At 52.3% G+C, this 70,288-nt stretch overlaps 1 protein-coding gene across 1 annotated transcript; it reads left to right on the top strand.

The window, feature by feature from the left end:
* Positions 1–18,593: 18,593 nt before the first annotated feature.
* Positions 18,594–56,180, top strand: Kcnj12 (potassium inwardly rectifying channel subfamily J member 12). Its single transcript, XM_090349377.1, has 3 exons — positions 18,594–19,153; positions 46,028–46,149; positions 51,713–56,180. Exon 3 carries the CDS (start codon positions 51,769–51,771, stop codon positions 53,068–53,070), a length of 1,302 nt encoding a protein of 433 aa, XP_090205503.1. The 5' UTR covers positions 18,594–19,153; positions 46,028–46,149; positions 51,713–51,768; the 3' UTR covers positions 53,071–56,180.
* The last annotated feature ends 14,108 nt before the right edge of the window (positions 56,181–70,288 follow it).

Here is a 70,288-nt window from a genome sequence, read left to right as displayed (position 1 = left end):
TCCATGAATCCACCACCCCTCTACCCATCACCTATCTCTCCACCCATCTAATCATTTACTCACTCATCTACTCATCATCTGCCTGTGTACCCATCTAACCTATCCATCTATACTTCTGTATTCACATACAAATGTGTCCATCCATCCATCCTCTCATCTACTATCTATCTACTTATCACCTACTCATCCATCACCTACTCATCCACTAACCACTTACTCACTCATTCACTCATCCATCCATCCATCTTCTCACCCCCTACTATCTATTTATCCACCCATCCATCACCTACCCATCCACCATCTACTCACACACTTATCCATGCATGCATGCATGCATGCATCCATCCATCCATCTTCCCTTGCTTCCTCTCATCTACTATCTATCTACTTATCCATCCATCCATCCATCCATCCATCCATCTTCCCTTGCTCCCTCTCATCTACTATCTATCTACTTATCCATCCATCCACCATCCTCTCATCTATTATCTATCCATCCATCCATTCCTCCCTTCCTCCATCCATGTCAATCCCCTACTTCTGATTATCCACCTCCATACATACTCTCCCTCATATCTTCCGTTTCCTTTCTCCATTCTCCATTTATTGCCTACCAACCCAGCATCCACACCAATCTTCATTCCCATCCCCCAGCTGGGGACCTTCAGGGTCCCACTGAGTGATCTTGTCTCTCAGCTCCTGCTGTTCTGTGCAGGCAGGCCTGTGGCCCTGGACTCCATGCCTGCTGTGCTCACTGGCTGGGGTTGGAAGCTGGAGTCTGAGCCCCAACAGGAGAGGAGGAGAGCCATGAGCATGAGGTGGGGGCAGGAAGTAGGTGAGACAAGATTCATGCACCATGACTCAGTTTCCTCACCTGTAGTAAAGAGTAGAGTGAAGGTGTCCTTTCTTATTCTAAGCTGGATGCTGTGCTCCTAAAGGAGCTAGGGAGGTGGGGGTTGCTGAGGAGAGAAGCAGCACTTATCCACATGGCCCTAATGACCCAGAGTCAAGAGGAGAGGGTCTGTTGCCAGAGGGGCACCCCATTAGTACTATTAGCAGACCCTGGGGAGATGGGGTCACCAGGGCCCAGCTGTGAGGCCATTAGCAGCCCATTAAGTGCTAGCCCCTCTTTCCCAGCCCCACTCGCACTGGGGGAGGCAGGCTTAGACCTGCCTGCACTTCCTGGCAGAGCTCCAGCCCCTCAGTCTCCAGAGATTCCTCATCCACAGTCAAGACTTGTGATGGCTGGAGTTGACCCTGGTGGGGCTGGAGGGCAGCAGCGCGGGCGTGGGACACTGGACCCTAGGAGCAGGCCCAGCCATCTGAGGCAGATGCAGATAGATGCAAGTGTGATATAAGCCCTGGCCCCAGCAGTCTGCTGAGGCTCCTTCAGTTACATTTTGCTAAGGGGAGGCTACAGACTAGTTTTCTGACCTCCTCTCCCTTAGCTTGTGTGAATGGCTGGTTAAGCCGAACAGTTGTGTCAGTCAGTCCATCAGCAAACATGTATATATATATATATGTATATATATATATATACATATATATATATATATGCCAATCCTGGTGCTTGAACTCAGGGCCTGAGCACTGTCCTTGGACTTTCTCAAGGCCAGGGCTCTACCACTTGAGCCACAGAACCATTTCTGGCTTTTTCTGTGTATGTGGTACCTAGGAATTGAATTTGGGTCTTCGTGCATGCTAGGCAAGCACTCTACCACTAGGCCAAACTCCCAGCCCCAGCAAACATCTTTTGAACTAAGAAAGCATTGGACCTTGGGTAGGAGGGCTGAGAGATGTGAGCCTCTTCTAAGGGCAGGATTCATTCATTTGTTCTTCAGCAGACACTCATGGAGCTGTTGGGGCAGGCTGGGGGTGTGAGGCCTGGATCACCACTTGCATCCTTGGTGGCACTGTGGGGACTCCAAGCAGGCCGGGGAGACAAAGAAGGGGTGGCCTGGGATCCACTGGAGTCAACAGGAATTACTGTCTTCATGAATCTTAGAATTAGATTCTCCTAATTAGAATGAGAATTCAATTAGAAGCCTCATTGAAGTCTGGGTTGGAGGCTGGCAGTAGCTCATTGGGGCCTGACCACCCCCCTCCCAGCACAAGCCCTGGCTCCCCTTTACATCTGTGACCCCCAAACCATCTCCCCCTCCCCCTCCCTGCACCCAGCTGCTTTCCTCTGCTCCAGATGCCTTCCAATAACAGCAGAGGCCATGCCTTGTGTCACCAGCCCTTCATTGTTTCCTCCCCATGTCCTCTGGAGCCCTGTCACTACTCCCCACTTTCAAGATGGAGAAACTGAGGCAGAGGCAGGCAGAGTCTCCTGTTCCTCAAGGAGGTGCTGGATCTGCCCTGACGTCGAAGTGGCAACCGAGAGGGTGGAAGGCTTTCGGAAGTGCCCCTGCTCTGAATGGTGTATTTTTAGGTCTGTTTGCCCCGCATGGGGGTGGGGCGGGAGCCCAGCCTGGGGGCGGGGTGGGGTGGGGTGGTGAGAACATCCAGAGCTCATCTTAATTGGGACCCTAGAGGAGAAAAGCTGCTTCAAGGGCTCAGTGTGATAATGAACACTCGGTGTGCAAAGCCAGAGACATGTTCAAAGTTCCAGTGTCTGTGCATGTGTGTGTGTGTGTGTGTGTGTGTGTGTGTGTGTGTGTGTGTGTGTGTGGCAACATGGGGGCTGAGTGGGGGCTGGAGGCTGTCTCTTGCCCTGGTCTGAGCAGGGTTTCCCTCTGTCCCTGAAGCCACTTCCACCTTGACCAGCAGAGAGCTCTCAGGGGAGAGCTCTCAGAGCTGTTCTGAGGGGCAGAAGGGGGATGGTGATGGGATTCCAGGAGCTAGGAGACCCCTCTTTACCATGCAGCTGAAAGGGGGCCTAGGGGTCCAGGAAGGGCCCTTCTTGTGGCTCCTATTGCTCTCCTGACAAGGTCAGGAGGTGACCTGTACCTGCCCTGGGACATCCCTGTCCAGTACTGGCTGCTCTGACCAAGCAGGCAGGTAGGTCTGTGCCTCCGGGCCTTGCAGACCCCCCACCTTTATGGAGTCTGTGACCTTCCACCTTTCCCCTGGTCTCCTGCTTGCCTCACAAAGCCCTAGTGTTCAGCTGGTCAAAACAGGCTCACCCCAGTCCTTGGATAATTCAGCCCTAGAGCTAAGGTCATCTGCCCTGTGGTTCTGGGGTGCTTTGGTAGATATCTACCCCAACAGAGCCTGACCCTGGGTGGAGGCAAAGCAAATACAATGTTGCTTTCTTATACTGAAAAGCTTTTAACTTCAAACCATTTTCTCTTATCAGTACTGGGGCTTGAACTCAGGGCCTGGGCACTGTCCCAGAGCTTCTTTTGCTCCAGGTTAGTACTCTACCATGAGCTACAGCACCACTTCAGGGTTTTTCTGTGTATGAGGTATTGAGGAATTGAACCCAGGGCTTTATGTGTGCTAGGTAAGCACTCTACCATTAAGCCACATTCTCAGCTCCCAAACTAATTTTTTTTTTAACAGTTTGGTTTCTTAATTTTGTTTGAAGATGGAACTGAGGCTGGGGGGGGGTTGGGTAGGGATGGATGGAGACCTCATGCTGGGGGCAGGGCTCCCCACTTCCTCCTCTGTGGAATGGAGAATGAGAAGCTAATTGTCCTGAGGTCCTTGAGGCCACTCCACTGAGGAGGCCTCCAGGGAGGCTGAGCTCATTACAGATCCTGGTCAGCGCTCAGAGCTCAGAGCGGTGGCTATAATGACTTGAGGGAAGGCATGAGGGGTGGGGGTGAGGCCCCCCTACTTCCATCTCTACTCTATAAGGTCTGTGGCCCCATCCAGAAGCAGGGGTAGCTCTGGCTGTCAGCAGAGGCTTTAAAAGCAGAGCCCCCAGCCTCTACCCTCCCTGCCTCCTCTCTCCCTTCCCCACACTGCTTAGTTCCTCTGAGCTACTTGCTCCTTCCTTCCTCTGCTTCTTAGCAAATGTTTCCCCATTTCCTGCTGTGTGCCAGACTCTATAGTGAGTGTTGGGGGCCACACAGGCTGTGCATCAGTGTCCCCAGATACTTTCTGGGCAGCCCTATGGCATATCAGCTACCCACTCAAGAGTGGGTTGGGGCTCAGGCATTGGAGTCCGGGTTCCTCCAGGGATAACTCCTGACTCCCTTTTAAAAACCTGTATCAGGCTGCGGCTTAAAACCTTCCATGGCCAAGTGCTGGTGGGTTACGCCTGTAATCTCAGCTACTCAGAAGGCTGAGATCTGAGGATCACAGTTTGAAGCCAGCCCAGGCAGGAAAAGTTCAGAAGATTCTTCTTCCTTTTTTTTGGGGGGGGGCAGTTGTGCAGTCGTGGGGCTTGAACTCTGGTCCTGGGCAATGTCCCTGAGTTCCTCATACCACCTTACCCCTGGAGCCACAATGCCATTTCCAGTTTTTCTAGCAGTTAATTGGCAATAAGAGTCTCACAGTCTTTAGTGCTGGAGCTGGCTTTGAACTGAGATACTCAGATCTCAGCCTCCTGAGTAGCTAGGATTAAGGCATGAGCCACTGCACCTTGTCAGAAGATTCTTATCTCCAATTAACCACCAAAAAAGCTGGAAGGGAAGCTATGACTTGACTGCTAGAGCATCAGGCTTGGGTGAAAAAGCTATGAGACGGTGCCCAGGGCCTGGATTCAGGCCCTAGTACCAGCATGGGCGCTGGTGCTCTACCTCTTTTATTCACTATCCTGTCCTGGTAGATGGCAAACAGCAAGTGCCTAGCAAACATTCATCTAATGATTGAGTGAGCAACTGATTTCTTGCAAGGTGCTCTGCCTGCCCCCAGGATGCCAGCCTGGTGTGTGAGTAGTACTTTCCCTGGAGTACCCTCGGCTGAGGCTGCATAAAGACCCAGTTAAGCTTCAAGTTAGGCAGAGGGGATTTGCAAAAGGAAGATGGAATTCACAGGCTAGACAAAAAGTCTCTGGAAATGAGACCAGAGGATGAGGAAGTTGATGCTGTACATGATGACAGAAGAAAGAGCTGTTAGGCAAATGGCTGGATAAATGGATGGGTGGAAGGAGGGAAAAGGAGGAAGATAGGAGTGGACGAATGGATGTATGGATGGATGAATGTGTGGATGGATGAATGGATGGATGAAAGAATGACTAGATGAGTACATGGGTAGATGTATGAGGAGATGGGTGGGCAGATGGAGGGACGGCTAGACAAGTAGATGGATGATGGATGAGTGGGTAGATGGATGGGTAAGTATAGGTTTTTTTTTTTTAATTTTCTTCCTTTCCCTCATATCTCCTTGCTATTCCTGAACATACTAGACCCTGTGTACCAGCTGAGCTGGGGCTGATGGGGGGGTTTTGGCATTGAGGGTCTTGCCATGATAGGGATGGACCCAGGGCCTGGTGTACCGTAGGTTAGCACTCTATTTCTGAGCTCCACCCACACCCATGGAGAGGAGGGTTTCAGCAGGTTCCCCTAGACCATCCTGTGCAAGGCAGGGGCTGTTTGTTTCTGATGCTAGAGCACATGAAGGCTCCCCTGGACACATGAAGGCTTAGCTCTATTTCCTCCATTCCCTGTTTCCACTCACTGTGACAGTACAGGGAACTGGGAGTAGACCAGGCCCCCCTGGGAGTCCACAGCTCTTGGTCCCAGCTGGGGACTGCCTCCCCTCAGCCCCCTCTCTTGGCCTGGAACCAGAGCAGCCGACCTAGGCTCCTAGCTCTGAAAAACAGCGAGGCATGGTGGGATGCACAGGAGGGCTTGCTCTGGAGAGTGGCTCCCCTGGGCCAGTGGGGAAGCCCCATGGCTGTTGTTGAAGCTTTCCAAAGTTTGCTTTTCCACTTGGAAGCTGTTTGCGGTCCAAGTGCTTCCCACGGTGGGAACCCTAAGGCTGAATGTGGCACAGCCAGGCATAAACTGAAATTGTTCAAAAGCAAAACGATAAAAATCCTTCCCTCAGCATCCCTCTGCACCCTACCCCCCCAGCAGCTGTGATGAAGGCCTAGGATGAGACTGGGTTGCTGGGGGGGCCCTTGGGCCTGGAGCAGGCAGGAGGGGGTGCCCTGCCCAATGCAGCAGCGGAAGTATGTGCTGACATAGCCCCTGAATTCCTCATCTTGCCTCGTTCACTGCACTCATTTTGTGTCTAAGCCATGGCCCGGCTGTCAGCCCGAGGGAGATTCCAGGACAATGGTGGCCTGCTCTGGGCACTGATCTCATCGCCAGGCCTGGATGATCTGATCTCGGCAGCACCTCTTCCCCTAAACTGTCCAGAGGCTCCATCCTGACACCTGAGGCCTGCTGGGAGTGGCCAGAATCCTGGTTACTTGCACTCTCTTGGGATGTGGTATTCACCACCTGTACCAGCTCTGAGTGCCCTTTGCTTCTGCAGTAGTGGAGGAAAGAGTTCTGTGCTCTGGCTGCTAGGAGTCTGAACTAGCAACCAACTGGCTTCTCTTGCTGTCCTCCTTGGGGTCCTTGCCCTTCACTTTCTTCTGCTCCTGGTCCTGCTAGAGTTTTGAGTTTTCAGGTATCTGAGGATGGGGAAACCTGAGCCCTGAACTATTTTTTTTTCCAGCAAGCATGGTTGGCGGGCTGTCCTGCTACACACAGGAGTCCCAGGTCTCAGATCCAACCAATTGATTTTTTTCTTTTTTAAATTGAGCTAGACACTAGTGGCTCACACCTGTAATCCATCTTTAGCTACTCAGGAGGCTGAGATCTGAGGATTATAGCTTAAAGCCAGCCTAAGTAGAAAAGTCCATGAAAGGCCGGGCACGGTGGTTCATGTCTGTAACCCTAGCTACTCCGGAGCCTGAGATCTGAGGATCAAGGTTCAAAACTAGCCTGGGAACAAAAGGACCCGAGACTCCTATCTCTAATTAACCTCTAGAAAACGGGAAGCGGGGCTTGGCTCAAAGGTAGGTTAGTGGCCTTGAGATGAAGAGCTCAGGGCCAATGCCCAGGCCGAGTTCAAGCCCCATGACCCACAAAAAGAGAAAGAAAAAAAAGTCCATGAAACTTTTAAATTAATCAGCCAAAATCCAGAAGTAGAGCTGTGACTCAAGCAATAGAAAGTTAGATCTGAGCAAAGAAAAAAAAAATGCTCAGGAATAGCACAGATCCTGAGTGCAAGCTTCAGGACCTGACATATAAAGACACACACAGAGGGCTAGGAGTTTGGCCTAGTGGTAGAGTGCTTGCCTAGCATGCATGAAGACCGGGGTTCGATTCCTCGGTACCACATACATAGAAATAAGCCAGAAGTGGTGCTGAGGCTCAAATGGTAGAGCACTAGCCTTGAAAAAGTCCTCCAGGACAGTGCTCAGGGCCTGAGCTCAAGCCCAGGACTGGAAAAAAAAATCACAAAAAAAGACACACACAGAAATTACATTTAAGGTGGCACCTATGCATTTATAGGCACACCTATAATCCCAATTACTTGGGATGCTGAGTTAGAAGGGTGTAAGGCCAGTCAAGCCAACACAGTAAGACTGCCTCAAAAATGAAATAACAGGGCTTGGGATGTGACGGTAGTAGAGTGCTTGCCTAGTAAGTGCAAGGTCCTGAATTCCATCCTCACCACTGCCAAGAAAAAAAAAATCTGTACTGAACATGTACAGACTGCTGTTTATTATTATTATTCCCCAAACAGAGCAGCGCAACACCTGTTTCCCTAGCATTCATATTGTACTGGGTAGTGCAAGTGAGGCAGAGGTTATTTCAAGTTCTAAGGGACAGTTGTGTAGGTTCCATGCAAATGTTATGCTGAGTTACATTGGAGGGTTTAGAGAACCAAGGTCCTGTAGACCCCAAGGGCAAGCAAGGTGGTTGTGACCTTGGAGTTACTTGCTTTGTACCTCAGTTTCCTTTATCTATAAAATGGCAAAAAAAAAAATAGATCAGGAAGGGAAGTAGAGGTCCAGCTATCAGGAGAGAGGAACATGCTGTTCTCAGGGATGTGCTGAGATTCCCTGAGATTTTGGGGGGCCTCCCTAAGAGACAGAAGGACACTGGACCCCTGGTCTGTACCAGCCCCGAGGATGAAAGTGAGGGCTGATTCTTCTGTGTCACATTCTGGAGACCCTCCATTGGGGACAAATTAGGAGGGTCCCATCTACCTGGCTTCTTCTTTCCCCTCATCCTCTCCTCATCCTCTCAGTGAGTGTCGGGGGACAGGGAGGACATAGTGTCATGGAGGGGATTCTGGGGTTGCCACAGGTATGAAAAGACTAGGTCAGGATGTGGGCTTCGTGGGGGGTCATGGAGGCTGTGGCTCTGCCTTTGAAGACTTGTGGCACTGGCCACAGCATGTTTCCATTGTCTCCATCCCAGGGCCCTCCAAGGGTGTGTTCCATGGAGGGTCCTGTGGCTGATGGGGCTTGAGATAATACCAAGAGGAGCACAAAAGGTGGGCTGGCTCAGGTGGCAGGGCCCCCGCTGGAGTGAGTGCTGGGATCTTGGTTAGAAGAGATCTGGAGAGGGGTTCTGGCTTGTGTCTGTGCTGCAGCCACCCTTCCAAATTCTAATACATCTTCCCAGTGGGTCCCCAGGAAACCAGATGGCCAAAGGCTTCTTGTGACACAGAACGGTGCCCTGTACTGATGCATGACCCATGGGAAGATGGAGTGATTAGACCCGACTCTGAACTAGAAGTGAGCAGGAATGACGTTCAGTGATCAGTGTCCTTTAGTCCTGGGTAGGCGTGGCTTTGGTAGGTGACATCCAGTGGTGCTACCATGCCCTGGGGTTTGCTGTCTGGATTCATAGCCAGAGAAACACTGTATTTCAGCAGGATGTGGGTAAACATCCTGAATGACCCCAGTTCTTTCACACTTCATGTCACAGCACCAGCAATGCCACATGCAACATGTGACAATGACAAAGTAAGACCTGCCAGCCTTTGTCTGGCCAAGCACTTCCTGGTCAGGCGATCCTCGCCACGCCCTTACAAGGCCGGTCACCAAGTCCCTTATTTTGTGGGGAGGAAGAGAGGCTTAACAACTTGCCAAAGATCACACAGCTTGGGAACCATGGCACCAGGCCTTAAACCCTGGTCATCTGACCCCAGAGCCTGTGCTGTGGCATTGTCCCCCCCTCCCCCCATCAGTAGAATAACCAGCACACAAGTGGGGCCTAGGAGATGTTTGACCCATTTAAAGGGTCATTGCTGAATCCTGTGTTCACAGAGGGACATTCCCTGGGGCACAATGGCTTCTATATTTGTCATCCCCCTTCCAGGCAGGCTAATGGATTTAAATGGAGTCAATATGATCTGCCCCCATGCTGAGTGTAGATGGGCCAGCCTGGGGGGAGGGGGTAAGCTTTCCTCCAGTTCTTGGGACCAAATTCCTGAACATGGGCTTCAGGGAAGAATTTAAACAGGCCAGGATGGCAATAGGGGGTGCTGTAGTAGGGGGCGCTGTGATGGATGAGTCCTCGGGCCCACTTCAGGAAGGAAGCCTGGTGTATGCTTGTGGTAGCACCAGCAAGCCCTCCTGGTCCAGGGACCTGGGACAAAGCTGTCCCTAGGAGAGGACAAGGAGATCCAGGCCATGGTGGCATGCTTATTAATCGTGGCAGACAGGATGGGGTCGGCCTCATAGCTCTGTGGGGCATCTGGAAGGGGAGCGAACTGGGTCAGCTAGTGAGGAGCCCCAAGGGGAGGGCGGATTTTGGAGTTGAGGGCAGGGAACCTGGACTTGGGCCGCTGGCAACCAGCCTCTGCTCAACTTCTTCCTCTCCCTTAGCTTCAGCTGCTTGCAAAATTAATGAGTTGGGGACACACAAAACCCTGAGCACAGTCTAATTACAATGGACTTTCAGAGACCTCCTGTTTTCCCTCCCAGTAATCAATAGAATATTCTACCAAACACATACACGCATATCTGTAGATAGATAGCTTCATTAAAAAAGAAAACCTACAAACTTCAGCGGTACCGCCCAACATCATCTCTTCTGTGCCTTTCCACCATGTCTTCAAGCATTTTTCCTATTAGAGTCATTCAATGTGTATTGAATGAGCCTCTGCTAGGTGCCAGGGACTGCTCTTGGGCCAGCTGAGCAGCCAGGCCCCCTCAGAGTCCTATCCCCATGGACTGCTCTGCTGCCTCCCAGGGATGCTGTGCGGGTTTGTCCTACCACAGGGGGTGAGGATTTGTATGCTCATCCAAGTGCCATGTGTATGTCACGGGGATAGACTAAATGTGGAATTACCAGGTTGGAAAAAAAAAAAAAAAAAAACCATGTGTTTTCCTACCATGGCCAGCTGTTGCTGGATGTTGATTGAAATGGAGGGGATCCAGAGGAGCAGCTGGAGGTGGGGCTGGTATGGGTGGAGAGGATGCAGGGACCAGAAGGACTTGGCTGGGGAGGGAAGTCAGGGGAGCCTCTTGCCTGAGAGAGATAGGGTTGGAGGATGGAGTGCACAGACAGCTGTGCTAGGGAAGCCCATGAGTCTATGGGTTTCCAGAGGAGACCCACCGGTGTGTGTGTGTGGGTTCCTGGGTATCTGTGAGGCATTGCCCACAGTGTGCAGGGCACTCAACTGGGCACATATGTGTATAATGTCTTGGGGGTTCTGTGCTGTCCATTCATCCATCCAAGGAGTAACTCCAGCTCTGAGTTGATGGTGGGGTAGTTAGGCAGCACTAGAGCACTGGGGGTGCACAAAGAGCCCCACTCCTCACAAAGGGAGCCCAGTTTTTGGAAACAGAGGCCTCGAAGATGAAAGCAAAGGCTTTAGTCCTTGAAATCGCATCTCCTTCCTTTCTGGCCCTTAACCGTGAGGACTTTTCAAGCTGAGGATGCTCAAAGAAATAGGAACTTTCAGCCTTAACTCGTTCTTCTTTCTTTTTTCTTTTTCTTTCTTTTTTTTTTTTTGTGGGTCATGGGGCTTGAACTCTGGACCTGGGTGTTGTCCCTGAGCTCTTCAGCTCAAAGCTAGCGCTCTACCCCTTGAGCCACAGTGTCACTTCTGATTTTCTGGTGGTTAACTGGAGATAAGAGGCTCACATCGCCGGAGCGAGCGGGGCCGGAGCGAGCGGGGCCAGAAAGAGAAGGGGGTCAAAAAAAAAAAAAAAAAAAAAAAGAGGCTCACAGACTTTTGTGCCCCTGCTGGCTTTGAGTCGCTATCTTCACATCTCAGCCTCCTGAGGAGCTAGGATTACAGGTGTGAGCTTGGTTGATTCTGGATCCTGCAGGACTTTAGCACCTCCCATGCAGGCCTGCACAGAGCAGTGAGGCCCAGAACTGGGAGGCCTTGTGCTGGCTGGCAGTCCCTCAAAGAACAAGTGTGTTTCACAGATGGGAAGAAGGAGACCTAAGGAGGTCTCTGAGTGTGTACTCAGCCTCATAGCAGACAGGGGCTCTAGCTAGTTTTCAGCTAGCTTTCTCATCTCAACAGGACTGCAACTTTCTCAGGAAGCCTGAGTCCACGCAGACCCCATGGAGTGTTCAGAGCACTGGGAGCCAGTCCAACAGTGGGCAGGTGAGAGAACCAGCCTCAAGAAACCTAGGAGGTGGCCTGGCATTGGTGGCTTGTATCCATGATCCTAGCTACTCAGGAGCCTGAGATCTGAATATAACAGTTCAAAGCCAGCCCAGGCAGGAAAGCCCATGAGACTCTTATCTCCAACTAACCACCAGAAAGCCAGAAGTGGCACTGTGGTTCACAGTGGTACAGCTGAAGAGTTCAGGGTCAGTGCCCAGGCTTGGAGTTCACACCCCACAACTGTCAGGGAAAAAAAAAAAAAAAACGAAAAAAAGAAAAAGAAACCCGGATTAGGCCATGTGCTTATCCACAAGGTTGGCTTTCCCGCCTTCCTGGCTCCTAGAAAGCCTGACCATCTCCATCCATCAGCTCATTATTAGGCTTTATTCCAGTTATGGAATTACTTGACTAAAAAGAAAAATTGCTGAGGCAATAGATGCTTTCTGTACCACACCGTAACAAAATAGCTAGGAGATGGTGGGCTGAGGCCTTGTCTGTGAGGTAAGGTAGGGCTCCTCGTGCGTTGTCTGACTCCAAATGGCAAAGGCAGGTGTGGGGGCACAGAACTGAAGAAGGACAAGGCCCCTCCCAGAAGGGCACAATCACTGAGTTTTCCCCCAAACTCCTCATTTTCCAATTTCCGGTTGCGAATAATGTTTGTAGTCTATCTGAACATAAACTAGATCATACAGTAACGCCTAATCCGCCTCTTGATTCCTTTCTGATGCTGCACAGTGTGTTTTGGACAATTCATTTCCCACATCAGGACTTTTTCTATTTCAGTCAGGCCCTGTTCAGAGTCGCCTGAAGCCAAAGGCTGGAGCCTGCTCCCCTGCTAGGAAGGAGGGCCAGGGGTTGATCCTGGGCGGGGTGTATATTGGGGCTCAGGCTCACGTACCGGGAGTGATGGCCCCACGTGGGGACCACGGTGGGAGATGGCAGGGAGGAGGCTGGCGATGCCCACCAGGGTGGAGAGGGGCTGGGTAATTGGCCGGATTATCCCAGCAGGAGGCCTCCTTGGGGAAGCTATTTTTAACTCCTAGAGACTGAAGCCACTTCCCTTCCTCCCTTTATTGCCCTTTATTCCCATCCTCCTGGGGCCTGAAGGCCTTGCCCGCCTTCCTGGAAGCTCTGTCCCTTTAGAGGAAGGGAGGGAAAAGTAAGGGAGGGAGAGAATGCCCTCTGCCCTCTGCATGTTCCATGTCTGTGACCCCCGGTGGGTCTGCCAGGCTGGCCACTCAAGTGCCTTCCTGGTTTAGAAGAGAAATGAGAGGTCGGAGGATGCTTTTGAGAAAAGCTTGAGAGAATATTTTGGAGACCTTCCTAGCCTTTTTTATTTTTTATTTTTTAAAACATCCTTAGCCTCCAGTAGCAACCCCTTGAGGCTATCAGGACTTTCTTAAATTAAAAACCTGGACTGTTATGGCTTATAATCAAAAGTCCAGGAGTGGTTCTTCAGGGCTTAAAAATACCAGTCTGGAATCTTGTTTCTCTCTATACCCTCAGTTCTGCTTCTTTTGGGGTGTTACCTTGGTGGACTCACTTCATGTAGGACGGAAGCATCCCCAGCAAATCCTCTTCTACCAGAGAGCCCCCTTCCTCGCCCCCCCACCCCAAATCCAGCAAAAATTCTAGGGCAGATTCTCAGTGGTTGGCTTTGATCAGGTGTTCATCTTTCAGCCAATCACAGTAACGCTCACTGCCACGCCCAGAACATTTCCTAGTCTTGAGGATGGCCCAGGCCCACAAGTGACACACGGGCAAGAGAGTATGAGATAAGCATGATAAACAAGGGCTTCAGAAACAGGACTTGGACTAGCAATGTCTTGTACAGCACAGATGAAAACCCTGACATGACAGGCCGCTGCCTGGGGCCTATCAGATACAGATGGAACATGGTGGAAAATCAGGGACTTCAGCCTGGCCCCTAGCTGCTGCACTCCTGGTCACCATGAGTGTATTCTGTCACAGCGGCAGCTCCAGGGTAGCCAAGGAGAAGGGGCCATGGTGGCTGTTGAATGTCCACACCCAGGACAGGGAAACCAATCAGCTGCCAGTTCCTGAAGATGCTCAATGCCTGCTTGCTGATGGGGTGGGAAGGGTGGGAGGGACTCAGTGTCCTGTTCCCAGTGCTGCTTGAAGTTCAGCATGCCAACCAATCACTGCTTCAGTGTCAGCCAGTGTGTGTGTGGGGGGGGCAGAGAGTGGGCACCTGGGTGGGGGAGGGGCATGTACACTTATATGCATGATCGCATTAGCATTCCTAGTCACCCCCACCCCAGCTCCCATCATTACCGGAAACAGAACAGAAGACTTCCTGTGCAATGGCTCCACACCATTTCTCCACTCACTGGGGGCGGTGTCTACCTGCCTATCACCCTGCAGCACGAGTGAGTGGGCGTCTAACCCCGCCGTGTGTTGCCTTGTATATGCCAAGTGCACAGCTGGCTTTGTCTATTGTCATCAGCCCTGTTATAGATATTGTCACCCAAGAGTGCCTTGGGACAAATGGTGCTGAGAAAAGAGACCAGGCTAAGGCCAAGACTCCAGAGCCTGGGTGCTGCTCTGTGGTCACAGGCCAGAGTGACGGGGGTTTCTTCCTACATTCACTGATTCACCCTGGTTGCTGATGGTTTGGGTGGAATACAGTCCTTGACACTTGGCTTTCTTGCCCTGGGCTCCCACCAGAAATGCATATTCTTGGGAACTAGCAGACCCAGGTCTGTCTGAGCCCTGAGGGGGTTAGGGATGAGAGACAATGGTCACTGGCACCCTGATTGGAGGAGGATGTCAGACTTGTGCTTACTTGAATAGGGTCAGGTGTGGTTCTGTGACCTCATAGGGGTGTCAGATGTGGCTGTGAGCTTTGCATTGAGCTGTGGGGCTGTTCATTATCTTCATTCTGCCAACACATCCACACAGCCAGTGTTGTCCAGGGATCTTCCCTGTCCTTACAGAGTTGGCATGCCACTGGGAGAAGTGAACACTGAATAGGGCAGGGGAAGGGAGTCCTGTGATGGCAGCCAGGCTACTTGCAGGGGAGCTGAGTTGCTAAGCAGCAGTAAGAGCAGCAAGAGATGGCTTTTGTGACCAAGGGGGTCATCAGCTACTGAGGCCTAGTGACATCATCAAGACAGCCAGTGCCTCTGCAAGGGAGAAACCCAGGGAGGTGGGTGTCATGAATGTAGCGGGCCTGGAGACTGGGAGACATTGTCTCTCATGCTCAGTTTCCATTTTAATGGGCCTTGGTAGCAGAGCAAAGGCTGGGCCAATGTCTAGGATGGGCAGGAGAAATTCTAGTGTGGCTCCCAGGGGATGTGTTCTTGCAGAGCACCAGGTGCAGTTGACTGATGGGACGGGGGATTGTCTGGCTTCCATATCTCAACTGGTGGTTAGTTTATGCCCCCAAACAAATGCTCTGGCATTGTATTAAGACATGACTGTTATAGGAGCTGGCAGCTGCTGTGCAGGGAGGCCAAAGCACTGAGCCAGCTATCCAGAGAGAGCAAACTCCAGCCTTCAGGGCACTCTTCTTGGACAACTTTGTGGATGCATTGCTTAACACAAAGGAGGGATTGCAAATGGGCAGAGGGGCTCTGGTGGCCTCCCAGCCCCTGGCTATGAGTCCAACCTGGGGCTGAGAGGAGCAGTGAGGAGCTCCACCCTGGTTCTGGAGGCAACTCCCTCTACTAGGGAAGAAAAATTAAGGGACAGTCCCTTCCCTTTAATCTCTGAGCTGAGGACTTCCGTTTCTCTTGTTGGCTTCTTCCCCACTGTGCAGGGTGGTGGTAGTGGTATTGCTTTTATTGCTGTGGATTCTGGCAACCTATTTTAAAGAGAACGGAATGAGAACTCCATAAGAGATGCCTCCAAGGGTCCTGTGTTGGGGGGCAGGGTCCACTGGGGTCCATTAGACTACCCTGGAACATTCCTACTTACCCACTGGCAGGAGACAGGATGACTATCTTTGTGTGGGAAAGGGAGAGAGAGAGAGAGAGAGAGAGAGAGAGAGAGAGAGAGAGAGAGAGAGAGAAGAGGAGGAGAGGAGAGGAGAGGAGAGGAGAGGAGAGGAGAGGAGAGAGAGAGAGAGAGACAGAATGCACATGATACCTGCAGCTTGTGCATCCAGAGTCCTGACATTGTCACCTGGACTATGCTTATGATTAAGAATTGAGTTCCAAGCCGGGCACCAGTGGCTCATGCCTGTAATCCTAGCTATGCTGGAAGCTGAGATCCTAGGATTTTGGTTCAAAGCCAGTCCAGGCAGAAAAGTCCTGCAGTTTCTTCCCCCTGCTCTCTTTTGCCTGTCCTGGGGCTTAAACTCAGGGCCTGAGCACTTTTTGCTCAAGGCTAGCACTCTGCCACTTGAGTCACACAGCCACTTCTGACTTTTTCTGTGTATGTGGTTCTGGGGAATCGAACCCAGGGCTTCATGCTAGGTGAGCATGCTACCACTAGGCCATGCTCCTGGCCCCTGGAGACTCTTACCTGTAATTCACTACCAGAAAATTGGAAGTGGCACTGTGACTCAAAGTGATAGAGTGCTGGCCTTGAGTAAAAAGAGCTTAAGAATTCAAGTCCCATGACCATTGCCGAGAGAGAGAGAGAGAGAGAGAGAGAGAGAGAGAGAGAGAGAGAGAGAGAGAGAGAGAGAGAAAAAAGAACTGAACTCTAAATTGCAAGTGGGTAGAGAGGATAAGGCGTGAGATGCCAGGCAGAGGTAGTCTGAATCTTTTCTTTGTGGAGACATTCTCTGCTGGAACACCTTGGGAAAAACAGCTTGGTGTTCTACAAAAGGGAGAAGACTCCTCTGGCCACCTCTGGGCCACCAAGGCCCTTTCCCTGAGAAGCAGCTGATAGGGCTCTCTGGGTGTGAGTGTGCTCCATGCTGGGGGTACCCTGAGCTCAATCCCTTGTCCCAAGAGCTGCCAAGATCCCTATGGCGTTCCCCAGTGGAAAGCCTGCCTCAGGGAGGAGTGACTCCTGGAATGGCTGAGAAATATCCTCAGAGGAGAGGAACTGCTGGACCACTCTGTGACTCCTGCCTTTGGCATCTGGCTTCTGGGCACTGGGGTAGAGGATGCTCCCTGGTCACTTGAAGGAGGAGGGAAACTTCAAGAGAACTTTTGGTCTTTGAGAAGCTGCTCTCCCAAGAGTAGAGGAATACCAGGCCACTATTTTTGCCTATTCAGAACAAGCATGGTGGAATGGGGGTGGAATCCTTTGGGAGACTCTTTTTTTCTCCCTTGTAGTCTGGAGCAGTGGTCAGCTGGTGAGGCAGGACACACATGGTTCTGAATGCTGACTTTACCAACCCAGTAGCTCTGGGATGAGGCAAGTGACCACTTTTCCCTTCCCTTCCTTTCCCTTTCCTTCCCTTCCCTTCTTTTCCCTTTTGTGACAGTCCTGAGACTTCAACTCAGGACCTGGATGCTAGCCCTGGGCATTTTTGTTCAAGGCTAGCACCCTGCCACTTGAACCACAGCTCCATTTTCTGGTTGTTTGCTGTTTAATTGGAGATAAGAGTCTCACAGACTGTCCTGTGCAGGGTGGCTTTGAACTAGGATTTTCAGAACTTAGCATCCTAAGCAGCTAGGATAACAGGCATGAGACACCAGCACCTGGTTCAATTTCTTGGGGGCAGTGAGTCTATGTGCCTAGAATCATAGTGACAGTGAGATAGTTCAAGCCAGATAGCTAAAAGCCATGCTTTTAGCATTGAGCATTCCGTAAATGCCAGCTATTTTACCAGGCCCATAACTACACTAAGTACTTTAGGTATACACACCTCATCTCATTTAACCCTCACTGTATCAGGGATTCCTATGATCTCTATTTGAGTACAGGAAAATGGAGCCACTGAGTGCTAAAGGAACTTGCCTCCATGGTTGCTCAATAGAAGAGGTAGGACTCAAACCCAGATCAGCCTGGGGTGAGCAAATGTTCTGGGGACTCCAGAGGGTGGGGAAGAGGGAACGAGAAGCCTGTCTACCTGAGCTGGGGCTGGTGGGGATTTCAGAACTCTAGCTGGGCTGCAAGTGACCTGGGCATTTGGGCAGCCAGGAACTCATCCTCCTTGGCTAGAATCCTGCAGCCATTCTCTCCTCCCTGCAGACACATAATTATATTTCACATTACAGGGGAAGCTGGAAGTTGGTGGTGGTGTGGGGGGAGTTGGCTGGGGAGTCCTTTCAGGCTCATGTTCTGGGGATACATCAGCCTCTTTAGCCCAATTCTGTGGCCCTAGAGCTGCACCCTGGATCAGGCTGGTGATAAAATGGGGGTTTCCCTGGGCCCAGCCTAGCTGATCTCTCTGCTAGGATAAAAGGCCCAGGCCTGCGGGAGGCTAAGAGTGAGACTCAGACAATAGGCCCAGAGAAGCTGGGAGAGGGCAGGGCACCTGGGGACAGGCTGGAGAAGACGCCTCCTTCAGCTCCAGCTTCTTAGACAGGGGTGGGAAAGAGAAGGGGGTCACACGGGAGTCAAGTCAGCAGAGAGAGGGCAGGGGAGGGCCAGGGAGGAGGAAGCTGGAGAGGGAGTAGCCAAACAGAGCTCCCGTTGGGGAAAAGAGAAAATGCTATTAAAGGGGTGGGGTGCTGCTTGCTACGTGTGCTCGGTGTGCAAAGGGAAAAGGGTTGCCTGGGAATGCATTGGCTTAGATGTGAACGTGTGTGCACACGTGCAGATAGATACCACCCTGCCCGTGCAAGCACGAGCGCGTGTGCACCTGTGCCCATCATACGCCTGTCAGGACATGTATTTTGCACGTGTGGATGCGACGTCCTGAGCTCGTGTTTCCTGCTGCGCGCACGCCTGTTAAAGATTTTCCTTGCCTGTGCGTGCATGTCTGAGTGTATGCTCGTCATGCACCTGTGTGTGCGCGCGTGTCCCCGGGAGGATGTGCCTGTGAGTGTGTGTGTGAGTGTGTGCGCGTGTGCGCGCGCGCGCGTCCCAGTGCGCAAGTGGCTGGCGGTGTGTGAGTGTGGGCGGAGGGGTGGGGGGCCGCCCGGGGCTCAGGAGGGGGCGCCGGGCCGGGCAGGGGCTGTGGTGGGCGGGGGCAGCGGCGGCGCGGCGCGGGGCGGGCGTGCTCTCGGTGGAGAGTTAGAGGAGTTGCCAAGCTGGGCAGCGGTAGCCGCGGGGCGCCGAGCTGGGTGCGCGCCGAGCTTCTGCCTCCCGCCGCCTCCTCGCCCTCCATTCCTCGCTTCCCCCCCGGTTTTTCCCTGGCCACGCCGCCGCGATCGCCGCCACCGCCTCCCCCGGAACGGCCGCTGGGGAAGGGGGCCCGGCGCGGCCGGAGCCCGCGGGGAGGTGCGGAGCGCCCCGGGTGTAGGGGAGCGCGCCGGGCCCTGCCCCGGATCAGATAACAGCGGCGGGGGAGGGGGTGGGCCCGCCGCGCTCCCGGCGGGGCTGAGCGACGGACGCCCGCCGCGCCGGCCCCAGCGAGCGCCCCGCGCCCGGGGGCGCCGTCCAGGCGCGCGCCCCCGATCCTCGGCCGGATCGTGGCGACCCGCACCCGCTACGGACGCGCCCCACCTCATGGAGCGCCCCCGGGGGCTGCCCTGAGGCGGCGGCGGCGGCGGCGGCGGCAATGCAGCCAGCGCCGCGGCAGCCGGGGCCAGGAACGGCCGCCTGGAGCTCGGAGGACGCGGATCGCGCCGCGCCCCGGCCACTGACCGAGGTAAGTGCGCGATCGCCGGGCGCACGGCCCACCGGGGACCCGGCCCCAGCTCCCCGCAGGCCGCCTCCCGACCGAGAGTGAGCGCCAGGGCGAGGGGAGGCGCAGAAGCGGGGAAGGTGGGGCGGGAGGGGCTCTTCTCGTCTCCCCCGCCCTTTCTAATTCTTTTCCTCTCTTGGTGATCCATCCGAGGAAATGCTGACTGCGAGCTTTTCTTCCCCAGCCATGTTTCGGGCTACTGACACCAGGGAACTTTGCTCTGGGCTAACCTTCGTCCCGGGGGGCGCTCCGGGAAACTTTGAGGAGCCCTCGGCGCCCCTCTGGCCGCTTGGCACCAAGGGGCTCGGAGGAGGGCGGGTGGAGCCTCCTGCGCGTGCGGCATCGATCCTAGGCGTGACCTTCCCCCCAGACCCTGGGATTCGAGTGTGTGTGGGGGGGCTGGGAGGCGGCTGGAAGGGGTCTCGCTGGCTTTCCGAGCCGGGTTCGAGAACGCCCGGGGCTGGAAACCTGCGGATCCTTAGAGTCGGTTGTCTTTCCCCCTTCCTGTGCTCTAATGGAGTAGAAATATTCTGAAAATGGTTCTCCACCAGTCCAGCGGCTTCTTTTTGCTTTTTCAAAAAGTCGGCCCTGAGAAGCTCTCGGTGGTTCAGGGCTGGGGAACCCCTCCTTCCCAGCGCGCGCGGATGGGGCCCGAAATGTCGTAGGGGAGCTGGGCGAGGGAGGCAGGGGCCCAGGGCAAGAGGCGGCCGGAGCGCCGAGAGCCCCGGGAGCAAGGCCCTTGGCGAGGTGGTGTCGGCGCGCTTGTCATGTGAACGCCTTACAACCTGTGCTGGGAATGGGGCTCGCAGGAAACTGTTCTTTTGGTGGCGGCCTGGGGCCTGGCGCGTCCCGATCGCCTGGACTTGGTGTTCGGGACTACCCTCCTCCACGTTTCCCCGGGGCTGTACCCATCCGAGGGTGCGGTGCTGCTCGCGGCCGGTGCTAGTCTCCTCTTCACTCTTCGGTGCCCAGGCCCGGATCCTACGGTAAAGCGCTGGGGACCTCCTGTCCCCATCATCCGTATCCCGAACCCCGGTTCGCAAGCTCCGTCTCCCCGGGCGCCTCCGAGGCGCCCACTCGCCGCTGAAATCGGCAGCCGCCTCCTCGAAGGTGCGAACCCAGAAGGCGTTAGTTAGCCTTCGGCCTATCCCTCGCCCCCTGCCTGGGGTGCCAGGAAGGCCGGCCTGGGCTGCCATCCCGCCTGACGGGACTCCAGTATCGCTGCACCGTGGCAGCCCCTCCTCACAGAGCTCTGCCTTGGACTGCTGGGTGATCCGAGAGGGGACACAGAGCCAACCACCAGAAGCTTGGGGTCTTTTTGAGGAATCCTTCTTCCTCCTCCTCTTTCCATCTCTTTCTTTCTTTCTTTCTTTCTTTCTTTCTTTCTTTCTTTCTTTCTTTCTTCCTTCCTTCCTTCCTTCCTTCCTTCCTTCCTTCCTTTTCTTCTTCTTCTTCTTCTTCTTCTTCTTCTTCTTCTTCTTCTTCTTCTTCTTCCTCCTCCTCCTCCTCCTCCTCCTCCTCCTCCTCCTCCTCCCCCTCCTCCTGCTCCTCCTCTTCAAATATAAAGCATTCCAAGAAGATAGCCCCCCCTCCTCCCCCTTCCCCTGTTTCTGCCAGGGATCCTTAAAAAGGCTTCTCAGCTAAGTCTGCCTCTAAGTTGTCAGGTGGTTTCTGCAACTAGCCAGGGAACCTAAGGTTGTCTGATCTAGGAGGGGACCCTGGGAAGTTCTTGTCAGGATGGGGGAGGCGGGGGGAGAGACAGAGAGGGGGGATGAAGTGGCTTGGGAACTCTGTAGCAGGGTGGCACCTGTCTACTGCACAAGTGGTATAAGGACCCTGTGGGGGCACTGCTGTGTCGATACAATAAACACTCTATAAATACTGGACTTGGCACAGACCTGGTGGCTGTGAGCAGGAAGTCCTCTCTCAGGGCACTGGACAAGCCGCCTTTTTGGTACCAGAGATGAGGCACGTCCTCACAAGGAAGGGGACAGGGCCTGGGTTTGTCCCAGCATCTCTGTGCCCGCTCTGTGCCCAGTACTGTGTCAGATCCTCAGGGCCAATCGGCCTTGAAGCCATGGGCCCTGTGGGGGGAAATCCAGGGCCGGGGGCGGGGTGGGGGGGATAGATCCAGAGCAGGTGCTGCTGGAAGCCACATGGGATGGAATTGAACCGGAAACCTCACCTAGCGTTCTCTGAGCCTAGGGACCATGCTCACCAGCCTTCCTGCCCCAGGCTGCCATGTCCCCCTTCCCTCTTTCCCAGCTGGTACCAGGTGACATTGCATGTCCCTCCGCCGCCGTGGTAACAGTAGTGAGGACAGGTGACAGCAGCACCCTGAGGCTCCGTGGCATGAGGGTGGGTCCAGCCTGTGGGCAGCTTCATCAGCTCAGTTAGCCCTCTGGCGCCCTGGGTCACCAGCAAGCATGGCACCCAGAGGCCTTGGCACAAAGCTGGAGCGGAAATGACTGTGTTGTCACTCCCAGAAACCTCTGTTTTCCTTGCCAGGCCCTCAGGCAGGGGCTACTGGCACACCCGGGTGTTTACCCAGTGGTCATACTCAGTCCCCTGCTCCCAGCCCAGCTCTGGACAGCAGCATCCCTCTGACAGGTGTAGCTGGTGTCCATAACTGGGCCTGGTCCAGGACTTTAATGTGAGTGATACATGGGCACACGTACCCTTCTTCCCCTGTGGCCTGCCCCTGGAGCCCTGCCAGTAGTTGGCACACAGGAGAGGCCGGGAGGGGGCAGCTAGTGGGCAGCAGGAGAGGGAGGCTGGCTGGCCACGTGGTAGGTGTGGTGGGCCTGGGCTCGCCTCAAGGCAGGCTGCACAGGAGCTGGCAGTGTGATGAAAGCAAGCCGCCCGAAACTGTGCCGAGGGCCTGGAGCCCGCCAGAGGCTTCAGAGGAACAGTGGGGGTGTGGAGGGGGCTGTGTGAGGGCGGGTGGGTTTTCCAGAGGAGCTGGGCCTAGGGCAGGAGCAGAGCCCTGGCTGGGCTCTGGCCAAGGGCCCGGCATTCTGCCGGCTGATTTAATTTCCTAATGGCCTGCCAGCTCATAGGGTTACATTAGCTCCATTGTACAGATGGGGTTGGAGGCCAGGAGGCTGTGGAGGGCTGGAGCCTGTGTGCCTCTGATTCAGAGTTCTGGGCTCGCCCAGGGACAGACTGCACCCTCCTTCTGTCCACAGATAGCCTGCCTAGGGGCATTTATGTGCCAGGCTGGCTTTCATTCTCCCCCCACCTTCCCCCAGGCAGGTCCTACACAGGTCTAGAACCTGCCTGCCACTCCAGCTCGCAGAGATCTGCATTCATAGTCTCTAGCCCAGGCCTGGCGTGGAGCAGATGGTCAGTAAATGCCACAGGAGGCCCAGTGGCCAGCTTTGCAATGTGGCACAAGCCGGCTGAGTGTGAGCTGCTCAGTGGAGACCTCAGTGCCTACTGTGCAGTGTCCAGCATACAGCATCGCCTGACAAGTGGCCGAGTAGAGGAGTAAGCAACTCTATGCGTGGATGCTCAGACTCTGGCCTCAGTTTCTCATCTGTGAAGTGGGATTGAAGCCCAGCCAGGTTGGGAGTATAGAAATGGGAGCCTTTGACAGTATCTCTGGTGGTGGTGGTGGTAGAGAGGGGGGTGGGTTCAGCGGAAATGCAGGCTGGCAAAGGGGTCTGTGAAGGAGGTGTGTGAGTATTTGCTGTCTTAGCCCTGGCCCTTCTTGGCTGTGTGTAAAACAGGCCAGGGGACCAAGGATTGACAGAGTTCGAAGCCATCTCAGGGGCTAGTCTCCTGCCTCATTCATGCTGCCCAAGTTTATACACCCACCCACTCTGAGGCCCCATAGCTCCCACTGTGAGTGGCAGAGGTGGGAAGCTGTAGAGACTTTGGAGACCCTAGCCTGTCCCCCTCTTTAGTCTTCAGCCCTAGGGTGCTAGACACAGTTATTTTGCATGACCAACAAACACAAAAGCTTTGTGCTCAGCTGCCCCAGGAAGCAGTTCTGCCTTGTCTGTGCATTGACTCTGTTCTTGAAGTCAACAGGTGTAGCATCTCAGGTCCTGCCTGGGACTCCCAACTATCCCTCTGGCCTTGGGCAGCTGAAATTCCCCTGGCTGTCCTTTCTGTTGCCTCTGAAGGACTCAGGATTAGAGAGGGCCAGGAGACAAAGAGAAATGGTCATTGAGTGGAGATTTCCCTAAGGGTTGTTATTGCTTGAGCTTCTCCTATGTACTTGACCTACTGTGAGTATCAGGGCCCTGCCATGGTTCCAGGGTGGCCTCATTCATCTCTGAGCACCTCTCTTGCCCTTCTTGCTGTGTTCCGACATGACTGTTCCAACCTTAGGGCCTTGAAACATGCCACTCTCTCTGCCTGGACTCACCTGCCCCAGATCTCTGTATGGTCCCTTCCTCATCACCTTCAGGTATCACCCAAATGCTACCTCTGCAACCTCCCTGACTCTGCTACATGGAATGCTGACCTCTCTCCTCATCTTCCTTCTTTCCCGCTCTGCTCTTTTCCATGGACTTCCCTGCCACCTGCTTTGATGCTTTCATTTGTTTGTGCAGGAGTCTGGCTTATTGTGCCACAGCTGTGTCCTCAGGGCTTGCAGCAGTGGCCAGTGTGTAGGAGTGTGTACTCAGTTGAACACTTCAGGGCTGAATGGGAAGTTCACCTGACATGGGAGGTTATCTGACACCTCCCGACATGGCTCATGCTTAGAAGCGGTGGTAGCTAGAATGACTATTTTGCAGGTGACAGTACTGAACCTTAGAAGAGTGCCAGATCTGTCCCAGAATTGTGGAGTTTGTTGGGGGGCAGAATTAGGATTCAGACCTTTTCCTCTGAGCCTTTGGTCTGCCATCTATGGGGCTGAGGAGGGAGGAAGTGTGTGTGTGTGTATGCCAGTCCTGGAGCTTGAACTTGGGTCCTTGGTGCTGTCCCTGAGCTAGTTTTCTCCAAGGCTAATACTCTACCATGTGATCCACAGCTCTACTTCCCACATTATTTATTATTATTATTATTATTGGTTAATTGGAGATAAGAGTCTCATGGACTTCCTTGCCCAGGCTAGCCTTTTCAAACTATGATCCTTAGATTTTAACCACCTGAGTAGCTGGGGTTACAGATGTAAGCCACTGGTGTCGAGCTAGGAGTTGGGGTTTCTGTCAGGCAGCTACTCTGTGTTGAACTCTTTTCTGTTGTTATTGGTATTTTAATGGGCTGTGGGGCTTGAACTCAGAGCCTGGGCACAATCCCTGAGCTTTATCACTCAAGGCTGGCACGCCATCACTTTGAGCTATAGCACCACTTCTGGGTTTTCTGGTGATTACTTGAAGAGGAGAGTCTCTTTTCTGCCCAGGTTGGTCTTGAACCAAGATTCTCAGATCTCAGCCTCCTGAGTAGTTAGGATTACAGGTGTGAGCCACTGGTGCCCAGCTTAGGTTGAACTCTCTATCTGTGCCTCACCTACTGTGCGTCTGAGACCCAGGGATTAGGCCTCTCAGCTGCCTGAAGGTCTCTTGGAATTAGCAAGTCTTGTTGCCTTTCTTTCGTCTATGACGACATGGAGATCCAGCCTTAGTAGATGGGATTGCACAAGGGACCCCATTTCCTGCTCAGTAAAGCGTAGTCAGACTCCCACTGGCTGTTTGGCCTTTCGGTGAGTATACTTTGCAGACAACGTGACCCAGGTTTTATACATTAAAAAAATTCTAAAAATATGCAACGGTCAACTTTAGCAGCTTTCTAGTTGTAAGGGGCCCATGTGTGGCTGTGCACAGCCCTGTCCTTGTCCCTTCTCTCCTGAATGCCTCTGAGAAGTCAGAGCTTTTGGTGCTCAGCCCAGCTCAGCCCAGCTGCTACAGATGCAGAGCCCTGGCTCTAGAGGTTCTCTGGAACCTGAGCCTTTGGCAATGGTCCCGCCTTATCCTCACAGGTATCTTGGGGAGGGTGGAGGCCTGTGACATTGTGGGAGAGGGTGCCCCTAAGCCAGAAAGGGCCAGCAGCAGCACAAGGTCACACAGCTCTCTAGAAGGAAGATGGGGAACCCTAGCAGCTGTTGGGAGGCTTAGCAGGGGGTCATGTGGAGGTTAGGAGGTGTTGGGTTGAGTGTGATGGAGATGCTGAGAGAACAGGGCATGGGCGGTCAAAGGGGAGGGGGCTGCAGGCCCGGCTGAAGGCACGTCCTCACCCCTGCCCAACTCCCCCTCCTTCCAGCTGCAGCATGGGCCCCCTGAGCTGGCGGCTCCAGCCCTGCAATTCTCCAGCACTTAAAGCAAAAATAAATCGCAGCCAGCAGCTGGCGTTCTGGGTGGCAGCAGCCGCGCCACCCCCCTGCCCCGACCTCCGCCTCTGGGCTCCTGGTTCCAGGCCAAGGCCAACCTTCCACTCAAGCCTGTGGCGGCTGTGGAGGACTTTGGCTTGGCCTAGCCCAGCCAGAGGTGGGGACATGATGAGGTCACATGGAGGGCAGAGGCATGGGGGGGAGCATGGCAGGGGGTGGGGGAGCCTCTAGGGAGCCCCCGGGCACATGAAGTACTTACAGGTGGAACCTCTGAGAGATCTAGGCCTCAGCTGGACCAGGGCAGTGCCAACTTGAGGGACCACCTATGGCTCCTGTACCCCTTATATGCTACCATTGGGTCCACTCCAGGGCGTCTTTTTTCTTTCTATCCCGTCCCTTCCTCCCCTTTCTGAGAACCCTAGAGGTCTCGACTGTCAAACGCTCGTGACGCAGGCTCTGAAGATGTCAAATTTTAGCATCATTCATGTTTTCAACAAATAGCTGATGGGGCACGTGCGTGTGTTTTGCCCCTACTGCTCTGGCCTTCTGGGGCTGGCACCTCAGTAGGTGGGCTGGATAAAATAGACAAATAAACAAGCACAGGAGGGGACTGGACACATCATAGTCCTTCGTTAATTATTACAATCTTTAATTATGGTGATGTTGCATGCTCATGACACAGTTATAGTGAGGTGGAAAGCAAATCTCTCTTGTTCAAGCCATCCGTGTCTCCCTCCCTCCCATCAAGGGTTGTGTGATCGTGAAGTGTCCATAAAGAACTTTCTGGATTGTCTTAGTTTCTGTATGAATGTAGGTATGTAAGGATGCTAACAGCTGTTGCCTGCCTGCCTTTTTCCCTCCTTCCATTTCTTCCATTTCTTCCTTTCTCCTTTCCTCTTTCCCTCCCTCCCTCTCTCCTTTCTTTCTCCCTTCTCTTTCCTCTGCCTTGTGTCCCCTGAACCTGGTATATGGTGCCCCAGTGCCTCCTGAAGCCAGGGCTCTCATCCTGTCTCCTTTGGTTGAGAACTGAATCACTGAGTCTCTGGGTCATAGAAGCCTAGTTGTGGAGTCTTTGAATGCGCAGAGCCACTGTAGTTCACGTGTCATGAGTCCTTTATAAAGTTTTAGCTGCATTGAGATGGAGAATCTGGACTAGCAGAACTGGAGCATCTTTGCACAGGAGGCGTGCTCATTCTTGGCCTGCGTTCCCCCCTTCCTCTGGGAATTTAATTCATCCAGGTCCCCAGGCTCCATCTCCTGGATTTTGGTTTGATAGGTCTGTAGGGTGGTGTGTATGTGTGTGGGGGGTGTCTGGGCGTCTGTGATTTCAAACCTAGCCCAGCTGCTGTAGGGGTCATGCCCTGCCACAGTCAGGTCCTTTCCCCTCCCTGTACCAAGTTGGATCCCATTCCCTCAGTACTGACAGACTATGGGGTGGGTCCAGCTCAGAGCAGAGTGAGATTCTCATGAATGCTGAAGGAAAGGGGCCTACCACTTGTCCTGGGGAGCTCCCTGCTTCCATGGTGCCTTTCCTCTGATGCCCCAGAGGCAGGGTCACTGGCTCCTTCCAGGTCTTTCGGCAGGGGTATGTCTCTGCCCCTAAGTGGAACAGTCATCAGACCTGCTTGCTCCCCATCTTGGGCCCCCTCACCTGCTTGGCCCCCTCTGCCATTCCTGAACCATAGCGTGGGGGTGAATTAGGCTCCTGTGTAGCTGCTCCCCTGGTTCCAGAAGAGGTGATTATGACCATCCTTGCTCTTGTTCTTCAAGCCTTGGTTCTCTTGTTTGTGACATGGGCATTAGATCTTCTCTATCAGAGCTTCCAGCCCTTCTGACTCTCTGTGCTTTGGCTTTGTGGTCAGGGCAGGGCAAGGGCCAGCAGGGCAGCTTTTTTTTCCCCTCCTCGCCTCTCCTCTGCAATGTAGCCGGAGGCTTGGCCATGCCAACATCTTGCCTGCTGAGTCTCAAGCTGTCAGTGACACCTGCCCAGTCAGAGCAGCCAGATCTCTCCCTGGGCCCTGAGAAACTTGAGGAGCGCTAGAGAATGTTCCCAGGAGCACCACCCCCTCAAGGGGCTATGTGAAAGAACACATCCCACCAACCTGTTCCTTTTCTTTGCTGGATACAGGCTAGCCTGGGCCTGGCTCCTCCTCAGCCATTTAGGGGTCCTGGCCCTGCTCCTAGCAGCACCAGGTTTCTGGTGGCCGGGCTCTGACCTGCCCTGACTCAGCTACCTCCTGGTGGCCTCAGAGCCAGGCAGAGATCAGGAGGTGTGTGTGTGTGTGTGTGTGTGTGTGTGTGTGTGTGTGTGTGTGTGTGGTGAGTAGGAATAGCAGGTAGCTGGGCTGCAGGAATCCATGTACCTGCTATCATGTCTCAGGTGTAGAAGGAGCTGGGGGAAAGTCTGGAGGGACAGTCCAGGAAGGGAAGCAGAGGCAGGGACAACAAGGATCTCAAGATCCGGTGTCAGTTTCCGGTGACTGCTGCCACGAAGGAACACATGTAAGGTGATTCAATCAATACAGGTTCAGCATCTCTTAATCCGAAATGCTGGGACCCAGAGGTGTTTCAGATTTGAATTTAGATTTTGGAATTTTCACATATACAGAGTAAGAGACCTTGGGATGGGGCCCAAGTCAAAATAATCATGGAGCTGTTTTGATCTGTACTTCCTACACAGAGCCTGAAGCAAAGCTGTATGGTATGGGATCGGCCATTTGTGGTGTCATGGCTGCACTTAGAATGTTTTGGACTTTGGCAGGGCACCCATGCTCATACCTGTAAGTAATGCTTGCTCAGGAGATTGATATCTGAGGATCACAGTTTGAAGCCAGCCCATGTAGGAAAGTCTGTGAGACTTATCTCCAATTAGCTTCCCCCCCCCCAAAAAAAATACCCAAAGTGGAGCTATGGTTCAAGTGGTAGAATGCTAGCCTTGAACACCAGAGATCAACTCCTGAGTTCAAACCCCAAGACTGGTTTTGGACTTTGGTGCGTGCATGTGCGCGCGCACGCACACGCATATGTGTGTGTGTGTGTGTGTGTGTGTGTGTGTGTGTGTGTGTGTGTGTGTTGTTGTTGTTGGTCATGGAGCTTGGGCTTGATCTCTGGGCCTGGGCACTGCCCTTGAGCTCTTCAGCTCAAGACTAGTGCTCTACCCCTTGAGCCACAGAGCCCCTGCCAGTTTTCTGATGGTTAATTGGAGATAAGAGTCTCACAGACTTTTGTGCACAGGCTGGTTTTGAATTGTGACCCTCAGATCTCAGCCTCCTGAGTAGCTAGGATTACAGGCATGAGCCACTGGCTCCTGGCTGATTTTATGTTTAGGTATTAGGGATGCTTAACCTGTTCATATTGATTGTCCCCCAGTTGTAGCGGATATGTCTAGCATCAGGGTTCCAACAGAGCTGGTTCCTGCTGAAAGCTCCTAGCTTCTGGGGGGGGGCGGTCACTGGCCATTGTTGGTTTTAGATTTATTGCTCCAATCTCTGCCTGTGTGTTATGTGACTTCCTTGTGTCTGTCTGTCTGTCTGTCTGTCTGTCTCTCTCTTTGTTGTTATTATTGGTCTGGGTTTGCATTCTGGGCCTGTGTACTGTTCCTAAACTGCTTTTGCTTAAGGCCAGTACTCTACCACTTGAGCCATAGTGCCACATCTGGCTTTTCTGAGTAGCCTATTGTTGATGAGACTCATGGACTTTCTTGCCCAGGTTGTCTCCGAGCTGTGATCCTCAGCTCTCAGCCTCCTGAGTAGCTAGGATTATAGGTGTTAGCCATCAGCACCCAGCTTATCCCTCTCTTATAAGGAAACTTGTCATTGAATTGTCATTTAGGATCCATACTCATCCAGGATGATCCCATCTTCCTTCCTTCCTTCCTTCCTTCCTTCCTTCCTTCCTTCTTCCTTCTTTCTGTTGTTTCTGGGTCTTGAACTCAGGGCCTGGGCACTGTCCCTGAGCTTTTCTGCTCAAGGCTGGTGCTTTACCACTTGAGCCACTCTGACTCCACTTTTGGCTTTTTGGAGGGTAATTGGTGATAGAGTCTGGTGGACTTCTTTTCCCTGGCTGGGTTTGAATCTGGATCCTTAGATCTCAGCCTTCCATATAGCTAGTGTTTTAGTAGATCCCTGTTTCTTTTTTTTTTTTTTTTTTGCAATGACCCTGTACTTAAGCAAAGCCACAGCCAGAGTGTCCCAGTGGACATTTCTTTCTTTTGGAGTGGGTGGGTGGAAAAGAGGCTCATTCAATCCACTGCACATGGTCTCTTTGGAACCCTGCCACACCCTGGGTTCTGCCTCTAGCACTGGAAAAAGATTAAAGAAAAGGCAACCTATTTTGGAGACACATAGCACTGGGGTCTCGGTTTTTGCTCTCTGCTATTTACCATCTGTGCGTCCTTGGGCAGACGACCCAGCCGCTCTGTGTCTCTATTTCCTAGTCTGAGGCTTGGAGATGTAATGGTCCTTTCCCCGTGGGGTTGTTTTGAGCAATCAGAGTTCACATGCAGCCCTGGGACATAGGAGAGTGTGGAGATGATGCCTTTTATGATTACAGCAATCAGCAAAAATGGTTTTGAAATCTGACTGGTGTTTCCTGCGAAAGGTTGAATCTTCGTTCAGTTAACCTGCTTATTTGGCTGCACTCACTCTGAAGTCTCTAGACACGGTGCTCGGTGTGAGGCTGGATTCTAAGATTTGTGTGCCTGGGCTGTGCAAACAGAAGGTTCTGGAATTGGCCCTGGCCAGTTTGGAGGGCTGGGCCTTGGGGACTTTGTGAGCCATCCACCAAGTTGTGCTGGGTTGTGGTCACCCCCGAGGAGCTTGTGTGCATTTCAGCCTTCACCCTTGGACTCCTACATAGCCCATCACACTGTTCTCACCAGTCCCGCCGGTGAGGATGTCCCTGGCTAACTGCAGGGGCAGAGAGTGTTAGTCTCTTTTGCAGATTCCCAGATCAAGGCACAGTGAGGACATTTGGTACCCAGCCATTTCCAGGGCAGGGTCCAAGGTACCTGGGTTTCTTCTAAAAATCTGTCCATCATGGAAGGAAAAAGCTGGGCTACCCTCCTGTCAATCCTCCTGACCCATTGTCCTCAGCCCCTCCCTGGGCCCCAGGTCACTGTCTTGAGTTCCAGCCGGACACATGCCTGATGGTGAATTTACAGGCCATGGTGTCACTAGGTGCCTGTATTCCTCAGGAAGTGGTGTGATGACTCCCTGAGGCTTGGTACCAGCTGTTCCCCCCGGGCCCACTGGTGCCAGGCTTTCCCGGACGTTATCTCATTTAATTCTTGAAAAGAGCAGCAAAGCTTGAAAGAGGAGGATGCTATGGAGCACGTGGCCATCCAGATGTTCACACAGACCCAAGGAGAAGCCTCAGGTCCCTGACCCATGCTGCAGGCTGCCGGGCCCTCCTTGAGTGCAGGATGCCCACCCATGAGATAGCTGGTTCAGGCCACATCTTTGGATATAAGTTGGGCTGTTCCATGGCTCCTTCGCTGCATGACTTGAGGCCTGCATTGTTACCTCTCTGAGCTTCATTTTTCCACTCCGAAAAATGGGCTAACTGTCTAACTGTGCCAGGTTAGGCCTTAGAACTGTTTTGGATTTTAAGGTAGCAGAGGGCCTGTTTAATAGGTAGAGAAATAGAGGTTCTGAGAAGGTGGGGAACTGGCAAAATGGACACCCATCCACAGTGACCCACCCCTTTGACCTCAGCCTCAAAGTGAGGCTGGCCCAGTTGGCCGCATTCTTGCTGAAGACCAAGATGAAGACAGACAGAACGTTGCCTGTGTCCTGTGGCTGAGAGGTGCCTGTGGAGGAAATGGTTGAGTCCAAGGCCCTACACAGCTGTCAGGGTGGGGCCTTGTGGGGAAGCAGCTATGCCCACAGATTCCATGGCTGTGCAGAAGCCTTGGTGAGGAGGGGCACTTAGGTGGAGAGGGTTCCCAGGTGTGTAGTTCTGGGTATTAGCCCTGAAAGGCCTACTGGCATCTGTGCCTCTAGGCTGAGTGTTGAGCCCAAAGCAGCCCTTATAGAGTCCCTCAGCGCCATTCTGGGCCTCGGCAGAAGTGTTCTCCCAAAGCCCATTGGGGTTTTCAGGAAGCCAGGGTCTGAAGACACATAGCCATATGCATAATTGCAGCCTTTGCTGCATTACATGCAATGCATGCTGTATTATGTGCATTACCTGCAAACTTGGGGTACTTATCCTGGGCCTGACTCTTCCTACTCCATTCCAGGACCTTTATCTTGGGGATCCATCTCTTGGTGCCTGTGGCTGTGCTCTAGATCCCGGGACCCAGCTTTCTCCTCCAGGGCCCTAGATTCCTCTTGGAAAGAGTGACTGACTGACTCTGAGAAAGTCCAAGCAGATTCCACAGGCTCCCACCACAGCTACCCGCCTCCTGGCACAACCCTTTCCTCTCCTGCAGATGAACTGTCATTCCCCTTGTCCACCTACCCAAGTGGTCCACCCAAGCTCCCTCTCCCCACTGGTCCCTTCTCTAGACTGGTCAGGAATGACTCCTTCTGGAAGTGACCTCTAAGAGCCCACTGGGACTGGCACTAAGCCTGGTGGCTCCACGGCCATCCATGGGGCACAGTAGTCTTTCCTTGTGGAGCCTATAGGCCAAGGAAAGGCTGACCACAGATGCCATGTGAACAGCAGCGCAGGGAGGAAGTGGAGGGCGTCCGAGGGCCGAGGGGCACTGCTAGATTAGCAGGGGCAGAGCTGGCAGGGGCGGGGGGGGGGAGGGCTAGGTGTGTTGAAATCACACAGGGTCTGGAAGCCACATCAGTAGGCCCCCCCTCGCTCCCCCTCCCTCCTTCCCTTCCCTCTTTTTGTACTGTTACCTGGGCTTGAGCTCAGGGTCTTGGTGCTGAACTCCTGTGCTCAAGTCTAATGCTCTGCCACTTGAGTCAGAGCTTTATTTCTGGCTTTTTCTTGAGTAGTTCACTGGAGGTAAGAGTCTCGTGGATATTATGTCCTGGGCTGGGTTTGTACCTCAAAATCCTCGGATCTCAGCCTCCTGTGTGGCTGGGATTACGGGCGTGAATCACGGGTACCTGGCAATTTATTTCTTACAACAACAAGCATTTTTTTCCTACTCCTTGGTCAGTAGTTATGGCTCTGCAGCGTACTGAGAGCTGTCTCCCAACTTAATTGTTTTGAGATGAAATTTGCATGTAAAAGGAATCATTTCTACTGGATCTGGTAGCTACTCAGGCGGTGGAGATTGAGAGGATGGAAGTACAAGGCCAGCCCCAGCAAAAAGTTCTCTTAAGGCTCCATCTCAACCAATAAAAAGCTGAATGCCCTGACGTATCCCTGCTATCCCAGCTTTTTGGAAACGTAAGTGGAAGGATCCCAGTCTCTTGTCCTGGATTTTGTAAATATTCAAAAAGTAGAAGCAGAAAGGGCCGGGGCATACCTCCAGTGGTTGAGTGTCTGCCTAGTGAGTGCAAGGTTCTTGGGTTCAAACTTCAGGCATGATGGTTTCCAAGTAGCACTTGGGAGGTGGAGATTGGAAAGTGAGGTGTGTGTTTCGAGGTCAGCGTAGACCTGAGAAAGTAAGCAAGACTTCATGAATGACTGCCATGTGCTCCCTGCCCTAAGCTACAGTGACTGGAAAGCACAGTGGCTGGGTTTGGTGGTACCTCTCTGTCATCCCAGGGACCTAGGAAAGTGCAAATAGGAGGATCACAGTCCAGGCCAGTCAGAGCCCGAGACCCTATCTCAAAAAAATAAAGAAAACAAAACAACCCTGAAAGAGGCTGGAGGAGTGGCTCAAATGGAAGAGCACCCGCTTCTCAAGATTTAGGTCCGAGTTTCGAACCCAATATTAATGTACACACACACAAACACAAATTGGCAAAACCAACAACAATAATAAAAATTTCCAAACTAAAAAGTGTCCCCCATCCCCGCAGTCACACAAAAAAGTGGATAATGCACAGGGGGAATTAGGGGCACCCTCAGCGTTGTGCAGTTACCAGATGTACTTAGCTCCAAAGCATTCTCCTTGCCCCCAAAGGGAGCTACTACCTTCCTTTCCTCTGGTCCTGGTGCCTCCCAGGGTCTTTCTGTCGCGTGGATTTGCCTAATCTATGCCTGGCTTCCTTAGCCTGTGATGGTACATGGATCAGAACATCTTTTCTTGTCCTGGTCGTGTTCTCTTGTATGCATGGACCACATGGGTTTTGTCCATTCACCAGCTGATAGACACCTTTGGTGGTTGGAAGTAAGGCTGCTGTGGCTGTTTGTGGGCCTTGGTTTTGGTGGAACATCCATTTCCAACTCACCTGCTGTACCCAGGAGTGGAACTGCATGGGTAGTGCCAACTGGAACTGGCTCTGGAACCTGCTCTCTCTATTCCATCTTCCCTTTCCATCTCCCACTGCCCACAGGCCTCCTGCAGGGGTTCCCTTTGCCACCCCTACTTCTCCTTGTCTTCACTCCTACAATGGCTCCGAGCTTGTTCAGGACAAGGGACTCATGGTGTGGGGAGCCCCAGTTGGCGGGCTGTGGGGTGCAGTTACTCTGCTGCTGTGGGTCTAACTGAAGGATCTGTGCCCAGTGCTGCCATGAGTTCTGGCTGGGTCGGAGGCCTCTTCGTCTCCCTTTTCCTCTGCCTCAGGGGCCCCAGGGGGAGTCTGAAATTCACTGCTGTTTCTGTGCACGGATGCCCCAGGCCCAGCATAAAGGAGGCTCTCCCTGGGTGCTCACCTAGACAGGGGAGACTAGGTGGTGCTTCGTCCATTGGGCAGTGCAGCCAAAGGAAGAATGGCAGGGCTGCTGAGATGAGACCCTAAGGCAGGAGTGGGCCGCCCAAGCGCCCACAGGGCAGCCTCTCTCTGTGCACTGTCCCCAGCTGCAGCTGCTCAAGGCAGGGGGTGGTGGGGGGCTGTAGCCCAGCTGATCCCGACCCCTCTAATCAGCCTGTCAGCCCTGAGGACCCCCCCCCCTCCCAGGGCTGTGCCCAGTGGCTAGATTTGGAGGGTCTCCAAGCCACCTGCCTCCCCTCAGCCAGGGGTGGGGTGTTGTTGCTGCTGGAGAGTGAGGGATCCCGCCCCCTGTCCGCCTCACAACCAGTGCAGCCCAGAGTGTGGACCTGAGGCAGGCAGTGTTGATGGGGCCAGGATGTCCACATGAGAGGCAGTGTGGATGGGAAGGCTTGACAGGTGGGGTGGCAGCTCAGAGGGGGTGGTCTTGGCTGTGGGCAGGACGTAGATACCTGTACCCATGGCCATAGATGGAGAGGGCAGCAAGGACAGTGTCCACGGGCCCAAGCACATGAGAGGCTCAATGAGCCGTCATTCTCCCGTGGCCTGTGTCCTGGCTCTCAGTGAATTCAGCTCTTCCTGCAAAGCCTGCCATTCTTGGGAGGCTTGGGCTGGCGTCTCATGTCTATGAATTCCTTGGTGTCCTGGGTCCTTCCTTCAAGCCTCACCTGCTGTCTTAACTCCAGCTTCTCCAGCTTGCTCTGCCCCTGATGCACAGGTTAGAGGGAGTAGGGACTGTAGCCAGGGCCATCAATTGGTTCCTGGGAGTTGATTCACCAGTTCCCTGGAATTGGCCTGGAAGGAGCAGGGCTCTTGCCACCCCATTGTGCAGCTGAGGCTGGGAGGCTTAAGGGATTTTCTGAGGCCCTGGGGCTCTCCTGAGCCATGATTAAAGGACTCAGCGCTCAGAAAGTCCAGCTCCAGGGCCCCGAAACTGCCCCCATGTCTGGCTGTCCCCTAGAAGCTGCCCTATTCACCCTGTACACAGTTCCACTCTGCATACACAGCCTCTACCCCCTCTTTACCATGTCTAAGCTCTTCTCAATGTCCTGGGTGGTCTTGTTTCTTGCTCCTGGGACTGCCACCCAGAGCAGTGGCGTGACCCCTGACCTGTGACCTGAAGCTGAGAGCTGATTCCCAACCACCGCTGTGGCTTCTTTAAGCTCAGGCTGTGACATCACCATCCCCTCCTGTGGGACCCAGCTGGTCCCTTTGGTCCCACACGCTGAGCTGGGGTAACAGGGTGTGCTAGAGAAGACAAGAGGCTGGGGGGTCCAGGTCCATCTCTCAGTGCCTCCCATTCCTCATTAGGCATTACATTAGGCAGGAGAATGGGAGAATTCAGGTTAGTATGGGAGTTTGGGACTGGGAGCTCAGCTAGAGGCCAGGGTGAGTGTGGTCAAGCTGTGGGCATCCTGAGAGGGGCAAAGATACAGAGGTGGGGGCTGCTGGAGCTCTGGAGGCAGAGGGGAAGCTACCTGCCCCCACTCCAGTGCCTACACAACAATGATGACCATAATGCCATTTTCTATGTGCCAGCAGCGCTCTCAGCTCTTTGTGAATTCTGGTCCTCATGACCTCAGGCCTTGACACTTGCTGCAGGTGGGGAAACTGAGGCCAGAAAGGTGATGTGCCCTGCCCTAGGTTTCTCTGAGAGATGGAGCAGTAGAAGTTCTGTGATAGCCTAGGAGTGGGCCAGGTATTGGGGTTCAGCCCAGGCCTGCTGGATGCTCTGCAGTCCTGGAGGAGTCTGAATGGGGGTGAAGGGCTCTACTCCAATTAGATTCCTGGGTCTTGAGGAGCTCTGGGAGAAATCCCTAGCTCACAGGCTGGGAACTGAGGCTCAGAGAGCAGCAGCTGGGGACCTGAGCTCACACAGCCGGGGAGTCACAGCGCTGAAAACTGGCTCTACAGACAGCACACATGATATCCATAGCTGCTGCTGCTGCTGCTGCTGCTGGGCACAGGACTGGTGTGGAGAATGAGGAGCAGGTCTGGTTCTCACGGGCTCCTCAGCCCTCAGACGGCAGTCACCTCACTCATGAGGACACAAGCCCTGGCAGGCCTGCCTGGCTAGGGACTGGCCTTCAGGCAGCTCCATTCCTACTTGTCAGTTCTTACAAGATATTCTGGGGCTTCACAGGGGAACCCCAAAGCCAGTGTTGATGTGCAGGAACTGTTCTGGCTGGGATGGAGGGGACCCCTTTTCTGAAAATGAGGTTGGTGCTATGATTCCTATTTGTCACTGTCACAGAGCTGGCCAAACTGGGACTCCATGCGGCACTAGGGAGGCTGGCCATTGAGACAGGCATCCCCACAGGGGAGGGGACCCCACTTGATCAGGGCTCAGGCAGCAATGTGAACTGACTCCTCTGAAACATTCGGGTAGGTATTTAGAAAGCTCTGGTCAGGGGTCAGAGTCCAGGAAGGGGATCACCTTAGTCAGGGGCCTGGCTGAGAGCCCCCAGCCTTCTCTTTCTGGTGTCTGAGTCTCTGCTTGCTCATCTGTAAAATGGATTGGAGGGGTGCCTAACCCCATACAAATCAGGCAGGCCACGTGTGGTAGCATTAAAGGCACAGGCTGCAGAGCCTCTCTCCCGGGTTTGTCACCCAGCTCAGCCTCTCACTGGCTGTGTGGCCTTGTGTGAGTTATTTGGCCTCTCTGAAAGTTTCCTCATCAGTCTCATGAGGCTAGGAGCCGAATCTTCCTCTAGGGCTCACTCAGGACAGGAGGAGGCAATCCAGATAAAGTCTCGGTGAATGTGATCAAAGTCCCAGCTGTAGCTGGCATGCAAGGGCCACCCCAAAACACTCAAGAAGCTCAGCTTCTCCAGCCTGAGCCCTCGTCCACTTGCAGCCACCGCCCGAGTGGGGGTTGCAGCTCCCGCTGCCTGCGGGGAGCGGACTGCCGGAGGTTTCATCCCGAGCACTCTTGTCTGATAGAATATAAATAGCATGCAATGTTTTCCAGCACGGATAGGAAAGCGTCTGTGGGTCGGGCCCTCCCTCCTGCCCTCCTCCACCGGCAAAGGCAACTGAGGCTATGAGCTGGCCGTGGGGACAAGTGGGAGATGGGAGCTCGTGAATAAATCACCACATGATCTGGCCTAATGCACTAGCCACCAACAGCATGTGCAATTAATGCCTTAATTGTCCGGAGAGGGTGAACTTCTGTGTGGGCGTGGCTCAGCCTGCCTGTGTTTGCAGAGTGCCTGGTGTCTGGAGTGCCCATTTTGGGGGTTTGGTGACCCTGGGAACAGTGTCACCCCACTCCCCTGAAGGCATTCACCCCCTGCTAACTGTCCTCTGAAGGGACTCAGACTTCGGACTACAGTGTGCTTTGCTTGGCCTGGGGTCTCTGTCTGTGTGGACTCTAGCTCCTCCAGCTGGGGCAGGTTGGGAGGGGTCAGAGCCGTGATTGGAGCTAGGGTGAGGCTCACCCCTCCCTGCTCCTTTCTTCATCCAGTCTCTTTGTGTTCAGTGCTTGCGTTTTTTTTTTTTTTCCTTTTGAACCAAGGCTGTCCCAGACTAGCCAGCTCCTGCCCTGTTGCCAAGGTGACCAGACCATCTCTGTCACCCTGTGGTGGGCTGGGGGAGAGACTCCAGTGCGCGCACATGCCTTGCATGTATAGTCCAGGACACTGATGTGTGCATGTCTATGCTTGTGAACATATGGGTGCAAGAACAGACATCTGGAGCCCCCACCCCAATGTATACCACCATGCTCGTGTGCACATTGCTTGGGGAGGCCCCGGTCTTTGGCACACAGATGCACAAGCAGGTAGCTGGCAGGTGTGTATTGCTCAGCTGCACGCTCAGATACACAACCTGTGTGAGAGGCGGGAGCTGCTGGCCCACTGTGTCTTCAGCTGAGCAAGGCTCAGCCCAGCACTGCGTGTGGCACTGGAGCTGTCTATATGAATGACAGACCACAGTGACCAACAGGGACGGATGCTAGGTCAGACTGCAGCCCCAGCCAGCCTGGAGGAGGTCTCTCCAAGGGCCATCTAGGCCCTGGAAGCCTGGAGATGGGAACCCATGGCGGTGGCTCAGTCATTAATGTCTGCATTATTGGTGGTCATCCTTTTCTATTTCATGACCTCTGTGTGTGCTTCCCCGCTCTCAAGTCCTTGACTCACTGTCTGCCTCTGGGGCAAGGCTTCGAAGAGCATGCACCAAGCTGAGTGTCCATGTGCCTGGAGCCAGGTGTGTGTGTGTGTGTGTGTGTGTGTGTGTGTGTGTGTGTGTTGCCTATTGTGTGCATGTGTAGGATGCTGACTGTGGGATGACCTGGACATTATGCTGTGTCAGCAGGCAATATGCTCAGGCCCATTTATAGAGGTGGAGTCAGAGGCAAGGACCAATCAAATAAGGGAGAGACGAGGCAGGCTGGACTGATTGAGGCCAGGACCACTTGTAGAAAGCATCCACAGCCCCTAGCCCAACATCTGTCCTGCTGATGGGTGCTGATGGGAGGATGGGGAAGAACCTTCCCATTTACAAAGCCACCCTGCAGAGCCCAGCCAGCCAGGCATTGCCTGGAGTCCCTTTCTGAACCCGTTTTTACTTCTTGGAGCTGGGCAGTATCTTCCTGAGTTGTTGAGAGGCACACATGGTAGGTACAAAATGAAAGCCCCTTCCTTCCTGAGCCAGGCAGAAGGGAGAGGCAGCTTTCCCTGGAGCTGTCAGTGACTGCGGGGGACCCCCCCCCCACAGCTGTAGAGGTTCAGACTTGCTGGTCATACCCCTACTCTGCCACACTGTCTTCCTCTCTGTCTTTGTAGGGCCAGCCTCATAACTGGATAGTAGCTTGAGGTCACAGGAGCCCAGCAGGGTATAGACACCAGCTCCAACACTAGCTTGGCCCCTGACTCCTGCAGCACCAGTTAGCTGCAACCCAAGGCCTGGGGGCTATATCGTAGGAGAAGGCTGCTTGTAGAGGTGACCCCAACGCAGGTCTGGGACTGACCAATTGGCAGACCAATTTATTGGGGTGTTGAAGAAGTAGGCCTAGTGTTGAAGTCAGTCACCTGCAAAGTAGCAGTGTTGCCAGAACCACCTTCAGGGACCCACTCACCACTCTGGAGCTGTGGGGTGCTGCTCAATTTGAAGGGGGGGCATCCAAGTTGTTCCCTACCTAAGATTGACTGATGCTGACTGATATTCCTTTCCTTCCTTCTGGAAAATTCTATGATTTCCTGCCTTGGCCTGGGCTAATAGTCCAGGAAGGACTTCCAAACCTTGTCCACTGGGGATTTCAGCTGGGAGACCAAAGGTGTGCAGAGCATCCAGTAGCATCTTGGTGGTGGAGGTGGTGGGTGGAGGCCAAGGCTAAGGGCTGGCTCTGTTCAGGCCTCTGATCTGCCTTCTAGTTCTAGGCTCCTCACTCTTCCTCAGACTCTGTAGCTCATCCTGGCCTCAGGGCCTTTGTGCTGACTGCATCTTCAGCTTGGAGCTCTGCTTCCTGGCTCTCTTTTTAGCCAATCCCAAATCTTACCTCCAGGGGGGCCGGTGTCTCCCGCAGCCTCTATTGTCTGTATTTATTCTAGCACCTCCATTTCCCTGCCTATTAGGGGCACCAAAGGCCAGAGCCTTCCTCCTTCCCATTCAGCTCATACCTGCATGGAGCCAGTGCTCTCAGTGCAGAATGAAGAGTTGCGTGAAGGAGGCAGTGGATGGCTGGATGGACAAGGGACCCAGGCTGCCCCATGTTTCATGGATGGGTCTTGCTCCCCCATCTTCTCCTCCTTCTTCTCTCCACAGCCAGCCGTGAAGCCCTAGATGTCTGTGCCATTCACTTTCTCAGAGTGACATTTTCACATGTATGAGAGAACCCACTTAGGACTACAAAGGAAACCAGAAATGTGGCGCTACTTATCAAAACAGTATCTTCCAATGTGTGATATAGTAATTAGCCGGCTGCTGCCTGAGGAACGCCTCAGCCATTGGGACCTGCAGAGGAGGCTGCTCAAATGCCAGCTGCATTTGAGGTGGGGAGTGGGGTGAGGGGAAGGTGCAGTCCCAGCTAGGGCATGGCCGTGGAGCCTGGAGGCAGGGAACCTGCCCTGCCACGGGGCCCTCCCTCCATCATTGCGGCCCTCCCTCCATCATTGCAGAGGATCGTGTGTGGTGGCCATTTGCCTGAGGTCTTGTTTTTTGTGCCTTATGTTTACGGACTGACTTCTAATCCTCCTGGGGTCTAAGGAAGAGCGGGAGGCCGTCTCTGTGCTCCTCACGGGGTCTTGGAGGTTATGAGCTAGTGTCCTTTAAGTCTTTGCATTGATCATCAGATCTGTGAGAGGACAAAATTATATTAAAGATCATTTTTGGCTTGGAGTTTTAATTAATTTTATTTTGGCGGTACTAGTTTATTTTTTTTAGTGCTATTAAAAAGTATCTTTTTGGATGAAGGTGATTCAGTTCACCATGTCAGTACCATCCATGCATCTTGATGACTATCCCCCTTCTATCCTCTCCTACCTCTCTTAACACTACTCATTCCTTAAGTTACTGGGTTCCATTTTCTTTTCTTTCATTCATTTTCTTCCTTCCTTCCTTTTTTTTTTGGTTGGTTATGGGGCTTGAATTCTGGGCCTGGGCATTGTCCCTGAGCTCTTCAGCTCAAGGCTACCGTCCTTACCCTCGAGCCACAGCCCCACTTTCAGTTTTCTAGTGGTTAATTGGAGATAAGTGCCCAGGATGGCTTTGAACCACAGTCCTCAGATCTCAGCCTCCTGAATAGCTAGGATTACAGGTATGAGCTAACAAGCCCAGTTCTTCTCTTTTCTTTTTTTTTTATTTTATTTTATTTTTTTGTGTTGATTCTATGGCTTGAGCTCAGGTCCTTGAGCTTTTGCATTTATTTATTTATTTATTTATTTTTGCTTACAACTTGGCACAGTATTATTTGAATCATGCCTCCACTTCTGACTTTTTGCTGGTTAATTGGAGATAGATCTCTCATGGATTTGTCTGCCAGGGCTGGCTTTGAACCACAGTCCTCAGATCTCAGTCTCCTTGAGTTGCTAGACTTCCAAGCATGAGCCATCAGCTCTTGGTAGTACTAGGGTTTTGAACTCAGAATCTCATGTTTGCTAGGCAGATGCACTACCACATTCTTGTTTTTATTTTTTTATTCTAGAATCAGGCAACACTTTGTTCCTTAACATAGAGTAAGTGTGGTGATGAGCTGGGAAAAGGAGATTGGTTTTTATAAACGGAAAACGGCTGGAGAAAGCAGAAGGAAACAGAAAGAGCTTGGTTCTTTCAAAGTGATTTCTTAGTGAGGGAGGACAGGGAGACAGAACATAGAAAAAGAACTGCTTAGTTAGCATTGAGTTACCCAGGTAACCTTTTTTTTTTTTTTTTTTTTTTTTTTTTTGGTGGAAAGAGGGAGACAGAACCTTTATTATCATGCTGGTTGAAACTGATTTTCCTTTTGGGAAATGTGGCTTCATCTCTCATTTCTTCTGGTTTCTTGGAAGTCAGACAAACAGCTCAGTCACACTTGGTGGAATAGAACTTTAGCATAAACAACTTCACTTTTGCCTTTTAGCCTGGGCAGCTGTCCTGGGACCCAGGGACCAAGAGAGGTGTCTTGTGGCCTGTACTTTTGTTTCCCAGCCATAGTGAGACAGAAGGGGTTAGAGGCTCAGCTGTATTCCCAGGCCATTTGAGGGAGCACTGCTCAAGCCCAGTCTGTGAGCCTTCCAGTAGACCAGCAGACCAGCAGAGATGGGGCCAGACAACCCTCCGCACCCCTGGACTGGCTCTGGAGCCCCCTGCTGGTCAGAAATGAAATGGGCATCTCCCTCTCTCCCTGAAGATGCAGGGCTGTGTGGGGGTGGGAGGTGGGTGGGGTGTTAGCACCCAGTTCCCCTGCCTGTCAGCCCATTTCTCTTTATGTGCTTGGAGTAGAGTCCAGTCAAGACCCTACTGGGCCTGTGAGCCTTCTCTGGAGTAAGGCAGAGGTTGGAGATGTGATGGCGGGGGGGGGGGGGCGCGAGGGGGGTGCAGCGGTGTGCAGGAACTCACTGAAACTCACTGAAAACCCATCCCAACCCCAGGAAGTATTTCTCTTGTTTTGCAGGTCTTTATAATTAAGGTTCACAGCAGTTGTGACTTGCCCTGAGCCACACGGGAGGAGACAAGAGACAATGTGAATCCAAGCCTTCTTGCTTCGGAACTGTTGAGTTTCTAATTTTCCACAGTCTTTGAGATCAAGTTTAGGCTAGTGAATATGATACCCTAAGGTTTTCTTGGGCTCAGTTTCTCTTTTCTTTCTTTCTTTCTTTCTTTCTTTCTTTCTTTCTTTCTTTCTTTCTTTCTTTCTTTCTTTCTTTCTTTCTTTCTTTCGTGGGTCATTTGGCTTGAACTCTGGGCCTGTGTGGTGTCCCTGAGCTCTTCAACTCAAGGCTACCACCCTACCCTTGAGCCAAGCCCCACTTCCCCTTTTCTAGAAGTTAATGGGAGATAAGAATCTCAGGTCCTTTTGTGCTCGGGCTGGCTTTGAACCTTGATCCTCAGATCTCAGCCTCCTGAGTAGCTAGGATTACAGGCGTGAGCTACCCAACTGGGTTCAGTTTCTTTTACCTGTCAATGGAGCCCAGGATCTAGGGCCTGTATACCCTAAGCACTGAGGATGTACTTAGCTTTCCCATTATTAATATGATGTGGGTGTACCCCTTCCTGTTTCTATATACAGTCTCTGGGCCCTAAGTCCCTTAGGCTGCTCTGCTGGGGACTTGGAGTGGCTATTCTGCCCTGGTTTACAGACAGTGAAGAGGTGAGAGGAGCTGAGCCCAGATCTGCTTTCATATTTGTGCGATTCTGAGAGTTTCTCATCATCCCACGGCCTTGAGCTGCTCTTGGCTTCTCTGGCAACATGCATGCATGTTGTCTGTCTCAGGCTGTGCTATGTCTGTTCACTGGGAGTCTTCCAGAGAGCTTCATGTCTCTTTCTATTGGTCTTGCACCTCCTCTGTGGCCCCCAGAGCCATGCTGTGGCTGTGATCTTGCTGTTTCCCTGACCGAGCAGGGCAGGGCAGAGCAGGGTATGCTACGATGAAGGGTCATGGCCCTGCCCCTTAGGGCAGTAGATAAACAGGAGACCCAGGAAAGCTAGGACCCTGCTCTGAAACTCAACAAGTCCTAGGTGGACACTATTTGCAGTGACTGTCCTGTTAGACGGTGCAGAGAGGCCTCTGTCCTCTGTTGCTCCCGTGAGCCCAGGGCCAGGGACACCCTGTCTCCCTCTTCTCTATCCCCTCCTCCTCCCCCAAAGGATATTCTCAAGATAAAATTACCACGATACATTCCCTGGGGGGTGTCTGGTGTCTACCCTGGCGGGGCCACAGCCTCTCACATCAGGGCACACACAATCTAGGTTTCTCATGGCCACTGGCACAGCCCAACTCTGGGGTCAGTGTGTCCTGTTTTCTTCAGGCTATAGGACAGAGGACCTGTAGAAGTTTCTGCAGCCAGTGTTTCTGGGCATCATTTGTCACAGCCATATCCCTGTCCCAGCAGAGGTGCTGGGGTGTTCCAGAGGCAAGCCAAGCACACACCAACTCCCTTTCCAGCTTTCATCTGCCGAAGTGGGGTGTCACAAACTGAACCCCTCTTTCCACTTCCTGCAGAATGCTGGGGAGTCACCCACGTTTTCTGTATGTCTGCTATGTGCCAGACACGAGAGACAGAGCTTGATTTCCTCTACAGACAGTCTTCTGAGGTGTATGAGGGCTCCCCTGGTTTTCAGCTTGGGGAGTTCTGAGGCTAGGGAAGAACCCTGGGGAGCTGAGGGTAGCCCCACCCCACTGGGTCCTGTGCCAAACCCAAGTCTCTGTCAACATATTTAGTTTCCTGGGCACATCCGCTGGAGCTGGGCAGGTGTTACCATCCCCACTTTTCAGAGGAGGAAGCTGAGCCTCAGGAAGGGGAAGTGCCTGCCTTGTCTCCACCCGCCTCTCCCCTCCCCTCCCCCCCCCCCACAGCTCCAGGGAGTTTCAGCCTTGACTGCCAGGTTTGGTACCAGGGAGAGGTCCAAGTTGGTGCAGCCTGACTTGCCACAGCTGGAGATTGTGGCCCAATCTGTCCTGTCTATCTGAGGGATAGACCCTCCCCCACCTAGCTCTCCCATCTGGGAAAGTGGAGACCAGGCCCCCAGCAAAGCTTTCCATGTCCTGGAAGGGTCAGCTCACATGTTAAGCTGTGGTGACCATTGTGGTGTATGGGGTGGGAGGGAAATGAGGGGCTCTGGATAAGATGTCCAGAGACCTGAGTTCTTATCTCTGGTCCACCACTCATTGGCTGTTTGAGTGTGATGAGTCACTTTTCTACTCTGAGCCTCAGTTTCCCTCTGTGGAGAATAGAGCTAATTAGAGGAGGATGAATTAGGGATGGCTTTGTAGGTGTGGGGAGTGTCCTTTCTAGGAAATAGGGAGGCAGGAATGAAGCATAGAGAACCCAGGCAGGAGTCCACATCAGTCAACCTCTCTTCTTCTCACCCTTCTTTGGTTTCCATAGCTTGTGCTAACATCCCACCTCCAGTGCATACAGTTTTAACTCTAGGTCAACAGAGGCAAATGGCATTGCCTCTCTCAGCCTTAATTTCTCCATCAGGGCTCAGTGATGGGGAGACATGAGACTAGAAACCTGGGTTCAGGTCCTTGCTGTGGGGGCTTTTCAGCTGTGTGGTATTAGTTTGTGGTGAGTTTCCCCGAGTCTCAATTTCCTGCTAAGCTTTGAGGGTGAAGGGGGTGAGGGAAAATGTGGGGGTGGTGGTGAGGGGAGGCAACTGCTCAGGACATGGGAAGGGTAGGGCTGCAGGGGGCTGAGGCTTGGGGAGGATTACAGAGGGAAGTGACTCACCCTAAGTCACATAGCTTTTGCGGGGCAGAGCCGGGATTCAAACCCATGCCTCTATACCTCTAAAGTAACCACTGTTGCCTGCCCCAGAGGCTAATGATGTGGGGGTGACTCACCAATCATTCTCCTTAATTCCAGCCAGAAAAGCCAGTGTGGCAATGTGACAAACCAGACTAGGGTGTACCCTTGGAAAGGAAGGGGCCCTGTGGACTGGGAGATAGACAAGATGAGAAGCACTTCTGGGCAGCCGACCTATGGAATTTCAAAGAACCCCTTCTTGCTATGCTCTACCTTGATACATACTTTGACAGATGGGAGCATTGATTTGGCAGTGGGGGTGGGGTGGGAGGTTAGATGTCTTACACATCTCTCATCCATCCATCCACCCTCCTACTTGTCTGTCCATCATCCATCTACCCATTCACTTATCCATTCATCCGTCTATCCCCTATCCATCCATCTGTCTACTCACTTATCCACCTATCAGTCCATACATTTATCCATCCATCCATCCCTCCCTCCCTCCCTCCTCCATCCATCCATCTTTCTACTCCTTCACACATCCAGCCACTAATCAGCCATATGTGGTAATGGTTCCCACCTTGTGGGGTTGTGCAGAGTAGATAAGATGATATGTGTAAAACCCTAGCCACGCCTTCCGGCAGGCAGTCAACAGTAATCATTGTCAGCTGTTGTTTCTCTAAAGACTTGCCTTCTTCTGTGGTCTGGTTCAGAATGGGTATAGACAGGGCTCAGACAGTGCAAAGATGTGGGGACCCTACAGGTACCTGCTGGAGGCCCTCCACCTCTGCTGTGGGAAGTGAGCAGAAATGTGGCTTCATGTGGAAAGTTCTGAGCCACTAAGGAGAGCAGCAATGTCTGCAGTGACTTGGTTTGCTCTCTTCACTTTAGGATCTTCTGGTGACTGGACCCTCCCTGGCTGGTATCTGCAAGATGGAAGCATCTGCTAATTCAGCCTTGCAGACAGTCACCTGCCGGCTCAGCACCATTACTTAGAAGATAGAATTCGAGAGGTAAGATTGAGGTTATCTGTCTAGTTCCTTGTCCGTGTACCGAATGCTCATTGATGCCACCACTCATTTATCTCTTCTGCCCATTCACTCACCCATTTGACCTCTCAATCATCTACCACACATCTCTCTATCCACCTATCTACCTGCCCATCTACTCACCCAACCAGCCATTCATCTATCAATCCATTTATCCACCCATTCACTTAATCTGTCCACTTGCCCATCCCATCCATTGGTTACTCATTTTCCTACCCATTCATCTGCTCAGACATCCATCCACCCACACACCCTCCACCCACTCACCCCATCCATTATCTGGTCACCTCTCTCTGCCCACCTACCCAACTGCCAGCCCCATTTATCCATCCATCTGTTTGGCCACCCACCTGTGCATATATCTGTCTCCTTACTTAGGGATCCATCACCTCCTCATCCACCCCTCTATTCACTCAGTACTCATGCCTTCATTCTCTCATCTGGGCATTTTCTATGCTGCTTCTGTACCAGGGCCTGTACCAGCCTCTCTGGGCTGCTGAGGTGAGACCGACTCTCATGAAAGGTGGAAAGAAGCTTCTGGAAGATCCCAGGGCTAGATAATCCAAAAGGGCTTCAAGAAGGAAGAAGGGGAGGAGAGGAGAAGGAGAAAAGAGAGCTGGGGTTCAGCAACCTTTCTGGAGGAGAGGCTGTCTGAGGCCCCATGAGAAAGGGCTGTGAGACGAAGGCCCCCCATCTGGTAAATCAGTGGGAGGTGGATCCAGGAAATACCAGAAGGGATGACAAGTGAGACAGGAAGAGAAGGGCCTGAGAAAGTACGTGTTGTTGATAGGGTTACTGCTGGGAAAACGAGCCGGACCCAACTTGGGCAGCCAGAGATGGCATGGAATGCACCCCCTCTGCCCACCTGCTTCTGGTGACATTTTCTCCACAGCATGCCCTGCAATCAGGCGGAGCCTCCTCTGATGTCTAGGGAGCTTTTTTTTTTTCTTTTGGCAAAGAGAGCCTGGTGCTGTCCTTTGGAATTGGGGTGGGTGGGCCCTGAAAGAGTGAGGGTCCAGGGTGTGAGAGCAGCATCAGCCATCCCCACCCCAGCATGTCCCAGTGTGGGGTTCTGTTTCTGTCCTTTAGCCTAGCAAGGAAGCCTTACAGCATTGACATCCACATGTTTGCAGTTTGGGGGTGAGCACAGGACAAGAGGTTGAGGACCTGGCCAGGCTCTCTAGATTAGAATAGTGGTTGGGAATGAAAGACTATTTTTCCAGACTGGGACAAACAGAAATGCCTGCTTTCCCAACTCTACCTTTCCCTCCACACCTATGCTCAGCTCTCATCAGGAAACTCAGCCTCCTGCCTAATCCTCCAACTCCTGGCACTGCCCACGCAGGCAGCCTGCCTCCATAAGGGGCCTCGAAGGAGACAGAACGCAGAACCCTTTGTCTGCTTGGCCTTGCCCTTCCTTTGTGACTGAGTTAGGGGTAGTGACTGATAGACAGTGACTGGATTAGGAAAGATTTTGCAACTCTCCCCAGATGCAGAGAGAAGCAGCTCTGCAATTGCTTAGTGATGTCTGCCATGGCACAGGCAGAGGAATAGATATCCCATCTCTCCCTGCACAGAGATCTAAGGGGCTTTCTGATGTTGGGGCTCCATCAGAAGGCTAGTGGTGCCCTGTTCGTAGGCCTTCCACACAAGGGCAAATGGTCAGTGCTGGTGAGGGCCCTTAACCCTTTGCTTTTGAGTGCCAGCGAGGGGGCAGTTAGTATGTCTTATCACCAAATGGGATTGCACGGGCCTGGAGGGCCAACTCAGAACACGGCATCAGTGCCTGTGGTGATGGGAGTTGGTTCCTCCCCAACTCCAGGGTTGGAAGCTGCACTCCAAAAAGCCTGTGTGGTTCTTGGCAAGTGACTGGAACTCTCTGAGCTTCAGTTTCCTCACTGGAAAGGGGAGCCATAGGTGACCACAGTGTTATTATAGGGATTAAGTGAATGAGCTTATTTTTAGCCTTTTAGGAGCACTGGCAGGTGGTAGCTTTCTGAATATTTTGACGACAAGGTTCGGGGCTCTGGAGGGGTCTTCCTTCCTAGGACACCAGAGGGGAGAAGGCTTCTGCCGTGTTCCCCTTCCAGAACCCATGTCTTTGTGGGAGCTCTGGGGCCTCTCACCGCTCCTCCCAGTCAGGGTGTGGGCCCAAGCCTTGCCCTGGTTCCTGCCGGATGTTACCGAAACTTGAGGTGCCCAGAGCCTCAGGGACTGGGCATGGAGTGTCCTGCTGCATCCGGAGGCACCTCCCGGTGACTCCCGGGCCGCACCCTGGGTCAGGTGGCAGCTGCCATCTGGTGCCCTCTCTAAAAGCTCCAGCCCTGGTCCTGGCCAGTGCTTCAAGCTCTCCGGATGCCGGGAGGCTGTGTCTGGAAGTGCTGGGGCTGGCAGGAAGTGGGTTCCAAGCCTGCAGTCCAGGGACAGCTTTGTGCTCTCCTGCCGGGCCTGTGCCCTCGGCTGCCCACTCTGCCTACATTGTTCTCTGTTCGGTGTTGAGTAGCCTTGTCCAGTTCAGGTAATGTACCCCAAGCCCTCCTTCCATTCCCTCCCCGCAATGCCTGGGACCTCTGCTTGGTGACCTCGGTTTCTAATTGGAATCTACTTGTTGGCTGAAGCATCTCATCCTGGTCTAGGCATTGCTTTGTGAGCTGGGACAAGTCTCTTTTCCGTGTCTGGCTTTGCTTTTTCCCCACTAAAGAGGAAGGCTGAGGCCTCTCTTCCAGCCAAACTGATTCTCTGATGCCTTTTTGTTTTGGATTTCACCCCATGGACCTCACTGAGAAGAGACACACAGGCTGGCAGCTTGCTGGCTGAGGCCACTGTCCTACATTTCTCGGGATCTTTAAAGACTTCACAGTTGTGTCACTGTATTGCCACGCCTATTTGTGTGGGAGCATTTGTGGGACACTGGGCAAGTGTGTGTGTTGCTGAGTTTCTACGAGGAGTCCTATTCTGGGTCTTTCTTTGTGGCTGTCATTCACCAAATACCTAGTGAGGGGTTCAGCACACTTTTGGGGGCTCTCTCTCTGTCTCCCCCCATTTCTTTCATATACACAGAGCAGAATGGGCCAATCAGCTTGTCTCTGTTACTTCATTTTGGAGTGTTTTGGAGAAGTGACCTTGTTCTTCTCAGAGCCACTTGTTATTGCATTTCTCAGTGTCACTTTCCGGCTCTGAGAAATGGGGGAGTAGCTGTGCACTTGTTGGTTTTTCTCCATGTGATTTTGGGAGGGGCATCAACAGAAGCAGGAGTTTCCAGGCCTGTGTGATACTACCTGGGTGGGTCCCAGGCATTGGTCCTGGCAGAGTGGGCAGGAATATCGGCAGCATCCGCCCCTGCTGATAACTGGCCAGGCTGAGACTGCCTGCTGACAGCAGGGTGCTGGGCTGAGCTCTCCGGCCTTTGATTCTTTTGATTCTGTTCCCTGCAGGCCTCTAGCTGCTCAGAACACGAGCTCGGAGCAGCCATGACCCGTTGGACATCCCTCAAGGCCTCCAGGCCACACAAACCCGGTCCCTGGGACCTGGTGGGCTCTCACCGGCGTCTGAATGCCCTGAACCTGGCTGCCTCCCCCTGGAGGGCCCAGGAACCCGGGGCTGAGCCATCTTCCCAGCATGGCCCTTGGGTACCCCAGCCCCATCGGTCCCCTGCCTCTTGGCCCAGACAGAAGCAGCATCCACCATTACGGCCCCAGGTCTCAGCTCCACAGACCCATGGTGAGGTGGTCAGAGGAGTAGTTGGTGGGAGAGGGGGATGGCAGAGAGAGGACAGGGCCCCTGCAGAGTCTGGGGTCCACAGTGGGAGACCTTGCCTTGTGTACGAGTGGTTTGGATCTACTCAGTTCTCCTGCTTCGAGGCTGTGTGGCTTGGAAGGAGTCATGGAACCTCTCTGAACCCTTCATAGGCTGTTAGAGGGTGATGGAGCCTGGCACTGCCACCTCTGCCTGGGAGTGGGAAGGGGGTCTTGGGAAAGTCTCTTTCCTCCCTATCTAAAACCCAAGGCCGGGATGTGCAGACTGTTCTGCATGGCATCTGGCCCATCATGGGTGCTCAGCTACCTAAAGACCTTCTCCTGGGGACCTCAGTGACTTCCCAGTCAGATGGTGGCAGGTGACTGACAGAAGGCTCTGGGGCATCATTGGGTCACCAGCCTTATGGTGTGGCTATGTGGGGAGACAGTTCCTGGGGTTCCCATTGGTGGGGAGATGTGTGCCCAGCTCCTCAGTGTCCTGCCAGTGGCTCCAACTCTCTTCCTACCTGCAGCCCAGCCCAGCCCGATTGGGACAGACTGGAGTCCAGATGGCTCTGTGGCCACAGAGGCAGCCTTATGACCCCAGCTTATCCTGATACCAGTAGGCTGGCATGGAGCCCATGGGGCCGTGAGAAAGACACATGGCTTGTGTCCAGAGAGTGAGTGGGGATTGTTCTACTGGCCTGCTCTGGGAGTGCTGGTGTGTGTGTGTGTGTGTGTGTGTGTGTGTGTGTGTGTGTGTGTGTGTGTGTATCTGTCTGTGTGTCTGTGGACAGGCTGGCCTGTAGCCAAGGGCTGTGAGCCAAGGGCATGATGGGAGCCGGTGACACTTACACTCGCATGTGTCAGGGCAGGTCCTTATTTAGAGATAAGGACAGCAGAGATGAACAAGGGATGAAGTCAGTCAGGGTATCCCTCTGTGACCTGTCAGGGTACCCCTTTTAGAGTTTCCCTTCATGACTGTCTGTGACCAGGAAGTCACAGCTGTGGCCTATGGGCGGGCGCCAGTGGGCACTGAGGGTGGGATGGATGAGCATCCGTGTAAAGTCCAGGTGTCTGAGGTGATGGGCCTGGGGCTTGGCAGGCCTACTTCCGGGGTCTGGGAGTCAAACACTGAGCAACAGAAAACATCTTGCTGTGTGGGAGCTGGGGGCATTTGTGGGGATGACAGCCCGTGCCATCCTGTCTGCAGTTTTATTGTTGTTATTTTATCTGAGGCCCTTGCTGTGGAGAGACAGAAGGGATGGGCACAGCGGGATGCAAGCACTGAGCCATGTTGTCTGAGCGAGGGGAGGTAGCTGGGGGAGGCTGTCTGGGGGGGGGGCGTCCATCTGGGTGAGGGAGGAGCAGCCTCAGCGTGAGGTCCGAGGGGTCACAGAGTCCCCTGTGCAGACCCTGTGGGTCCCAGGGGCCTCTGGGTTTGAGCAGTGGAGGGAGAGAATGGGACACAGAGCAGCTGGTCTACACAGCTCCAGACTGGCAGTGGCTGGGACTGAAGCCACGAGGCGGATGAGAGGGGTCCCATCCTTGATAGATTTTTGAAAATGGAGCCTTTGGTGTGGGAGTTAAGAGTCACAATGCATGCTGGGTTTGGGGAGGCCGTTTTCCCGGCTGAGAAGGTGGAATGAAGCGCAGGCTTCAAGTGGGATGGATGATGGGGACTCGGCGGTGGGGGGGGGGGCTGGAATGCCTGCCAGTCACGGTGTGGGGTGGGCAGGGGAGGGGGATCTAGCTGCTTGCCCAGGCAGACCCGCTTGTCTTCTCTGTTGCAGGAGCCCCCTCTCCTGGAGCAGGCGTTGGGGCGGGCCGGGGCCCCCCCACCCCCGGGATGACGGCTGCGAGCCGGGCCAATCCCTACAGCATCGTGTCCTCGGAAGAGGACGGGCTGCATCTGGTCACCATGTCGGGGGCCAACGGCTTTGGCAACGGCAAGGTGCACACGCGGCGCCGCTGCCGCAACCGCTTCGTCAAGAAGAACGGCCAGTGCAACATCGAGTTCGCCAACATGGATGAGAAATCGCAGCGCTACCTGGCTGACATGTTCACCACCTGCGTGGATATCCGCTGGCGCTACATGCTGCTCATCTTCTCCCTGGCCTTCCTGGCCTCCTGGCTGCTCTTCGGGGTCATCTTCTGGGTGATCGCGGTGGCCCATGGCGACCTGGAGCCCGCCGAGAGCCGCGGCCGCACCCCCTGCGTGATGCAGGTCCACGGCTTCATGGCCGCCTTCCTCTTCTCCATCGAGACACAGACCACCATCGGCTACGGGCTGCGCTGCGTGACGGAGGAGTGTCCCGTGGCCGTGTTCATGGTGGTGGCACAGTCCATTGTGGGCTGCATCATCGACTCCTTCATGATCGGTGCCATCATGGCCAAGATGGCACGGCCCAAGAAGCGGGCGCAGACTCTGCTGTTCAGCCACAACGCCGTGGTGGCGTTGCGAGACGGCAAGCTGTGCCTCATGTGGCGCGTGGGAAACCTGCGCAAGAGCCACATCGTGGAGGCCCACGTGCGGGCTCAACTCATCAAGCCCCGGGTCACCGAGGAGGGCGAGTACATCCCGCTGGACCAGATCGACATTGACGTGGGCTTTGACAAGGGCCTGGACCGCATCTTCCTCGTGTCGCCCATCACCATCCTCCATGAGATCGACGAGGCCAGCCCACTGTTCGGCATCAGCCGGCAGGACCTGGAGACGGATGACTTTGAGATCGTGGTCATCCTGGAAGGGATGGTGGAGGCCACGGCTATGACCACGCAGGCCCGGAGCTCCTACCTGGCCAACGAGATCCTCTGGGGCCACCGCTTTGAGCCGGTGCTCTTTGAGGAGAAGAATCAATACAAGATCGACTACTCACACTTCCACAAGACCTACGAGGTGCCCTCCACGCCACGCTGCAGTGCCAAGGACCTGGTGGAGAACAAGTTTCTCCTGCCCAGTGCCAACTCCTTTTGCTATGAGAACGAGCTGGCCTTCCTGAGCCGTGACGAGGAGGAGGAGGCGGACGGAGACCAGGATGGCCGAAGTCGAGACGGCCTCAGTCCCCAGCCTCGGCATGACTTTGACAGGCTCCAGGCCGGTGGTGGCACCCTTGAGCAGCGGCCCTACAGAAGGGAGTCAGAGATCTGAGCCACCCTTGGTTCGGGTGCAGCGTCTACTCCCGTAGGGAGAGGCACCGACGTCCTTTGGGGGCTCAGGGTTTGGGCAAACAGGGCAGGTGCCTCCTCCTCCCCCCAGGTTGCAGACTCAGTAGTGTTTTAGTCATTTTATGTTTCTTCGCAATAGTCTCAAAGGTCGGCGGAAGAGTGGATGGCCAGAGTGGCAGCCCCTGGCCTCAGAGGCCGTCATGGTCACTGTGGCAGAAAGGTGGCCTCCTGGGATTCTGGGCCACAGGAGCTGTGGGTTTTTATTTGAAGATAGATATGCAGCCTGCCTGGAAGAAGCTGAGTGTGTGTGTGTGTGTGTCTATGCGCACATGTGCACACATCACACACACACACGCGCACACTCTGCTGGGTTTTTAACTTGGGGAGAAAATTTCTGCTTTTTTTTCCCCAACCTTAGCTTGAATAAGACTGTTTACCAAAAACAAAACAAGACAAACTAACATTTGATTTGAAAAAACATTTTTTTTTTTTAATTTGTGGGGAAGGGGGAGGATAACTAGGATTCCATGGGTCTGTTGCAATGTAATTGCAGGGAAGTTCCAGAAGGTTCCTTGAGACTGGTCTGAGCTCTCCCTTATGTGTGCTGGGGTTCCCTCATGGTCCATCACGTTTAGGGAGGGGGTGAATGAAAATAAAAGGTGAACGTCACTGGGGTGGGGGCGGGGTCCTGGGAAGAAGAGGATTTGAACTTTCTGATTTGATTTTGTACCTCAGAGGTGCGTCTCAGGGCTGGGTTTCGGAGCTACCCTCCGGGGTCCACTCCCCCCACCCCATGCTCCTGTTTTGCTTCTCTCTCCACTTCTGCCCAGGGCCTCCTCCCTCGCACCATGAGGGGGGGGGGTGGGAGCACAGGAGCGGGTGCTCCTCGTGAAGGGACTCGGGTTTCCACACACAGGGTGTGGGTCAGCTTCTCTGGACATCCCCACCGGACCCGCAGTGTGAGTCGTGCCTTAGAGACCCTGGGTTGCTTGGTTCCAGTTGTTTGTTTTAATCAGACTTGCTCATCCTCCAGTGCTGTCCCCTGCCCCTCCTCCCTATACACACCTCGTCCCTGCCACCCTCTTTGTGTGTCCTGGAAGGTGCCCAGGCTTATGGCTACAATCCTGCCGGTCTTCCCCCCGGCCCCCCCCCTCACACCCCTGGGGCAGTACAGGTGAGCTTAGGCTCAGCCAGGCCAGACTTGTTTCTGCAAGGCAGAAGAAAGAGTCTAAGAGAAGAGAGGGACCATCACCCTCTCTTGCCCTCTGAGATGACTTGGGGAGTCTCAGAGCTGAGGTCCTGCTCCAGCTCCAGGGACCTTGGGCCAGGCCCTTCCTCTTCCTCCTCCCCCAGGACTGGGTGCCACAGCGGGCCTCAAAACTGATTATCAGCTCCTTCCCTCACCAGGAAGAGATTGGAGGCCCTTCTGTCCTGAGTGTCCACCCTGCTGCCTTGTCTTGTTCCTGCAGCCGGCAGGGCCAGGCTTTCCCCTAAGTTGCCAAGCAAACCTTGTCCTTTCTGGACTGGGCTGTGCCAGCCAGCTGTGATTAGGAAAGCCCTTGGTCACTCCAACCTATGCCCTCAAGGCAGCTCAGAACCAGGGGGCACCATGGACTTTCTGGTCCAAGTGGGGAAACTGAGGCAGAAAATGGGACATGCAAGGTCATGCAGTAAATGGGTGAGGTGCAGGAGGCAGGAAGTGGCAGGGGTGCAGGAAGAGGCTCCAGCTCCTCCTATCTTCCCCTTCCTTGAGGCTCAGGGGCCTTGACTCTGTCAGCTCTTTGCAAGACATGTGGGCAGGAGGCTCTGGAGTAGCCTCAGAGCCCATTCTCATTTCTGATCTAGAAGACTTAGCCCAAGATAGCTCTTCCCTCTCAGGGTCTGCTGGAGGAGCCTCAGCTCCTTGGCCCCTGGGCCCACTGTCTGGGTGGCTTAGTCCTAGGTTCTGGGGTGAAGTCATTGTGGCCTGCCCCTGGTCAGATGGCCAGGCCGAGGGACAAGGAGAGACAAGGGTGCCTCTGTCACTGGGTGGGAGTGAGGGGGCCCAGGATGCCTCTGCCCTTCCTGGGCTGGTGGGCCAACTTTCTACTCCCTGTGTCCAGAGCAGAGCCCGGGGACTCCAGGTCCCCAGAGCTCACTCCCAGGCCAACTCTGTGGCCTGGCTCACACCCACCAATGTTCCAGTTCCCAGACCTTGCGGGAGAGCAAGCTGCCTTTTATCTCTCGCCAAAGGCAGGCGGATGCTACATTTTCAAATTCCTCCTGCCCTCTTTTTCTCCTTCCCTGTATTTATTTATTTATTATTTATTTATTGCTTGTGCTAAAGACCAAAATAGTCTCCCTCTTTAGTGCACCTGACACTGGAGGCCACTGGAGGGAGTGAAGGAAGACCTGGCCCCTGGGGAGTGTGTGGGGCAGGGAGGTGTGCAAACCTGTGAGTGTACAGATGTGCACACGTGATCGTCTCTGTGTGAGTGTGATGTATAGCTGTGCAAATAGGTGGTCTCTGTACGTCTACCCACCGGTGTGTGTGTCTGTGTATGTGTGTGTGCGTGTGATTTCCACACGGATGGACCCACAGATGTTGGGTATAGCCCCACTCAACATTCCCTGCCCCGCTGATCGGATTACACAGTCTGTGAGCAGGTGTGTGCCAGTGGGAGGCATCTGAAAATGAATGCCTTCACCTGGATCTTGTGTTGGAGGCAGCGGGCGTGTCTTCGCGAACACGTCCCTGTGTGTGTGCGTGCGTGCATGCGTGTGTGTATGAGAGTGTGGGTCCTGGGCTGTGTGTGTATGTGAATGTCAGTGGGGCGGTGTGCTGTGTGCTACCTGCTCAGACCTGGGCACCGCCCTGAGCCCTGCTGGTGCTGTGCCCCCTGGTCCCCACCCAGTCGAGGGCCTGGGGAGGGGCAGGAAGAAGCCACTGTTGCGAAGCCCCCATTTGGGGTGTCTGCCCTGTGTGAGGTGATAGAATGTCAAATCTATTTTAAATGGTGAAACTGGAGAATTTTCATGTTATTTTCAATACATAGCAGTATCTAAAGACATAGGCGATGAGACTAGACCACATTAAATGCATTTTGATCTCTTTGACTGCCACTGTGTCAAGATGTCTGTCTATTGCCTGCCTGGCTCTGCCACATGCTGGGTGGTCATACTTCTCAGCTCCTACACGCTGAACTGAGGGGGTCAGGGCCAGTCTTCGGAGGAAGAGTGGTACCCGAAAGCAGCACTGGAGCAAAAGGACAGATGCAGTCCCTTGCACGCTCCAGAGTGGTTTTCTAGTCCGCACCATGGTCTGTTCTCAGGCAGCTACCTCATTAACCCTGGTTGGTGCCCGCTCTTCCCTCCCTCCCTCCCTCCCTCCCTCCCTCCCTCCCTCCGTCCCCCCCTTCCTCCTTCCCTCCCTCCCTCCCTGTGTAGTCCTGTGGATCCTTCAAAGCTTTAGATAGGGGAGGCTGTCTCTAAGATGGGCAGCGCTATTCCCTTGCAAGAAAGGAGAGGGGAGGTGGGGCCTGAAGAAGCTCTGCCCTAATAGTGGGACTGGGGTGGCCGTGCTGTCATCGCAGCTTGGATGACATGGAGTTGGAGTTGGGTGGGGCTGGAGTGATGGGTGGAAGGCAGGAGTTGCTCATAGCACATTTCTGGAAAAGGACTTACATTGTGCCAAAGACCTCAGACTCTGGGATCCCTGTGGCTGAGGTCTTCAAGGAGCGAATTCCTTCATTCACCCGAACTGTTCCCTCCTCTTTCCCTAGCCAGAGACCCAGGGGACCTTCACTGGTCAGATCTAGGTCAAGATCCCAGATAACCAGATAAGACTTTATTGTTCCCCTGGAAAGGTGGTCTGTGTGAAGTTCAGGGTGTGAAGGGTTTGTTGGGGGGGTGGGGGCTCAGGCAGTGCAGGCCTCTGGTGAGACCTGGAGGGAGGGAAGACTCCTGAGCTGGTGGTCGGGTCTTCATTCTCCTAATCTTGGAATCCTCCCGGGACTCTTATGCCAGAATTGAAGCCAATTGTGTGTGTGTGTGTGTGTGTGTGTGTGTGTGTGTGTGTGTGTGTGTGTGTGTGCCTGTACACTGCTTCATCCCTAGACCTTTTCCACAGAACCAGCCAGCAAGTCTGGGGCCCTAAAGGCATGAAGTCATAGCCCCTGTTGGAACATCACATTGTTCACATTTTCTTTTCTTTTTTTAAAATTTTTAATTATTATTATTATTTTTTTGCCATCAAGGCTCTTGTCTCTCACTCCATTCCCTCCTCATTGTGCTTGATGTCTCAAAGGGCTCTGGGGTCAAAGGTCCCAGTCTTCTCCCTTCCTGGGGGACCTAGAGTGAATCCCTTTCCCTTCTAGCCTTAGTCTTCCCATTACAATGGCCCCCTTGAAGACTTGTTGAGAAGAGTGGGAGAATCTTTTCTTAGCTGGTGTACTTGGGGAACATGGTGAACTCTGTCCCAACTAGGAGACAGAGTCCAGCCAGGAGGCTGGGCTGTCTGGCTTCCTGGTGGGGGTGGGGAGCTTTCTCAGCACCTGCTTTTGGACAGGTGGGACTGGGGTAAGGCTTGTTCTAGGCATATCCTGCCAGGCAGATCCAAGAGGCCTTGTTATCCTGTTTTAGGGGCAAGTAAAGACACAATGGGGTTCTAACCAAGCTCACTGGGGGATCCAAACTGGGATGGAGTTAGGCCTGGTGGCCCAAAGCTATCCTTTATTCTTTAGGTTGGGTCAGTAGGTCTACACATCCCACATTACCAGAGCACTGTGCTTTTAGGGCCTCTCTCCAGCAGTGGCCACACAGCTGGTATCTCAGCCAATAGAGGGGCAGCCCGCAGATGGTCTGCCTGGACTTTATGCCTTTTATCCTTTTGAAAATCAGTCTCCAGCAGCGGAGGCTCCAGGCCTCAGGAAGGATCTATGTACAGGTATTTCCTCAGTAGGAGAAAGCAATGGCCAGAGCAGAACTGCCCATTTACTCTTACATCAAGAAGGGGTTCTCTGGGGCTGGGAGTTTAGCCTAGTGGTAGAGTGCTTGCCTAGCATGCACAAAGACCCGGGTTTGATTCCTCAGTACCACACACACAGGAAAAAAAAAGCCAGAAATGGTGCAGTGGCTCAAGTGGTAGAGCTCTAGCCTTGAGAAAGCCCAAGGACAGTGCCCAGGCCTTGAAAACAGGGTTCTCTGAGGACACAGCAGCTCACTGTACCCCACCGTATACCCAGGCTGGTCTGAAAATGGGAATGAATTTCTATAGCCCCCTACCGGAATCCTTCCCCTCCCACCACACTGAAAATAAAGCCACTGTTTCTGGCCACTCGTTCCATCCAGCTCCTGTCCCGCTCCCTGCTCAGCTGGCCTTGCTCTTCTGTTCTAGGTTCCCTACTTCCAGCTAGTGCTTCAAACACACCACATTCCCCCAGGATCTTTGCATGTGCTGTATTTTCTGTCCAACATTTTTTCCCCCTTGGATCTTAGCCAAGTGGCCCCTCATTCTCCAGGTCTAGTTCTTCCCTGAGTGGGTATAAGAGAGATGACCGAGATTCCCTCTTGAAATGATTCCACTTAGCTGTCATTCCCTTGCTTGGTTTGTTGCCTTTCATTCAAGCTAGGAGCTTGACCAGTGCATGGGTTCTCATTTTGTGTTTATTCTGGGTTCTAGGGTCAGAAGCAGGGTACAGGGTGTGTTCCCTATGTGACCCAGCCTAGACAGAGCCCTGTTCACTCCCACCCCCAGCCTGGAGCAAGAGGCCTCTGAGGCTGGCGAGCCAGGACCAGGGAGGGCTTCAGGCCGGAGGGGATTTGGGTCCCATCAGGGAGGAGTAGAGAAAGCCGCCTGGCCTGGGGTCTGGGGGACCTGGGTTCTACAGGCTGCCCCCGAATGCCCACAACAGCTCTATCTGGAGCTGTTTCCCTATGAGAAGTGAGGACTTCATTCCTTTGACAAGTGTGTATGAGCTGCCTGCTCCTGCTGCCCAAGGCTCTGGGTTCCTGGGCCTAGGGAGCAGATGTGAAGTGAGGGCCTTGGTTGGAATTCTCTAGAAGTACAGGTAAATCAAGGGAGCACACGAGGGGACTGGGAGAGGAAGCAGCACTGGGAGGAAGGAGTTGGAGGAGAGATGCTTGTGGGGTCTTCCTTGGGACGTGAAGAGCTTTGGGGGCCTGTCCAACTCAAAAGGCCAGGGTCCCGAGATCTGTGCCTCTCAGTCCTGGGCTATGAGCACTCTAGGCACAGGGAGGTCTGCATGGACTCTGAGCAAAGTGGCACCAGGATGGATCTCTTGAGAAGGGACCAGTGGTCCTACCAGAAAAGGGGGTACAGGCAGTGCAGTGGTCAGAGTGATAAAATACAAGCTGCCAGGGCTCAAATGAGACACACACAGCATACTGGGGGTACACACGGCAGGCGTAGCTGGCTGAAGGGAGAGGGCTGGACCTCACAGGGAAGCAGGATGTCTCTAAACATGGGGAAGAGGAATGGGAGGGGATCGGGTTAGGGAGGTGGGGCAGATCACAACACAGGTTCCCATGATTACTGCATGTTACTGTATGGCTCTGTGATGTCACTCCAGGTCCCATGGATGTCATGCAGAGCCTTGAATCATTTCCTCTGTTCAGACAGGGCTGTATCATCCTCTTTGGAATATAATCCCCCCCCCTCCCCGGAGAACAGATTGTTTTTTTTTCTTCTGTGTGCAAGTACTGGGATTTGAACTCCGAGCTTGGTTGCCATCTCTTCGCTTTTTCACTCAAAGCTCATGCTCATCGACTTGAGCCACACCTCCACTTGAATTGGTTTTGCTAGTTGATGGGAAAGGAGTCGCTCAGATTTGTCTTTCCCCAGCTGATTTCAAAGCATGAGCTTCAGATCTCAGGCTCCTGAGTAGCTTAGGATTACAGGTGTGAGCTGCTGGCATCCAGTGAGAACATGTATTCTTCCTTGTTCATGACATTGTGTGCTCCAACAAGGTAGAGCCTCAGGAACAAGGGAGTGATAGTAGCTCGTCTCTGAGAGGGTCTGGGTGGGGGTGATTAGGAACAGGAGGGGTGGAACCAGGGGCTCCAAGAAGCCTCTTCTGTGAGGAGGGACTGGGGGCAGGCTACATAGCCCCAGTCCTGGCTTAGGGATCCACTGCTCAGCAGCTTTTCTTCATATTTGGTATGAACTGCCTTTAGAAAGGTATAACATAAAAGAAACGTAGGGGGCGTCTTCAAAGGAAGCGTTGAATTGAAACGTGGTTGCCAATATGAGGGGATCAGCTGGTGATTATGAATAGCTGGCCATGGGCACCAACCTTCACCTCCCTCTCTGGCGAGTGCATTCTGTCTTCGAAGCTCATGGGACATGGAATGCCTCCTGTTCTGTAGTGACACAATGAGAGGCATTGCTCCTGCCACTTCCACCTTCATTTCTGTCTCCCTTCCTTCCTTTGTTCTACACCTGGGATTGAACTCAGGACTTGAATACGGTCCCTGAGCTCAAGGCCAGCTCTTGACCATTTGAGCCCCCAGTTCCATTTCTGACATTTTGGTGGTTAATTGGTATGAGTCTCAGACTTTTTTTTCCCAGGCAGATCTTAGCCTCCTGAGTAGCTATGATTACAGGCATGTGCCACTGGCACCCAGCTGACAGAGGACTTTCATGCAAACCCAGGGGCCACCTAGAGAACAGACTTCTGGAGACAGCTTCTGTAGGTCTGGTCCTGGCTCCACTCAGCCCAAGCATCCAAATTTCTCCCAACTCCAGTCTTCTGCTTCTGCGCAAGTAAGCAAAGCTCTGTTCCTCAGGCTTCTCTTCTGTGAAATGGGGCTGTTAATAAGGACCAAATGCAACCCCCCTAAAAAACCCCCACCCACCCACCAAGCAACCAACTCCAGAGAAACTGTAACAGTGCCTGGCATAGAGCAGTCAACTAAGCAAAGGTTCTAGTCTCCTAGTGCAACTCTGTGGTGTCATGTGTACTGGGACTCCATGCTTACTTGTCTCCATCCCCATACACATCAGGGACCATGGAAACTACAGCCTTTTCCTTTTCAGCTGTTTGTGGCTGAACTGAGCTGTCATTGCTAGAGGGATACGGATTGCACTGAGCTGAGGCAGGTCTTCTAGAACTCCCATTTAGAAACCCCCTTTTCTAGGTTTCCCTGGAGACCCCATTTCCATTCAAACCGGTCTGCCTAGGAGGAAAGCTGGTACCATAGGGATATTAAAAGGAAGAGCATGGGGCTGGGAGTTTGGCCTAGTGGTAGAGTGCTTGCCTAGCATGCACAAAGACCCAGGTTCGATTCCTCGGTACCACATGCATAGAAAAAAGCCGGAAGTGGTGCTGAGGCTCAAGTGGTAGAGTTCTAGCCTTGAGAAAGTCCAAGGACAGGGCTCAGGCCCTGAGCTCAAGCCCAGGACTGGCCAAAAAAAAAAAAAAAAAAAAAAAAAAAAAAAAAAAAAAAAGGAAAAGCATCGAACAGGTGCCGGCTCACGCCTGTAATCCTAAGCTACCCAGGAGGTTGAGATCTGAGGATCACGGTTCAAAGCCAGCCTGAGCACTAAAAAGTCTATGAGATTCTTATCTCCAATTAACCACTAGAAAACCGGAAATGGCACTGTGGCCATTAGTGGTAGACACTAATCTTGAGCTGAAGAGCTCGGGACAATGCCCAGTGCTCAGGCCCAGAATTCAAGTCCCATGACTGATTCAAAAAAAAAAAAAAAGAACATCTGAGGCCTGCAGGCCATAGAAAATGACATCCTGGGGCTCCTGGGGGAGCATATGAGCTGGGTTGCCCCAAGACTGAGAAAAGTGATTCCCCTAAGATCTCATCCCTGAGTTCACGACGGCAGAGCCAATGGGGAGCCTTCAGCGGGGCCCAGAGCCTTCCAGGGCTCCTACAAGACCAAAGTTCTAGCTATCCCCTCCTTGCATCTTGGGATTTTGAAAGAGAATGAAAGCCCATGGTTGCCAAATAAGTTACTGTCCCAGCCGTAGGCCTTTGCCAGTGTGACTTGACAATGACTACACTGGAGAAACCAGAGGTGGGCCCATATTAGGCCGGATTACTGGTGCTTACTCAAGCTGCCAGCAGGGCAGGCTTCTGCTGGGCTGTACACACTCTTGCCACACCCCATCCCAGCAGAAAGCACCCTGGTCATCATATCAACATATCCCTCAACAGTGTGATGCACACACACAGAGGGACAATCAGAAACACATCTAGATAGAAGACAGACCAGTAGATAGCATAGACATAGGCAAATGGAATGATGGCTAGATAAACTGACAGAGGGACATATAGGCAGATCTAGAGGTAGAAAGGTAGACAGACTGACAGATGGAGAGCAAGATAGACTGCCACACCCCAATGAGAGAGAGACAGGATGGGTAGGTGTCTCCATTTAAGAGTGAATAAGAAATCTGTCCTCTTTTTTTTTTTTTCGCTTTTTGTCCATGTGGCCTGGCATTGCTTGCTCCTTTTTTAGAGCTGGAGCACGTGGGGAGGGTTCATCTCATTCCTGGGGAAGTAAGAGCGGCAGAGACAGCAAGGAAGGGCTCATGCCTGCTATATTTTATAGATGGTTGAGATTTAATTTTTTTTGGAGGCATTGAGGCATTGAGGTCTTGCTTGGCTTCCTTGCTCAATATTGGAACTCTACCATGACGCACACACCTCTATTGCCAGATTTTCTGGCTAAGACGTAAGAGTCTTAGGGATTTGCCTACCCTGGGCTGGCTTTGAGCTGGGATTTTCAGATCTTAGCCTCCCGAATAGTTAAGGTTAAAAGCATGAGCCATTCGTGCTTGGCTTTGGCTTTTTTTTTTTTTCTCATGACTTCAGCTGGAATGATGAGGATCATGAGCCGTTTCCATGACCAGTAAAGGCTAGTCATCCTCTTATTGACAAAAAGTAGGAATGTGCTCTGCCCCTAAGAATGATTACTAAACTCTACACTTTTGGCTGTGAACCTGATTTCGAGCCAAAACACTGCAATTCTGATGACCATTAAATCTTCTGAAGGTCATCTCTTCTATGGGAATGGAAAACTTGATACCCTTTGGCTGTTTGACTAAGAGGACACATTAGACGTCATCTTTTCAGTTTTGCTTTATTTGTATTTGTTTTTAAGGAAAAAAAAACAACACACGAAGATTCTACCCTGAAGCCATTTGTCTGAACCAAGAATTCCATTTGCATCCAGTAGGGGGCAGAACAACACCAATCACTGGAATGTGTTTCTTGGTCTATGGACCATCAACTTCATGGCACCCTTGCCTCCTGGCATTTGGCAGTTAACACAGCACCAGGACCTGCAACTGGTCCAAGTACCCTGAAGCAGCACAGCTGCCTTCCCATTCTCCCATAGCTCAGACACCCAAATCTCATTTTCAGCAAAGACGGACCAAAGGACACAGAGCAATTGTCCAAATCCCAGTGGAGAGCCATCAAACGTCCATTTACAATTGTTTCTCTGGAAAGTCCCATCAGTCAGATGAGATAGCAGAATTCAATGAAAACTGAGTATTTTATTGAGAGCATCAATTTTAAGCTTGTCTTTCCCTCCTTTTATAGTCTTATTATTTACTAATGTAGAATTCATGAGAATAACATTTGGAAGACAGATCAAATTAGGTTTCCAATGGTTGTAGTCATTGATAATCCTACCAGCTGCCTTCTGTCAACTGTTGGCATCTATTCAATCAATACTTTGTCCTAAGTCTCCAGCCTTGAGATGACAAAGGTCATCCCAAACAATAGATTGTGTGTGTGTGTGTGTGTGTGTGTGTGTGTGTGTGTGTGTGTGTGTGTGTACTAGTACTGGGATATAAGCTTGGGGACTGGATGCTGGATTTTTTTTTTTTTTGCCAATCCTGGGCTTGAGCTCAGGGCCTGAGCACTGTCCTTGGACTTTCTCAAGGCTAGAGCTCTACCACTTGAGCCTCAGCACCACTTCCGGGTTTTTGCTATGTATGTGGGGTATTGAGGAATCGAACCTGGGTCTTTGTGCATGCTAGGCAATCACTCTACCACTAGGCCAAACTCCTGGCCCCGGATGCTGGATGTTTGACCAAGGCTGGCACTCTACCACCTGAGCCACAGCTACACTTCCAGCTTTCTGGGAGCTGAGACTCATGGACTTTTCTGCCCAGGCTGGCTTCAAACTACAATTCTCAGAGCTCAGCCTTCTGTGTAGTTAGGATTATATACGTGAGCTACCAGCACCAGGCACAAATAATAGACCATTATATAATTATAGGTTTGCAGATGCACCTTTCACTTTTTGTCATGGTCAGCCTATATGAGGGGTTTTGTTGCTGCTGTATTCGTGCATGTGATGTGTGAATGTATAGTCATGCAAATGACGGATGCCCCCTTCCTCTTCCCAAACTCACCTCAACAACTGTCATTGTTCAATTTTTTCACATGTACAAGCAATATTTTCATCATTCTCTCCCCTCCCACTAAAACTCAGGTCCCCCACGGGACCTGATTCACATTCCTGTCATTCACATCTTAGTGTATGCTAGTTGTTTGAAGGATTTCACATATGCATATAAGGTTGACCCCTTACTCATTCTCAAACAGTCCCACAATGATAAACATATTTTCTTATATACTTGTGTGTTTGTTATATCTTTTAGGTCTAGTATCCAATATGAGTGAAAGCACAGCATGTTTCTTTTCAAACAAAGGAACAAACATTCTCACAGAAATGAGTGAATTAAGCCCTAAGTTTTCAGTATGCTGGGGCCTTAATGAAGACAGAGCTAAGGCACAAACAGGAGGAAACTAAGAATCTGTGGTGTACACATAACACAGTTCTTTAGGGGGTAAAAAAACCCTCCCTGTTTGTGTTCTCTTAAGAAGCATAATGTTAATGATGCATGAAAATGACATAAAAGCCAAATGTGAATTTCCTTTGGAACAGAAATACTCATTTGTGGATTGTTGATATTTTTGTACAGTTATGGCAGAATTTAGTATTTGTGGGAGACCACATGGCCTGCAAAGCCTATTTACTATCTTACCATTTATAGCAAACGTTTAGCAACTTCCGATGCCAGCTATTTTGTACACTGATGTATTCTAGCTAACAAGGAAGACCCTTTTTTAATTTATATGTAATGGATGGATGGATGATTAGATGTGTAAATGGGTGAGTGAATGCATGATACCTGGGTGGGTAGGTAGATGAGTGGATGGATGAGTGAATGGATGGGTGAATGGGTAAGTGGATGGATGGATACATGGGTAGGCAGTTAGACAGGTGAGAGGATGGTTGAGTGAATGGATGGGTGGATGGGTGAGAGGTGAGATGGATATACATGGGTGGATGGGTGAAAGGCTCTGTGGGTGATGATTTCCACGAAGTGCTGTAGTTGGTCAGTGTTTGTAGATCATAAGTTCAGGGCAGCACAATGTACAGTCTTGTAAGAATTTAACAGGTCTAGCTTCTATGTAGCAGCTTTAGCAAAGTCAGAAACTGGTGATTTCATTAGGAGCAGCTGGAGAAGGGGAATGGAATGGATGTTGAGTGATGTACTATGAAATGAAGATGAAGACCATGGGAGTGACCATTCTGTGGCTCAAGTGGTAGAGTGGCCGCCTTGAACACAGAGAGACTCAGGGGCAGGGCTTGAGCCTTGAGCTCAAGCCCTGCAACCAACAACAACAAAAGAAAAAGATGAAGACCACAGGTGTTAATGGACAAGGATGGAATGCCAGGAGCAGTAATTGGAAGCCTAGAGATTCTTTCTTTTTTTCTTTCTTTCTTTCTTTCTTTCTTTCTTTCTTTCTTTCTTTCTTTCTTTCTGTTTGTTTGTTTCTTTTTGTTTTTGTTTTTTGTTTTTGTCTTTTTGGTCTGTTGTGGGGCTTGAACTTGGGTCTGGGGGCTTTGCCTGAGCTCTTCAGCTCAAGGCTATGGCCCTACCCTTGAGCCACAGCATTACTTATGATTTTCTAGTGGTTAATTGGAGATGAGTCTTGTGGACTTTTGTGCCTGGCTGGCTTTGAACCACAATCCTCAGATCTCAGCCTTCTAAGTAGTTAGGATTACCGGCGTGAGCCACCATGCCCAGCTTAGAGAGATTTTTGAATAGAGGATATGAGTTAGGGCAGGTATTTGAGGCCCCAGCATGGAATGGCAAACTGCACTATTCAAGAACATAGAGAATCCCTGATGCCTGGGCTGGCCTCTCTGAGAGACACTTTCTGTTCTGTCCATCCAATCACCGCACACATACTTGGGGCTCCAGGGCCAGTCCACCAGACCTGCAGGAGCTGTTTTGTCTCAGGCTGTAGACTTTGTTCCCTTCCAAGCTGCTAACCTGCTGAACCAGAGAAGTGACTGCATTTGGAGATAAGGCCTTCAAAGAGTTGAGCAAGGTGAAATGAGGTCATCTGAGTGTGCTGGCATCCAATCTGATGGTGTCTTTATAGAGAGGAAGAGTGCACACAGAGGGATGCTAAGGAAAGGGCATATGGAGAAGTCATTTGTAAGCCAAGGAAATGCCAGATGTAGCACTATTTCTCAGAGGCCCAGCCAGACCCCTGGTGCCCAATTGATTGCATTATTTCCCTCACAAGGTGAGCTGTTCCCACTGGGAAGAACCTCTGGAGACAGACTGATGTTCTCTGATCATGTTGCTTCTGGGATTACTAGCAGTGGGTCGCAGATGGTCTTCCTACCTTTGTGGAGATCCACGTAGCCCTGCGGGCCCACGAAGCCACTGCCTACTGCCCACCAGCAAGTATGAAGCATGTTCGTATCACCGGATTCTCTGTCATCTTAAAGCAGCTGCGAGCATTTCAAATTTTTGGTAGTTAATTGAGATAAGAGTCTTATGGACTTTCCTGCCTGGGCTGTCTTTGAACCGTGATCCTTGTTTCTTAACCTCCTGAGTAGCTAGGATTATAGGCATGAGCCACCAGCACCCAGCTTGCAAGGATTTAATATAAAGGATAAAGTGAGATGAAGAAACACTTCCTGTACCCCGCCCCTCCCCCCCAGGCAATGGGAATAAAGACATAAAATGGTGACTCTTATTTGTGTCCTTGTGAGCTTGGGAGGAAACACCTCTTATTTTTAGACTTGATTTTTTTTTTGGGGGGGGTAAGGTAGGCGATCTTTATTCTAAAACATGGAGATGTGATGTAGACCCACCTACAACCCAGGAACAAGAGGTGATTTTAGGAAAAATTCTTGAAGAAAGTCTGTGGTCTTTGCCCATCTTCAATCTCCTTTCCTGGGCTATGATCTCACTCCCCTGACAACACTATAGGACATGGCAAAGATGATTTCTACAGATGACTTTGGGTGGGCCAATTAGAAGAGGAATTAGATAGGCCTGAACTAAGCACATGAGCCTCAAATCTGGTATAGAAGCCAGAAACAGGCAACTCACAGAACCTTTATCTTGGTGATCTTGAAGCAGCCCAGAAAGCTGTGAAGAGAGCGGTGTGGAAGCAAGAGATAGCACTCTAAAGTTCGGTAGCATTCAGCTGTGATGAATTTTGTGTTAAGTGAAATGATTTAGTATCTGGTCCTTTATGACAGGCTTTCCTTCACTCAGCATCTTCCCAGCACTTCATCTAAAATATAATATGTACTTGAATTTTATTCATTAATTTGTCATTGAACACATGCAATTTCCACTGCTTTATGAACACTGGCCTGCAAGTCTCTGTCTCAGGGTACATTTTCATTTCTTTGGGAATTAAGTGTAAGAATGGAAATGCAGGAACATGAGAATCCTATGATTAGGTTTTTAAAGGAACGGCCACGTTTTCCACAGTAGCTGCACTGTTTTCTATTCCTAATGACAGTGCAGAAAGTTTCCAATTCCTCCACTTGCTTGCCAACACTTGTTATTTTCCATTAAGAATTATTGCTCAGCTACGTGTGGCAGGTGATCTCAGTTCCCCACGGAGGAATATGCCTCATGACCACAAGGGATGAGGGGAGGGAGAGGTCTTTGCCTTCCCCTCGCATAGCTCTATGATGTAGGCTAGAACTTGCATCTGGAAAGTACATTCCGTGCTCAGTCCAACGAGACAGTCTTTGAATGTTAGATGATGGAGAAATGAGGTTGGTTTGTCTGAATTGCAGAGAAACTTGAGCCAGTGGTTCCATCTTGTTTAGAGTTAATATCATCTGCCTGCCTTATCATAACTACATTTGGTGGTATCTGTATTTACTTATGTTTGAAAAAACATACAGACACAATCAGGTAATACAACTCCCAATCATTAAAGATGTGAACTCTTGTTTTCTTTTCCAAATGTCTCATTATTTCCCTTTTTGGGGGCAGTATTAAGATTTGAACTTGGGGTCTTGCACTAGGCAGAAGCTCTAATACTTGAGCCCTAGGGCCAGTCTAGACCCTGCCCCTCAACCTATGTCTACCAGCTGCTAGGATGACAGGGCCATGTTACCACACCCAGTTTGTTGAGGTAGGATATTATTATTTTTTTGCTCAGTGTGGTCTAACACTGTGATCCTTCTGCTCTCTGCTTCTTGAGTAGCTGTGATTACAGGTGTGAGCCACTGCACCTGGGCCCAGTTTCCTTTTCTAAACCTATTGTTGGGATGAAGAGATCTGAGGAAAGAGATCTCACAGGGAGTTCAGACCTCATTGGTCAAGAGCAGGGTGGGTAGGGCAGACCATGAGACTAAATGTTACAAACTAGTTGGTGGGAGTCCTTTTGCTCTCCCAGGCTTGTGATGGCAGGTGGGTGAGGAGAAGTTCCTTCAGCTATTCTGGCCCTTGAGGGTATTTAGAGAGGAAGTGGGGGGGGCACATGAGCAGCAGCAGTCAGCTCTGGCTTTAGACAGGGAGGATGGGCAGTGCAAGGTTTGGGAGGGATCTCTCTGCCAGCAGCCAATCAGTTCTTTGTTTTACTTTCCCCATTGCCCACCTGATACCTTCTGCTGCCAGCGCTTCCTGTTTTTCACTCTGGTTAGTTCTGCCAGGGAAGCTGGCCATCTTTCTTCTATTCTCTTCTTTTTCAAAATATTACCAGCTCAGTAAAAGGTAGGCTAGACTACTCTGGACAGTTGTCATTAGGACAGCAAAGAAGGCACAACGCTATCTGTTCAACTGCCAGCTTATATGGCTGGAAGGGGTGGCGGGGGTGGGGGAACAGGGATTGGCTGCACCAATCACAACAGTCCTTCATGTTTATACCAATCACGGTACAGTCTGTTATGCAAATAAAGGGTGGTGTGATGCACCAGTCACAGGTCTTCCTTTGGGCACTCCTCTCCACGTCCCTGCTTGAGAGGAGGTTGTGGCGGTTGGTCTGTTGGGCTGAAGTCCAGTTCAGGCTGCTTGCTAGGGCAGTGCCTTCTGGAGCAGGAGTCTTGTTTGGGTGTTAGCATGGAGTCTGGCTGCTCAAGACAGCCTTGCTATTTTGGGGTTCCCAGGTCTACAGCATATATACCTTCCCAATAGCACACGGACTAGAAAGGACCATAGGAATAATTCTTTTGCTAACATCCTAACATCAACCCAAAGCCTACTTACTAAGAAAGTTTTCAGAAGGTGCCAGAAAAGCTTTGCTATTGCTAGGCAAAAAGCTACAAGGATATGAGGTGCCCTGAAGGGAACTAGCTCCCAAGGGAAAATTAAGTTCCTTATTTTAGAACTAGAAAAACCTTGGAAAAAACAATTGGGAGTGAAGGCAGATAACCATAGTTTGTATTAAAAAAGTATGTCTAGCATATATTAGGAAATATCTAACCAAGCCATGATACAGAGGCAGAGCAATTTATCAACAGCCTTGTGTGACATCAGACAGCAAGATCCTGGCATGGAAATAAAAGAGGACAACCACAATGTGAAGAACAGATGCCACGCCTTGTACCCCATTTGTTACCCTGCCAGCCATCTACAGGCTCTAGTTTTTGATCGGACTCACCTTGTCACCCCTCACAAGCATCAGTGTGCCATTTCCCACACAAGCACACCCAGCACTTTGACCAATTTTAAGGCCTTCATTCTTTCTAGTCTCCCTCCTACCAGTACAGCTATTGGAGACAGGAGCCGTTTTATATTTATTTTTAGTACATGCTAGTTGTTCATAAGAGATTTCACCATGGTATTTCACACACACACACACACACACACACACACACACACACACACACACACACACACATAGATACACATGTATCAGGAGAACCCCTTGTTCATTCTCACCAGCCCCCTCCA

The sequence above is a fragment of the Megascapheus bottae genome, chromosome 17 (genome assembly GCF_031878675.1).
Source record: "Megascapheus bottae isolate mThoBot1 chromosome 17, mThoBot2.hap1, whole genome shotgun sequence".
Taxonomy (NCBI): Eukaryota; Metazoa; Chordata; class Mammalia; order Rodentia; family Geomyidae; genus Megascapheus; species Megascapheus bottae.
Note: the sequence above shows the minus strand (reverse complement) of the source record. Positions and strands in the feature narration are given on the sequence as shown.

Bases quoted from the DNA above. Each gene is read 5' to 3' on its own strand.
- Kcnj12 (XM_090349377.1), top strand. From the start codon at position 51,769: ATGACGGCTGCGAGCCGGGCCAATCCCTACAGCATCGTGTCCTCGGAA.